This window comes from Mus musculus, chromosome 8 (assembly GCF_000001635.26).
Source record: "Mus musculus strain C57BL/6J chromosome 8, GRCm38.p6 C57BL/6J".
In the NCBI taxonomy this organism is placed as follows: Eukaryota; Metazoa; Chordata; class Mammalia; order Rodentia; family Muridae; genus Mus; species Mus musculus.
This window is the reverse complement of record NC_000074.6, coordinates 63,730,538-63,802,626: the sequence shown is the minus strand read 5'-3', so window position 1 is coordinate 63,802,626 and position 72,089 is coordinate 63,730,538. Positions and strand designations below refer to the sequence as shown.

General features: G+C 37.6%; 1 long non-coding RNA gene and 1 pseudogene across 2 annotated transcripts; one reads left to right on the top strand and one right to left on the bottom strand.

The window, feature by feature from the left end:
* On the bottom strand, positions 23,376 to 24,594 carry Gm5350 (predicted gene 5350; annotated as a pseudogene).
* Gm35424 lies at positions 25,151 to 54,415 on the top strand. 2 transcript variants are annotated; one of them, XR_870459.1, is made up of 4 exons: positions 25,151 to 25,261; positions 26,619 to 26,770; positions 30,230 to 30,389; positions 54,358 to 54,415. It is a non-coding gene; the product is annotated as a predicted gene, 35424 (long non-coding RNA). The 2 variants fall into 2 exon arrangements; XR_379022.2 differs by lacking the exon at positions 54,358 to 54,415 and adding an exon at positions 52,285 to 52,447.
* The last annotated feature ends 17,674 nt before the right edge of the window (positions 54,416 to 72,089 follow it).

Genomic DNA, 72,089 nt, shown 5'->3' with positions numbered 1-72,089 from the left:
GTAGGCTTCTTGTATGTTCATGGGCATCTCTTTCTTTAGGTTTGGGAAGTTTTCTTCTATAATTTTGTTGAAGATATTTACTGGCACTTTAAGTTGAAAATCTTCATTCTCATCTATACCTATTATTTTTAAGTTTGGTCTTCTCATTGTGTCCTGGATTTTCTGGATGTTTGGAATTAGGATCTTTTTGCATTTGCATTTCCTTTGATTGTTGTGTCCATGTTCTCTATGGAGTCTTCTGCACCTGAGATTCTCTCTTCCATCTCTTGTATTCTGTTGCTGATGCTCGCATCTATGGCTCCTGTTTTCTTTCCTAGGGTTTCTATCCCCACAGTTGTCTCTCTTTGAATTTTCTTCATGGTTTCTACTTCCAATTTTAGATCTTGGATGTTTTTTTTCAATTCCATCACCTATTTGCTTGTTTTTTTCCTGTAATTCTTTAAGGGATTTTTGTCCTTCCTCTTTAAGGGTTTCTACCTGTTTAGCAGTGTTCTCCTGTATTTCTTTAAGTCGGTTATTAATGCCCTTTTTAAAATCCTCTACCAGCATCATGAGATGTGATTTAAGATCCAAATCTTGTTTTTCGGGTGTGTTGCTGTATCCAGGACACGCTATGGCGGGTGTACTGGGTTCTGATGATGCCCAGTGGTATTGGTTTCAGTTAGTAAGATTCTTTTGTTTGCCTTTCACCATCTGGTAATCTCTGGTGTTAGATGTTCTTTTCTGTCTCTGGCTGGAGCTTGTTCCTTCAGTGATTCTTTAGCGTCTGTCAGCACTCCTGGGAGACTAACTCTCTCCTGCTTCAAAGTGGTCAGAAAACTCTCTGCAGGTAAGCTCTCCTCTTGCAGGGAAGGCACAAGAAAGTCTGGAGCTCATATCCACATCCTGATTCTTGGGGTCAGAGCCCTCCATGGAGGCCTACTCTCCTCTGGCAGGGAAGGTGCTCAGGGGTCTGGGTCTCAGCTCTACCTCCTAGCTGAGGATGAAGGTCTGAAGGGACCCTGTCCAAGAAGCTTTGTTATTTCTGCTGCCCACATGCTCTCCTGTGTAGACTGGTCTCAGTGATCCCAAATTCTGGGTGTGCTATGGCCTGCCTTTGTCCTTTGACCCTGTTGCTGCTAGCAGAAGACCCTCTGGACTTTTTGGAACTGATGTTGCATTCCACTCACCAGTGATCTCAAGGTCCCTGGTGTGCTAGGGTGCCTACAGCATGAAGAGTCCTCTGGGGACCTTGAGGCCCTCCGCTGAGTTCATACCTAAGATCTCTGTATCCATTCTTTAGTTGAGGGACATTTGGGTTGGATTCAGGTTCTGGCTATTAGGAATAAGGCTGCTATGAACATGGTGGAGCACATGTCCTTTTAATATGATGGAACATCTTTTCGGCATATGCTCAGGAGAGGTATAGCTAGATCTTTATATAAAATAATTTTCAATTTTCTGAGGAACTGCCAATTTGACTTCCAGAGTGGTTGTACCAGTTTGTAATCCCAACAGCAATTGAGAAATATTCCTCTTCCTTTGCATTCTCACCATTATGTACGGTCACATGTGTTTTTGATCTTAGCCATTCTGATTGGTGTAAGGTGAAATCTCAAGGTCATTTTGATTTCCATTTCCCTGATGACTAATGATGTTGAACACTTCTTTAAGTACTTCTTGGTCATTCTAGATTCCTTTGTTGAGAAAAAATTTTTAAATCCATTTTTAATTGGGTTATTTGATTTTCTGGAGTCTAACTAATTGAGTTCTTTACATATTTTTCAATATTGCCTTCTATCAGATGAAGGGCTAGTGAAGATCTTTTCATCTACTCCTATTATTTGTAGGTTTGGTCTTCTCATTGTGTCCTGGATTTCCTGGATGTTTTGAGTTAGGATCTTTTTGCATTTTGCATTTTCTTTGATTGTTGTGCTGATGTTCTCTATGGAATCTTTTGCACCTGAGATTCTCTCTTCCATCTCTTGTATTCTGTTGCTGATGCTTGCATCTATGGTTCTAGATTTCTTTCCTAGGGTTTCTATCTCTAGCGTTGTCTCATTTTGGGTTTTCTTTATTTTGTCTACTTCGCTTTTTAGGTCTAGTATGGTTTTGTTCATTTCCATCACCTGTTTGGATGTGTTTTCCTGTTTTTCTATAAGGACTTCTACCTGTTTGGTTGTGTTTTCCTGTTTTTCTTTAAGGACTTGTAACTCTTTAGCAGTGTTTTCCTGTTTTTCTTTAAGGACTTGTAACTGTTTAGCAGTGTTCTGTTGTATTTCTTTAAGTGAGTTATTAAAGTCCTTCTTGATGTCCTCTACCATCATCATGAGATATGCTTTTAAATCCGGGTCTAGATTTTTGGGTGTGTTGGGGTGCCCAGGACTGAGTGAGGTTGGAGTGCTGCATTCTGATGATGGTGAGTAGTCTTGGCTTTTGTTAGTAAGATTCTTACGTTTGCCTCTTGCCATCTGGTAATCTCTGGAGTAAATTGTTATAGTTTTCTCTGGTTAGAGCTTCTTCCTCTTGTGATTCTGTTAGTCTCTACCAGCAGACCTGGGAGACTAGCTCTCTCCTGAGTTTCAGTGGTCAGAGCACTCTCTGCAGGCAAGCTCTCCTCTTGCAGGGAAGTTGCCCAGATATCTGGAGTTCGAATCTGCCTTCTGGCAGAAGTTGTGTTCTACTCACCAGAGGTCCTAAGATCCTGTGGAGAGTGCTCTGGGGACCTTGGGGGTGTCCACAGACTCTGTGCCCAAGGTGACCCAGTGCTGGGGCTGACTAGAAGGGATTTGTGATCTTGGTCAGTTCGTGTTTTCTGCTTCCCCAATTAATGCTGCCTCAGGCCCCTGCGTGATTGGATTGGAACAGAGGTTGTATTCCACTCACCAGAGGTCCTAAGATCCCATGGAGAGTGCTCTGGGGACCTTGGGGGTGTCTGCAGACTCCACACCCAAGGTGACCTGGTGCTGGGGCTGACCGGAAGGCTCTTTCCATCTTCAAAGGTCTTCTTCAATTGTTTTTTCAGGGACTTGATGTTCTTGTCATACAGATTTTTCATTTGCTTCGTTAGAGTTACACTAAAATATTTTATATTATTTGTGACTAATGTAAAGGGAGTTGTTTCCATAATTTCATTCTCTGCTTGTATAAAGGAAGGCTACTGATTCATTTGAGTTAATTTTATATATAGTCACTTTGCTGAATTCATTTATCAGCTGTAGGAGTTCTCTGGTGGAACTTTGGTATCCTTTATAACTTTATCTGAGTTAAGTAATGTTCCTTTTGTTTCTATTGTGTGGAATAGTTTGAGGAGTATTGGTATATTACCATATCATATCCAAATAGTGATACATTGACTTTTTCCTTCCAATATGTACCTGCTTGATCTCCTTTCTTATCTAACCGCTCTAGCTAAAACTTCAAATACCTTATTGAATAGATAGATAGTGGGCAGCCTTGTCTTGTCCCTAGTTTTAATGGGATTACTTCAAATTTTTCTCTATTTAATTTGATGTTGGCTATTAGTTTCCTATATATTTCTTTTATTATGTGTAGGAATGTGTAATGAATTATTGATCTCTACAAGATACTTAACATGAATTGTGTTTTATTTTTGTCAACACAATGATCAAGTGACTTTTTTCTTTGTTAATATAGTTTACTATGTTGGTCAATTTTCATATATACAATGAACCCTGAATCCCTGAGAATGGTGGTTTTGATGTGTTCTTGGGTTCATTTTGCAAGAATTTTATTGATTTTTTTTGTATCAATGTTCATAAGCACAATGTATCTGTATTTCTATTTCCTTGTTGGGCTTTTGAGTAGTTTAGGTTTAAGAGCAACTTTGGCTTCATAGAATGAGTTAGGTAATGTTCCTTTTGTTTCTATTGTGTGGAATAGTTTGAGGAGTATTGGTATTAGCTCTTCTTTGTAGGTCTGGTAGAATTCTGCACTAAAACCATCTGGTCATGGGTTTATTTTCATTGGGAGGTTTTTTTTTTTAAGATTATTTATTTATTTATTTATTTTCCCAATTTTTTATTAGGTATTTAGCTCATTTACATTTCCAATGCTATACCAAAGTCCCCCATACCCAACCCCCCCCTACCCACCCACTCCCTCTTTTTGGACCTGGCTTTCCCCTTTACTGGGGCATATTAAGTTTGCAAGTCCAATGGGCCTCTCTTTCAAGTGATGGCCTATTAGGCCAGTTTTTGATACATATGCAGCTAGAGACAAGAGCTCCAGGGTACTGGTTAGTTCATATTGTTGTTCCACCTATAGGGTTGCAGTTCCCTTTGTGCTTTCTCTAGCTCCTCCATTGGGGGCCCTGTGATCCATTCAATAGCTGACTGTGAGCATCCACTTCTGTGTTTGCTAGGCCCAAGAATAGTCTCACAAGAGACAGCTATATCTGGGTCCTTTCAGCAAAATCTTGCTAGTGTATGCAATGGTGTCAGCGTTTGGAAGCTGATCATGGGATGGATCTCTGGATATGGCAATCACTAGATGGTCCGTCCCTTCATCACACTTCCAAATTTTGTCTCTGTAACTCCTTCCATGGGTGTTTTGTTTCCTATTCTAAGAAGGGGCAAAGTGTCCACACTTTGGTCTTCGTTCTCTTGAGTTTAATGTGTTTAGCAAATTGTATCTTATATCTTGGGTATCCTAAGTTTCTGGGCTAATATCCACTTATCAGTGAGTACATATTGTGAGAGTTCCTTTGTGATTGGGTTACCTCATTCAGGATAATGCCCTCCAGGTCCATCCATTTGCCTAGGAATTTCATAAATTCATTTTTTTAATAGCTGAGTAGTACTCCATTGTGTAAATGTACCACATTTTCTGTATCCATTCCTCTGTTGAGGGGCATCTGGGTTCTTTCCAGCTTCTGGCTATTATAAATAAGGCTGCTATGAACATAGTGGAGCATGTGTCCTTCTTACCAGTTGGGACATCTTCTGGATATATGCCCAGGAGAGGTATTGCTGGATCCTCTGGTAGTACTATGTCCAATTTTCTGAGGAACTGCCAGACTGATTTCCAGAGTGGTTGTACAAGCTTGCAATCCCACTAACAATGGAGGAGTGTTCCTCTTCCTCCTCATCCTCGCCAGCATCTGCTGTCACCTGAATTTTTGATCTTAGCCATTCTGACTGGTGTGAGGTGGAATCTCAGGGTTGTTTTGATTTGCATTTCCCTGATGATTAAGGATGTTGAACATTTTTTCAGGTGCTTCTCTGCCATTCGGTATTCCTCGGGTGAGAATTCTTTGTTCAGTTCTGAGCCTCATTTTTTAATGGTATTATATCAACTCTTTTCTTAGCTCTTCCTCTTTCAGATATTTTGGGTTTTATTTTCTAAAGCTTCTTTTGTTTTTTAAATGTATGTTATTATTTGTATTTTGAGACTTTTTTTTTTGAACCCTCAAATCTGTTCTGTTTTTTTTAGGTATTTTCTTCATTAACATTGGCAGTGCAATCCCAAAAGTCCCTCATACACTCCCCCACCTACTCCCCCACCCACCCACTCCCACTTCTTGTCCATGTCGTTCCCCTGTACTGAGGCATATAAAGTTTGCACAACCAATGGGCCTCTCTTTCCACTGATTGCCCACTAGGCCATCTTCTGATATATAAGCAGCTAGAGACACAAGCTCCGGTAGGTACTGTTTAGTTCTTATTGTTGTTCCACCTATAGGGTTGCAGATCCCTTTTGCTCTTTGGGTACTTTCTCTAGCTCCTCCATTGGGGGCCCTGTGATCCATCCAATAGCTGACTGTGAGCATCCACTTCTGTGTTTGCTAGGCCCAAGAATAGCCTCACAAGAGACAGCTATATCTGGGTCTTTTCAGCAAAATCTTGCTAGTGTATGCAATGGTGTCTGAGTGCCTCCAAAAGGAAGCTAGAGAGAGCACACACTAGCAGCTTGACAACACATCTAAAAGCTCTAGAGCAAAAGGAAGCAAATTCACCCAAGAGGAGTAGACAGCAGGAAATAAACTCAGGGGTGAAATCAACCAAGTGGAAACAAGAAGAACTATTCAGAGAATCAACCAATCGAGGAGCTGGTTCTTTGAGAAAATCAACAAGATAGACAAACCCTTAGCCAGACTCACTAGAGGGCACAGGGAAAGCATTGTAATTAACAAAATCAGAAATGAAAAGGGAGACATAACAACAGATCCTGAAGAAATCCAAAACACCATCAGATCCTACTACCAAAGGCTATACTCAACAAAACCGAAGAACCTGGATGAAATGGAGAATTTTCTAGACATTGGAAGGTTTTTAATGAATGCTTCTATTTCCTCAGGGGGTTTTGGGATAGTTTACATATTTTACCTGATCTTGTATAACTTTGGAACGTAGTTTCTGTCTAGAAAATCATCCATTTCATCTAGATTTACAATATTCTTATGTATAAGCCTTTGTAGTAAGATCTAATGATTTTCTTGAATTTCCTCAGTTTCTGTTGTTATGTTCTTTTTGCTTCTGATTTTGTTCATTTGTATTCTGGCACTATGCTGTGGTGTAGTTAGTTTGGCTAAAGGTTTTTCTATATTTTTGATTTTCTCAAAGGACTAGTTCTTGGTTTTGTTAATTCTTTGTGTCATTCTCTTTGTTTCTAATCGGTTGATTTTAGCCCTGAGTTTGGTTATTTTCTGCATTCTACTCCTATTGGGTGTGTTTGTTTCTTTTTGTTCTAGAGCTTTCAGGTGTACTATTAAATTGCTAGTATACAATCCTTCCAATTTCTTTATGAAGACACTTAATGCTATGAATTTTCGTCTTAACACTGCTTTCATTGTGTCCCATAAGTTTGGGTATGCTGTGCTTTCATTTTCATTGAACTCTAGAAAGTATTTTCTTCCTGGACCAATTTGTCATTGAATAGAGAATTGTTCAATTTTCCTGAATGTATGGGTTTTCTGTTGTTTTGTTGTAACCGAAGGCCAGCATTAGTCGGTGATGATCTGATAGAATGCATGGGATTATTTAGATTTTCTTGTATCTGCTAAGGCTTGCTTTGTGTCTGATTATTTAATGAGATGCTGAAAAGAAGGTATATATTTTTTTGCGTTGAAATGTTCTATAGATATCTGTTAAATGACTTTGGCTCATAACTTCTGTTTATTTCACTCTGTCTCAGCTTATTTTCTGTTTTACTGACCTGCCCATTGTTCAGAGTGGGATTTTGAAGTCTTTTACTATTATGATATGAGGTTTCATGTGTATTTTGTGCTTGTGTATCTAGGGCTTAATGTTGTAGGAGAACTGGGTTCTGTTGGTGCCAAACAGCATTAGCTCTGTTCCTTATATTCTTGGGCTTGCCTTTTGTCATTTTATTATCTCTGGAGTTAACTGGTATGGGTGTTTTTTACTGGAAGAGGCCTCCTTAAGGCAGGTAAAATGTTGTTCACTAGGTACAGTTGGAACTATAGACGAGGAGACTGAAGGGGCACAGCCAGAGCAGGACAGATCCCAAGTCTGTTTTGCTCTGTGAGAGTACCAGATAGTGTGGGTGTTGGGAAGGTATCGCACCTGTGTCACTGTTTAGAGCAGACTTCCCAGGAGATAGTCAGGCTTTGGTATGGCAGGAGCAGGAAATGCAATCTGCTATGGGTGCAGGTAGATGTGCAGACTGGAAGGGTAATGTGCATCATTATGGAAGTCCAGTGAAGCATTGTGAGGTGAACCAATGCAAAAATGTCTTCTCACTCTCTGTGGGGTTATATTTATATTCTTTCTTAACATTACACACCCTCTCAAGTGTCTGATACTGCAAAACAACACGTACCCTTTCACAAAACAGCTTCCAGAAAAACACAACGTGGCTTTTCTCAGCACAACATCCTCTCACATATCAGCTTCAGCAAAACAACCTATCATAGGACAGCTTCCAGAAGAAAAAAAAATCACATGACGCAGTTGAGTCTCCAAAGAAACCAGAACGTTCCACTTTTTTCTTTTTCCTTCATTGTCACTCCAATGCATGTGTTTTTTTTTTTTTTTTTTTCTTCATCCAACTATGGAATGCTTTTACCTCCAGCTTATCGATGCTTTCTTCTGTGCAGAATTACATTCCATACAAGATTATTATGATGTACAGCAAAGCACTCCAAATAAGAGTTGCACAAGAAAAAGTTTTTTTTTAACTAAATGAATGTTCCTGAGTTATCTAATTCATGAAAAATTTTACTTGTTAGCAAAAGAGATATTGTAAGTTTGAAATTTATTGGAATCAGTCTGTATCCTTATGTTTACTTATGACCATATATACTAATGGATTTCTAATACATGAATAAATATATTTTAGCACAATGAAGAAATATGCAAATTTGTTTTCATACCAATTATGTGATAGAAGAATAAGAAAAATTCATTTTTTAAAGTATTTTACTAATGTATGAGTATGAGTATGTTCCAGTAGACATTTTCCTAAGGCACACATAACAAATTGAATCTATTGCACCATGTCATTGGCTTTCATATTCTCTAGAAAACATAGCCACATTTTAGCCACTGGTGCTGTTGTAAGAGTTGTGTCATCATTTTTATAGTATGTGAAGATTTTAAGTCTCAACATTTATATGTAAAAGATCTTTCCTCTCCAGTGATTTTATAATGTTATCATGCCCATGGGGTAAATCAACACTGTTTCATGCCAGATAAAATGTTTTGTTTATAATATCTGAGGTCCTTCTTTTAAAATCATTTTAATTTCAAATGTTTAATTAATTTAATTTAGATTTAATAAATATTTTATATAAATAAGAACTTTAAAGTTTTATTGTCTGTTTGGTCTGAGTTCTACCTCTTTGAATTTTGGATGTTCTTAGAGGAAAAAGCTACATTATGGAGAATCATTTTATGTTAGGCATTGTTTAAATTTCAGAGCCTTTTGGACTTCTGTGTTATTTTTATGTCAGCATGGCTGCAATTTCAATGATGAATGGTCATGCAGTTGCATGAAATAGAATTGTAGACTTCATGCCCTAATTTCATATAAACATTCAAGAATGTTTGCTTGATCTTTCAATGTGATTTTCAATCATATCAGGAAAATTGGTCTTATCTACAATTGAATTTTTTAATCCTGTAACCAAATTTCAAAATTGTCCTTAGACAGTTCGGTGTTTAGGTCACTGTTTGAAGAAGCAAAAACAAAATACAAACAAACCAAGAAAAAAAAAAAAGAAAAGAAAACTTCTCCCACTAAAAAAATACCAACCACCAAAACAAGTGAATTTGTAAAATTCTACATTCTGCTATCACAGCACATCTGCTTTGGCTCATTGACTGGACATCTCTATTGCTAACACAAATGTGCAAATTAAAATACAAATATTTATTCCTTGAAATAATCTATAGATTGACTCATTTAGGTCATCATTGATTATCAATCAATGATTGGGGTATGTTGTGAAGTAACATAAAATAGAGATAACAGACAATGAAAAAGCTAGTTTCTTAATTTGTATGGCAACACAAAAGACTCAGGGGAGTCAAAGAAATCCTCAACAAATAAACAAACAATAAAATCTACAGTCACAGTCATGGATTATGTTATACTCAGAGCTTCTGTAATATAAGTAACATGGTTCTGTCATCAAAGCAGACACATTTATCAATAGAATAGATTTGAAGTCATATGTAAGTCCATACACTTACAGTTATATGATTTTTATGAAGATGCCAAAAATAGACACTGGAGCAAAGACAGCACCGTCAGCAAATGAGTCTTGTCATGCTGAATAGCTACATTTTGAATAACATTAAATATTTATTGCTTATCTTGCATGAAACTCAACTCCAAATGATTCAATGACCTCAACATAAAACTTGATACCCCATGTCATTAACAAAGAGAATATTCTTGATCTTTTAGGAACAGGACCCAGGATGTAACTAGGGTATTTGTACCAGCAATTGAAATATGTGACTTGATAAAACTTAGAGCTTTGGTTCAGGAAAGAATATCATCCTCTGTGTGATAGCTTAGAGAACAGGAAAACTAGTTATTGTTATATACAGACGGAGGTTATCTGGATTATACAAGTAGCTGAAAATATAAACATGAAGAAAACACATAAACTGCTATATAATGGAGTGTAGACATAATTCCCAAAATATGAAATACAAAAAATGGCAAAGTATTTTACAATATTCAACATCCTTAACTGTGAGAGAAATGAATATTAAAATCTTTATAAGAGTTTACTTAACTCCATTCAGCATGACCATTATAGTGGTTAAAGAGATGGGTCAGCAATTAAGAGCATTTATTAAGCACTTAAGCAGTTAAGAATTCTAACAAAGGACCTGGGCTCACTTTCAGTCACATACATGGTAGGTCACAACTCTTAGTAACTCCAGTTACAGGGCATCTGAACCGTCTTTTGACTTCTGTGGGCACCTGCCATGCACATACTACACATACATTAATTAGGCAAAGCAGTCATACATGTAAAAGAAAAGAAATAGCTAAAATTAAGTAAATAATTGAATTGATAAATGCTGAACGTGGAGAAAAGAGAATATTTGTTCACTCCTGGAGAGAATGGGAACGTGTGCAAGACACTCTAAAAATTAGTGTGGAGGTTTCTAAAAAGCTGAAAACAGTATTGAGTATTATTGATCTTCTAGCACAGGAAAGGGCTTTATGAACAGCAATAGATCCTTCACGACCCAGCTATACCATTCCTGGGCATATATCCAAAGTACTTAATATTCTACTACAAAGATGGTTGTTCATTCGTGGTCATCTCTGCTCTCTTCACAATTGACAGGAAATGGAAACAGACTAGATATTTATCAATTGTAAATGCATTTTGAAAATGTGGTACAAATACACAATAGGATATTACTCAGCTCCAAAGAATAATAAAAGTATGAAATTCTCAGAAAAATTGCCAGAACAGGGAAAAAAATCATTTCAAATGAGGTGACACAGCTTCATAAAGAAAAAGAAATGCTGCATGTTCTTTCTCATATTTGATGCTAGTTTTGGAATTATTAGATTTTTAAATTGGAGTATATGTAGAAGCCAGTGAATCGGTAAGGAGTGGTCCATAGGGATTCCAAGAGAAGGAGAAATGGAATACAGATATGATAGGGGAAATGGAAATAACAGGTTTGGAAGGTTAAATGGGTCAGGAGTTGGGAGGTCAGAGAAGATAAAATAGTTTGTTAAGAGAAAATTAACACTAAAAGCCTTTTAAAATGTCCTAATGAAAATCTACCAATATCAAAGTTTCCCAAAACACAGACATATACTTTTATAAAAGGAGTTTAGATGGTGTTAACCTATGACTCCTCTCACAGACACCTTAGGCTCTGGATCAAGTGTTGTTAATTGGCTGGTTCCCACAGAGCTCGTGAAGCACTGCAGACTGTTTTCTTTACTTTTGGTTACTCTCCAAACGTGATGGTAAGACTCTGTGGCTGAAAACACCTCATACCTGACTTCAACACCATGGATAAAACAAGCTGAAATCAAGCATGAGGCTTCATCCATGCTGGTAACTATTCTCAGTGCTGAAAAATATCATTCATGCTGCTGGAAGGGAAGAGTAAACTATGAGTTTTGATTAAAACCGTGAATTTTACTAGCTGCAGTCATGAGTGCTCTGATGGAATGTCACCACTGGTGTAATAGGGACGGAATGTGATGGAAGTATCCAAATGTTTTATGAATGCATTTAAAGTCTATTCCAAAGGAGAGAGTCCGTGCTTCATTCTGTTAACTAGAGAGCAAAGCCTGTTGAGGAGTGGGTGATAGGCCTTTGGACAGAATCTTCTCCTCATAGTCTGCTAAATCAAAATTGTAATAAACTCCCCTCTCAGTGCTTATATTTACACTTGGAGATTTGTAAATCTCAGCCTTCATCAGAGGAGCTGCTTCTTGTTCTCCATGGTGATTCATAGAGACCAATAGCGGTTTAACATGCTGAAAATACGATACTTTGGGAGATTTTTGTTTCATTTTTTTCCCATCATATTTTTATTTATTACTTGGAATTTTTACACAATGCTCTCTGATTACACTCACTTCCCAGTCATCTCAGGTCTTAACCCTCCTCCTGTCTTGTGCCATTCTTAAGTACAAGAAGCAAAAAGAAGAAACAATGCACCAAGTTCAATTTGTATTGCCAGCGCACTCACTGGAGCATATTCAAACTCCCAGTGGCCAGACTCTTAATGAATCTGAATTTTTCTCACCCCCTCAACCCCCACCAGAAGGTATCACTTGTGAAGAATTACACTTCAGCATCCCTATTACAATTTTTCAGTACCCTATTCAATGACTTCCTGTCTAGAAGTATTTGCGGGGCATACCGGGTAGGGAGCTGTCACAGAAGCCTTTGATGTCTCTCATTTTCAACTATGAGCCTGCAGTCATCAATACCACTGCAAAAGAAACATTCTTGTCCTTAACAGACAGCAGCAACATGAATCAGAGCCTTACACATGGTTTCGAGAGACAGCATGTACCATGGACATCAGCTGGTCCTTGGGCACAGCACAAACAAAAGACATCCACATGGTTCGTCACCACTGTGCTGAGTTTTCTACCAAGAGCCATGGTGATGTCTGTGGGTCATGCTGATTGATACCCAGTGCCATGTTGGTGTCTATGGTAAAAGTTGACACTGGAGGCCATGCAAATAGGACATTTAAAAAACACTGCTTGCTCAAGGTGTGGAGGTCATCAGGGAAATAGAAACTGGATTAATTGTAGGAGTGAGAGATCATACAAATGCCTGCAGTGACAGGACTGTATCTTTGTACAAATGAACCACAACGGTTGTGACTGAAAACTGCATTAAAATTGACCCAAACAAAACATGAAGAGTCTCACAATGTCCCTCCTGTTGCAAAGGAACTATTTGCAATTTATGACTGTTGAAAATGGAGAGTCAACTTTCCAGAGAAGTGTGACCCTTGAGAGATTACACATACTGGAACTGATTGTCACTAATGCCCATAAAGCCAATACTTAGAGATTTCAATGGTTTTGCTTGTTTTATCTTTGTTTGCTTGTTTGTTTGTTTCTGTTTAACTGAGCACATGAAGGAGTACATGAGAGGTTATAGAAAAAGGAATAAGATTTGTATTTAATCCATTATTATTTGCATGTGTGAAATTATCAAACAATCAAAAGAAAATTTCACAGAGACAAAAGAAATTTTAACTTTTGGTTTCTCCAGGTCATATACAGTCTTAGTAATTAAATAAAATCACTCACATGATTTTGAAGAGAAGCTTAGATTTAGAAGATTTATAATTAAAGCTCATTCTTTATTCCAATGAAAATCATATTTAAAATGACCATGAGAAAGGGTATATTGGGAACTGGCTGAGAGGGACAAGGGACATGCTCTTAGATGTCCCTTTCTGGTGGACTGCCAGCAAGCAACCCTGTGTGATATGACATTTACCAATGTATTAAGAGTAGCTCACGTAAATCTGAGTTTTTAGGGTTTTACTGAAGGTCAGGCCTTTAGCCTACAAGACCCACACGACTGACTTCAATGATTCAGTGTTTTACTTTCTCCTCTAGCATCAGAAGAAATTGATCATAAGTTTCATTTATCATGTTACATTAAAATGGCATGATTCTCACACTCAGATATAGAAAACCACTATGTCAGACCAAATGTTGTAAAGGCTCAGAGGTTACGTCTTACAAACCAAGTGGAGGCCAGTCCTGAAAAAAAATCCCTGTTGGAGATGTGTGGTGTTTGAGAGTCTTAATATGGCTAATTTAACCCTTTGTTGCCCACTTGCTTCAAAATCACTTCATTATTTTTTTCCTTCCTGTAATCAGGAGCCATATTTATTTCGTTATTTTATTTAAAAATTCTTTTCTCCTCTAATCATATTAATATAAAAAGGAGGCAAATATTTTAAACACATGCCCTGAGTATTTTCAAAAGTAGGAACATGGAGGCTAGCTGACTCTAGTACATATTTAATATACATGCTGCTTATGTAAAACACTGCATATTTAATTTTAGTGATTATAGTCACAGTAGGTTTTTTAAAAAATCAACTCATTTTGTCCCTTTTGACTTTGATACAGCTACAGTTATCTGTAATCAAAGCATTCCCCTGCTGCATTTCCCTATAGATCATGTAAAGCTAGTCATATTATTTATAAATAGAATTTTATAAAGAATCTAATAAAGATTCACATCCATGTTATAATTCCTTAGGTTCCATCCTACACGATTGCTTTATTCAGTTCTGGATACTGAATACCTTGGACTTCTCTTGAAATGATATATGGTGTTCAGGTCTGTCTTAGTGGTCATGTTTGATTATCTCCAATGTCCAACCGCATATTAGCATACAGGTCTTCTATAGGCAGCTGTTTTGATCCTGAATCTCCCAGGAGATGGTCGGTTCAGGTTTGTGGCTTTTACTCTGCCACACATTCTTTTTCACTAAGCCTTACATCGAAGCCAACAATAAGAGACAATATTTAACTAAAGCTATCTTGGATATAAGCAGAAAATTAATTTGAACTTTTGAATGTCCCATATTAAATATAGTTTCCTTATGTTCTGGAGCAAGTCTGTTTATGACTTGCAGGAATTATCTGATTTCTTACTTCCAAGATTTCAGAGGTTGGCTTTTCCATCTCAATTCCTCTTAATCATTAAACTAGCCATTCTCCCTAGTGCTCTGAACAAAGTAAACTTAGTCAAAAATGCATGTAGCAGAGCTGCAGAGCCTGCCAGCACGAAGACAACTTGGATATCATTATGGAGAGCAATTTGGCAGCTCACTGTCTCACAGTGAACTCAAAAGTTTTTTGTTTTATGGCTTGAGCTAAAACCCTTTCATTTTAAAATTTCAAAATTGCAGTTAGCATTTTTACATGCAGGATAATGGAGTAGTTATAACAGTGCCAGTACCCAAATGATTTTGATTTTTTTTTCTAACTTGGAATAAAGCAGGTTATGTTTCTCTATGAGGACTCTCAAAGATTGCACGTAGCTTATACATCTGCCAACTGAAGCACTGTTCTTTGAGAGTTCTAGAAAAAATGTTTTAAAATGTTTTTGCTGTTACAATTAGATCAATTTAAAGTAAACGGTCTGTTGCCTTTATAGTGAAATACCTCCTCTATCACAATGGAAATTAGCCAACTAGAATGAATTTTTAAATAATTTACATCTTCAATAACCTGTTATTTTCAGTAACTGTGATGTTTGCTTCTTTCTCCATGCCTTATCTTTTAAGCAAAAATTGATTTAGAGTGGTTTGTCTATGATATCTCACCTTTCTGACAAACACACAAGAAAGAAGATTGATTTACTTGATATTTGCTTCAGTTAAACCTGAGTGGTTAAAAATTTAGATTTCTTTTTTAGCATCTATCAAAAAAATGGGCACTTTGCAGAATTTGTGCAATTTATTTGCACCAATGACTCAAAATGATTTAACCATATGCAAGCAAAGAACTCATTGTATTTTATCCTGCACTGAGAATCAGACTTCTTTTGACCTGGACTGCTCCAAAAATGTCTTTTATAAATAGGATATATTATAAGTATATATTATATGTATATAGATAATATAATATATTATAATAGAATATTGTAATATTGGAATAGGATTATATATCATATAGTAGGATTATATGTATATTGAAAAGAGCTCTACCTCAAGATGAGAAAGTGATAAAAAAAAAAAGAACATGAATCCTTTTTAAAAAATTTTTTGTTTAATCTTTTATTTTTTACACTCCAGATTTTATTCTCCTCCTGGTATACCTTCCAACTGTACCACATCCCATACAGCCACCCCCACCTGAACATACCTCTAAGTTTCCTGGTGCCTCCAGTTTCTTGAGGGTTAGGTGCATCTTGTCTGACTGAATCCAAGCCCAGCAGTCCTCTGATGTACATTTGTTGGGGGCATCACATCAACTGGTGCATGCGGCCTAGTTGGTAGTCCTGTGTCAGAGATCTCAGGGGTCCAGGTGAAGTAAAACTGCTGGTCCTCCTACAAGTTTTCCCTCCTCCTCAGAAACTTCCAGCTTTCCCCTAATTCAACCACAGGGGTCAGGAGGTTCTGTCCATTGGTTGGGTGCAAATATCTGCATCTGACTCTTTCAGCTGCTTGTTATGTCTTTTGGAGGACAGTCATTATAGGTCCCTTTTTGTGAGTGCTACATAGCCTTGTTAATAGTGTTAGGCCTTGGGACCTCCCTTTGAGCTGGATCCCACTTTGAGTCTGTCGCTGAACCTTCTTTTCCTCAAGCTCTTCTCCATTTCCATCCCTGTAATTCTTTCATACAGACACAGTTATGGGTGAGAGTTTTGACTGTGGGATTGCAACTGCCTCCCTCACTTAATGCCCCGTTTTCCTGATGTAGGTGGGCTCTATAAGTTCCCTCTCCCTACTGTTGAGCATTTCATCTAAGGTCCCTCCCTTTAAGTCCTGAGAGTTTCTTACCTCCCAATTCTCTGGTGCATTTTGGAAGGTTCCTCCAAACTCCTGCCTCCGAAGGTTGCCTGTTCCCATTCTTTCTGCTGTCCCTTAGGGCTTCAGTCCTTTCCCCTCACCCAATACCAGATCGTGTTCCCCTCTCTTCTACTCACCCCTTGTACACTTTCCATTCCAGGTCTTTCTTTTCCTCCCCACTTATAGTTACTTTCTTCTCCCTCCTAAATGGGACTGAGGAGTCCTCACTTGGGCCCTTCAACTTGTTGACCTTTGTGAGTTCTGTAGACTGTATCTTGGGTATTCTGTACTTCTTTTGGCTAATATCCACTTATTAGTGAGTACATACCAGGCATGTTCTTTTGGGTCTGTGTTACCTCACTCAGGATGATATTTTCTAGTTCCATCCATTTGCCTGCAAAACTCATGATGTACTTATTTTTAATAGCTGAGTAGTGTTGCATTATGTAAATGAATAAACCGAGAATTCACAACAGAGAGTATCAAATGACTGAGAAGCACCTAAAGAAATGTTCACAGTCCTTAGTGGTCAGAGAAATGCAAATCAAAACGACTCTGAGATTCTACCTTACACCAATCAGAACGGTTAAGATCAAAATCTTAGGTGACAACACTTGTTGGCCAGGATGTGGAGAAAGAGGAACACTCCTTTATGGCTAATAGGATTGCAAACTGGTATAACTACTCTGGAAATCAATCTGGAGATTTATCAGAAAATTGAAAACAGATCTATCTGAAGACCCAGCAATACCACTCTTGGGAATATACCCAAAAGATACCCCTATACCACAGGGGCACATGTTCCATTATATTCATCAAAGCCTTGTTTGTAATAGCCAGAAGCTGGAAACACCTCAGATGTCCCATGGCCAAAGAATGGATAAAGAACATGAATCTCTTTAATTTCTAATTTTTATAAAGTTTTTGAGTGTTTAGGAGTATATAACTTTTTTTTAAATAAAATTGAAGAATAGGTCATCTCTTAGAATGATCTTCAGAAAATATTGACTTCATTTTGTCATCTCAAGAACACATATTAAAGAAAAAAAGTATAATTATGATACAAATGTTTTTCTTATTTTGAGAAAACTTGTCATGATATAAAGATACCATTTCTGATTTTTTGTCTCTTTATTACACATATTTTAATGAGAAGTTTTAGGTCTTTAATGTTTGACATCTATTCCATTTTATCTATTTACGTGACATCAATGATTATTTCTAACATTACTCATTCATTTAATTCATTAAGGTATCTGTTTTTCTTGTGGCTGCATAAGCAATACAGTTCCACAGACTACACTTTTATTTTCAACATCATTGTGTCATTCCTTACAAGCAATTAAAATGCATATGCTAAGAAATTTCTCTAGAGAACTGGAAGCTGCCAGTGTGAAGAACAATTACAGTTGTTGCCTCGTGGACATTAGTTTCTAGAATTATTGCAGCATGTGTCGTTTTGATCTGTTTCAGTGTCATGCTGTGAACACACTGGTCAGCTTCCAGCAATATTTGGTGGGATTTAAATTAATAAGCCACTGATGAGTTGATATTTAAAAACAGATGGGACTCACTTCCAGCATGACAGAAATTCATTACCAGAAGTCAAAATAAACAGGGAAGAATGTTGTATTTTAAACAATATCAAAAATTGGGCTTAAGTCTCAACATTAAAATATCTTGAAAAAAAGTTGTTGATTGTTAATAAGGCTGATAATTCAATGATAGAGCACTTCAAAATTTAGAAAAGAAAACTGTTCATATCTTTTAGACAGTCCTTATTGTTCTGGTTGAGGTCTTTTTCTAATAGGCCCTTGGTCCTAAATTACAAATGAAATCATTGATTTAGGATAAGCAAAATTGAAGGATGCAACAGATATACCAATGTATTGTAAGAGTGCAGTAGTTTCTCTTTTGAAAATTTTACTTATTGTTTTTTAAGTTCTAATTCATTTTATATTATTGTTGGACACCTAACTACCCTGTTTTCACAATATAGTAGTACTGGGATATCCTTCCCTCATACTGTGTGAGGTGTGTCCCTGTATTTTCAGCTGTTATTTGCTGTGCTGGCAGAGAGCTAATTGCTGCTAGGTCTTTGTTATTGTCATTTCTATGGTCCATTTCCAGTTTTCTATATGTAAATGCTTGTCCTTCCTCATCTGCTCAAAAGATGATTTTCTGAGGTTATCATAATGAAAAGCAAACTGTTGTGGTGAGGTTAAGCAACTCTCAATGCCAAAAAAAAAAAAAAACCCTTAAGAAATGAATTGGCTGTTGTCTTAATGCTCTTTGGTTTAGACTGGAATGTGGCTTTTTGTACAATAAAGGACCGAAGGCCAGAGCTGTGGCAGGAAGTACAGGATTGGGACTTCCAGACAGGCAGGAAGCAAGCAAAGAGGCAGAGAGATTGACTCTGAGGAAGGAGAGAACCTCAGAAGGAGGGAGACAGGACATAGACAGCTAGAAGCAGGATCTGGCAGCAGGCAGTGAGAGCCCCATAGAGAGATGGGATCACAGAGAATTCAGCATACGTTTATGTAGTAGCTTGAGAGACTGCCTAAGAAAATGGACAAATCCTTTAAACTATATAGATGCCTCAATTTCATAATTAAAACCTCCAGTGGAAACTGTGAAAACCCTCAGTATAGTAGAATAATTAAAATTTATAATTTAGCACATGACTGATAAATATTTTAGCAATTAACGTACAGTGCTTCTATTTCCTAATTACATGTCTAGATGCACTTCATAAATACATGTTATTTATGACAACCAAAACTGAAAGTAATTTATGTGAAAGTTAGTAACTTTTTGATATAAGCAAAATAAAAATTACTGCCTACATTCATAATTCCAATTATTAAAATTTAAAATAATTTCAAAAATTTAAATTATTAAAGCAGAAAACCTTTTAAAACTATGTAGCTACATAACAATCTTTTTTCTTAAAAATGGCTTTTTAAAAACTATGTAACTTTTAAAAATCTCTACATTAATGTTAATATTGTAAATTAAATCTGGTGGGTTTTTGGTTTTTTTTTTTTGTTTTTGTTTTTGTCTTTGTTTCATGGTCTCACTATGTAGGCTAGTCTAGCCTTAAACTCACAGAGATCTGCTTTTCTCTGTTTCCCAAGTCTTGAAATTAAAAGCATTCACCTCCATGACTATCCATAATTCAAAGTCTTCATTAACACTTCAAAATATCTTGTTTTGCCTTCCAATCTGCACCTCTACCTGGGGTAGATATATATGTTCCTTCTATACCCTACAACCTGCCTGTCTCCCAGGAGGTCTGCTGTAACCAGGGACTCAGGTCAGAAACTCTTCTTGTTAAAAGTCTTGGAGAGTGAAAAGATTCATTGCACATACCTAAACATAATAAAAACAATATACAGCAAACAACATCGAATTAAACTGAGGGAAACTAAAAGCAATACTCCTACAAGCAGGGATAAGACAAGGCTGCCTACTTTTTACTAGCTATTCAATATAGTATTTGAAGTTCTAGATAGAGCAAGTAGACAACAGAAGGAGATCAAGGGGATAGAAATAAGACAGGAAGAAATCGTGGCATCACTATTTTTGTAAGATATGGCAGTATACATAAGCTACCCCCAAAATTCTACCAGAGAATACTTACAGCTGATAAACAACTTCAGCAATGTAGCTGGATATAAAATTAACTCAAACAAATCAGTAGCCTTCCTTTATATAAATGAAAAATATACTGAGAAAGAGATCAGGGAAACAAATTCCTTTATAATAGCCTCAAATAATATGAAATGTCTTGGTGCAAATCTAACAAAGCAATATATATGACAAGACCTTTAAGTCCCTGAAGAAAAAAATCAAAGAAGTCCTTAGAAGATGGAAAGAGCTCCCATACCCATGGATAGGTAGGATTAAATAGTGGAAATGACCATCTTACCAATGTAACCCCCATCACCCCCATCAAAGTTTCAACACAACTTTTCACATGGAAAGAGCAATTCTCAACTTAATATTGATAAACAACAACAACAACCCAGGGCAGCTAAAACAATTCTCAACAATAAAAGAACTTCTTGGGGAATCATCATTCCTGACCTCAGGCTGTAGTACAAAGCAATAGGCATAAATACCTCACGGTATTGGTATGGAGGCAGAGAGATAAATCAATGGAACTGAATTGAAGAACCAGACATAAGCACCTATGGATAACAGATCTTTGTCAAAGAAGTCAAAACCATACAGTGGAAAAAAGAAAGCATCATTAACAAATGCTGTTGGTCTATCTGGCAGTCTGCTTGGTAGAAGAATGCAAATTGATCCTTATGTATCACCTCATACAAAGCTCAAGTCCAAATGGATCAAGGACTTCAACATAAAATCACATATACTGAATCTCACAGAATAGAAAGTGGAGAATATCTTTGAAAGCATTGGCATAGGGGAATTTTTCCTGAACAGAACAACAATGGTGCTAAGATCAAAATTGACAAATAGGACCTCATGAAACTTGAAAGCTTCTGTAAGGCAAAGGGCATTGTCAATAGGACAAAACATCAACCTACAGATTGCCTACACTATCCCTACATATGATAGAGGGATAATATCCAAAATATATAAATAACTCAAGAAGTTAGACTCCAAACAACTAAATAGCCCAATAAAAAATGGTGTACAGAGCTAAACAGGAAATTCTCAACAGAGGAATATCTAATGGCACAGATGCACTTAAAGAAACATTCAAAGGCCTTAGTAACCAGGGAAATGCAAATAAAATGACCCTGGGATTCCACCTTATACTAATCAGAATAGCTAAGATTAAAAACCCAGGTGACAGCTCGCATTGGTGAGGATGTAGAGAAAGAGTAACACTCTACCATTGCTGATGGAATTGTAAATTGGTACAGCCAGCCTGGAAATCAATCTATCAGTTCTGACAAAAATTGGAAATAAATCTACCTAAAGATCCAGATGTACTGCTTCTGGGCATATACCCAAAAGATGTTCCACCATAGCACAAGAACACATACTCCACTATATTATTTTAATAGCCAGAAGCTAGAAACAACCCAGATGTCCTTCAACTGAAGAATGGAAACAGTAAACATTGTTCATTTACACAGTGGAATACTATTCAGCTATTAAAAACAAAGACAACTTGAATTTTGCAGGCAAATGTATGGAACTAGAAAATATCATCATGAGTGAGGTAATCCAGACCCAAAAGGACATGCATGACATGTATTCACTAACAAGTATTAGTCAAAAAGTACAGAATGCACATGATACAACATACAGACCTTAAGAGGTTGATCTAGAAGAAAGGCCCCAATGAGAATGATTCAATCCCACTTAGAAGGGTTAACAAAATAATCATGTGAGGCAGAGGGAGAGAGATACCTGAGTAGGAGAGGGGAGGGGGAACAAAAAGAGAGTCAGTATCAATTGGGGTGTGGGGGGAGAGAAGTCCAGAGAGTTAAAGAGAATTAATAGAAATATGCAGTGTGGGTGGGAAGCAGAGGGAACTCTACATAGTATCAGATATCTGGAATATGAGAGGCTCCCAGGACCCATGGAATGACTTTAGCCAAAATGTCCAAGTGTTGGTAGATGGAATCTGAAGGAACTGCCTCCAGTAGATAGACAGGATCCCCAGTGGAAGGATAGGGTCACCAACTTACCTTCAAAAATTTTGACTCAGACTTCTTCCTGACTAAAAGAAATAGAAAAACAAAAGTGGAGCAGAGACTGAAGGACAGGCCATTCAGTGATTGGTCTAACTTGGTATCTATCCTATGGGCAGGCACCAAACCCTGACAGTATTACTGATGCCATGTTTTACTTGCAAACAGAAGCTTAATATGGCTGTCATCCGAGAAATTCTACCAGCAGCTGAGACAGATGAAGATAGTTACAGCCAACTATTGATTGGATTGAGGTCGGGGACCCCTATGGAAGAGTTAGGTGAAAGATTGAAGGAGCTGATGGAGATGGCAAATTCATAGGAAGATTGAGGGTATCAACTAACTCAGACCCCTGGGAGCTCCCAGAGACTAAGCTACTAACCAAAGAGCATACATGTGCTGGTTTGTGGCCCCCAGCACAGACGTGTCAGAGGGTTGCCTTGTCTGGACTCAGTGGGGGCAGAATGCACTAATCCTGTAGAGACTTGATGCTCCAGGAAAGGGCAACATGGGAGGGGGTGAGAAGGGTGGTAGGGGTGAGGGATGAGGAGTACCCTCTCAGAGGCAAAGAGGATAGAGTAAAGATCTCTTGGAGGAGGGATTGGGAAAGGGGCAACATTTGGAATGCAAAAATATAAAACAATTAAAATAAAAAATAAGCATAAAAATCAGCTAAAATTCATGGAACAAAAATCTTGACCTAACTTTTCACTTGTTTTTGTCTACAAATTGTCTGATTTTCAAGTGTTAAATTCATTTTCTTTCTTGAATTGTAAACTATTTGCTCTTTCCATATGTTATATTTTTAGGTTCCTGGATTTTATATTTGAGACAATACTGGTTACTGGTGAACTCACTCTTTCTTTCTTTCTTTCTTTCTTTCTTTCTTTCTTTCTTTCTTTCTTTCTTTCTTTCCTTCTTTCCTTCTTTCCTTCTTTCCTTCTTTCCTTCTTTCCTTCTTTCCTTCTTTCCTTCTTTCCTTCTTTCCTTCTTTCCTTCTTTCCTTCTTTCCTTCTTTCCTTCTTTCCTTCTTTCCTTCTTTCCTTCTTTCCTTCTTTCCTTCTTTCCTTCTTTCCTTCTTTCCTCCCTCCCTCCCTCCCTCCCTCCCTCCCTCCCTCCCTCCCTCCCTCCATTCTTTCTTTCTTTCTTTCTTTCTTTCTTTCTTTCTTTCTTTCTTTCTTTCTTTCTCTCTGTCTCTCTCTCTGTCTCTCTCTGTCTCTGTCTCTCTCTCTCTTTTGGTGCAGCAGAATTTATTGCTGGTATTGAAGAGAGTAGGGAGGGCTTCCTAGCCCCACCCTGTTATTATGGGTGTCTGTCATGGAAATTGTGAGAGAGATGCTCAGTGTTGGGGGCCGAGGTGGGGTAGGGACTCCTCAGCAACTGAGGTCTCTCTCTTGTTCTCAGTGTTCTTGCTTGAGTGGGTTGTCCAGAGTTTCTTATTCCTTGTGGGCCATGGAGGCCATGGGGTCTACAGCCCTGCAGCTGTAGCTGTATTCATTGTCATACCAGTGAATGAGCTTTACAAAGTTGAGAGCAATGCCAGCCCCAGCATCAAAGATGGAAGAGTAGGAGTTGCTGTTGACGCCGTAGGAGACAACCTGGCCCTCAGTGTAGCCCAAGATGCCCTTTAGTGGGCCCTCAGATGCCTGCTTCACCACTTTCTTGATGTCTTCATACTTGGCAGGTTTCTTCAGGCAGGTGGCATTTCAGATCCACAATGGATACATTTGATAGGAACAGGAAGGACCAAGCCAGTAAGCTTCCTAAACAGCTCTGGGATGACCTTGCCCACAGCCTTCACAGCACCAGTGGATGCAGGGATGATGTTCTGGGCAGCCCCATGGTCATCACACCACAGTTTTCCACAAGGGCCATCCACAGGCATCTGAGTGGCAGTAATAGCATGAACCATGATCATGAGCCCTTTCACGATGCTAAAGTTGTCATGGATGACCTTGGCCGGGGGACTAAGCAGTTGGTGGTGCAGGATGCATTGCTGACAATCTTGAGTGAGTTGTCATATTTTGCATGGCTCACACCCATCACAAACATGGGGGCATTGGCAGAAGGGGTAGAGATGATGACCTATTTGGCCCCACCCTTCGAGTGGGCTCTGGCATTCTCCAAGTTGGTGAAGACATTAGTAGACTTTTCGACATACTCAGCACCAGAATCACCCCACTTCATGTTAGCGGGGTCTGGCTCCTGGAAGATGGTGATGGGCTTCCCATTGATGACAAGCTTCCCATTCTCAGCCTTGACTGTGCCGTTGAATTTGCCATGGGTGGAGTCATACTGGAACACATAGGCCATTAGTTGAGGTTAATGAAGAGGTTCTTGATGGCAACAATCTACACTTTGTCAAGTGGAAAGCAAATGGCAGTCCTGGTTATCAGGCACCTAATACGGCCAAATCTGTTCACAATGACCTTCACCATTTTGTCTACGGGACAAGGCTAGAACTGCACAAGAAGATGCAGCTGTCTCTGGAACAGGGAAGAGCAGAGATTAACATTTCTTTCTTTGAAAGGAATAATTATCTATACTTTAAAAATATTAAGATAAAACTTATACAAATACACATTTTAATATACTTTTAACTTAGATTTTTATATATAATTTATATCCAGAATGGACAAATGTTCTCATTAGCTTTTATTGTCAGTTTGATACAACGTAGAGTAGCCTGTGATGCATAATTTGAGAAACCGACTCATATTGGTCTGTGGCCATATCTCTGACAGATTGTCTTGATTAATGATTGTCTTGATTGATGATTGATATGGAAGTAATCTTTTAATTTGGTTTCTATTGCTTTGGTAAAACACGATGGCTAATAGAAACTTGCGGGGCAAGATAACTAGCTTCAATGGCCCATAGCTGATCTTTGAGAGAACACTAGCCAGAATCTCAGGTAAGGCAGGAACCTGGAGTGCTGACTCCAAGAAACTGAATATTGCTTGTTGTCCTTTTCCCAGAGGGCTTGCTAACATTGCTTCCTTACACAGGCCAGGATCATCATACCCAAGGAATACTCCCTATAATGTGCTTGCTGCATGTACATAATTACTAAGGACCTCAGAGTCAAGAGTATTCTGCTATCTGGGTCAAATGGTGATAAAGGTTAGTGTATTCACCTCAAGAGGTTTCAGTCCTGTTTTGATTTTGAGAAGATTAAATGGAGCATGGTGTCATCAAACTTCTTTAAAGCAAAGTAAAAATTTTTAGGACATTTCTACCAACAATTAACTTATTAATGTCCTGACTTTTATGAAAAGAACCTAGTTATTTAATTTACTAATACTTATCTTTCAGTTTTGTGAATATTAATTTTGTGTTACTTGTTAACATGAATGATGTATTACACAGACTTAATACATTTTTTTTGATATTAATTATTGGTGCCCAGAAGCCCCTGGAATCTTGTCCCTGAGCCATTATCTAACACTCTTTTGCTTCTTCCACGATCTTGCTTCTGTTCCGTAATTGACTCCTGACATTTTACAATGAGGACACTCCTTTCTGAACCTTTCACAATGAGGACATTCCTTTCCAAGCCTTTTTACAATGGGGACACCTCCGGTTTGGCCTGTGTACCTGAGCAAATACCATTTGCGGTTTTCATCTTTAAAAGCCTTCCATTTCCCAAGAATAAATGAGGCTTGAACAGGAATTTTGTCTTGCCTCCTTCCTTTGAGTCTTCTGATGCCAAAATTTGTCGTTGTAGCTCCATTCCTCCAAGAACACTGTTGTTTAAGTCCTGCAGATTGGGGTAGATAATATTCATCTCATCTCAGGAAAAAATTAATATTACTTTGAAGTAGCAATGATATGAATAAGTGGAAATATATAAGTGGAGAAATTCTGAGCACAGCCATCATCAAAATAAAAATTCACTGGAGTCATTTTTGGAATGTATGCTGTAAAATTAATAAGAGTTATATATACCTGTATATGCTTATTGAAATAAGAGAATTATATGATCTTATTATATCTTTAAATTATTTTGTTTGTTTTATAAACAGGGTCTTCTATGTTGCCTTGAACTCCTGGGTTCAAGCAATAATCCTTTCACCTCTTCCTGAGTAGCCTTTGCACACCACTGGGGCTGGCTCTTTCCTTACTCCTCTGTGTTGTTCCTAGAGTCTTCTTTATTTGACTCAAATGAAGAAGTAACGGTTGGCAGTGTCTGGGAATTAAACCCAAACCCTAGTTAGCTATCCTCAGAATACATGAATGCTGCAAGTCCGTTGGTGAGCTGTCCTGTAGTGTGTCCAAGGCTAATGGTGTCTAAATAGTTCTTCCATTGCCAATTATTCAGAGGTATTTCTCTTGTGCAAACTGATTTTACTGGAGAGAAACTATAGAGTTTTGTGAGAAGAGACTCAATCCTGCTTCCAAATTTATCTGATGCTAACTGGAGGTTTTAAGATAACAACTTGTCAGTTTACTATGTAGCATCTTTACTTTTTGCTTTCAGCCCAACTGCCACAACTGGCCATAGGGCAGTCAGCTGTGGACATTAGACTCGTGGTGATTCAAAGTTTTCCAGAAGTGGATGGAACTTTGTCTTTACCACAATGAATGAAAGAATTACCAGCTGCATGGGGTGGAAGGAGATCTGCAATGAAGGTCTGTCGGTTCCACTTGTTTCTTCTTCTTAGACAAACTAGCTACTGATGGATTCTGAGTCCAGAGCAGCCTGCATAGTATGCATGTTTCTATGAGTTTTGTGTATTGCTGGTTCATAACTCACTCTCCGTATGCTGTGCCCATTCCAGCTGTTTTCTGCTTCCAATATATCGTGTCTCTTCTTTCCTGTCCTGTTCTCCTTGGATTTGCTTGTTAATACTTTGTCATCTTATGTTACTGTGTTTTGGGAAGAAAGATTAACTACAAACACATGTCTAAGATATCACACACTTCAAATATGACCTTTATTATGTTGCATCGAGTGATATTTTTAGCTTCTAAATATTGTGTATTTGAAGCTAGCCTTTCGTCACCCATGATATATTGACAAATCATAGCTTAACTTCTGTGCTTGAAAAGTATATTATATTCAGCTATTAATTTGGATGCAATAATAGTATTTATATAGAATGCTATAGGTTAGCTGTTTCTTAGACTACTGGCAAAATAACATCATATTCTTGAAATTAAAATGGAAACAAATTTCAGAGAATATTTATTCTTCTCAAATGTGTTTTGAGAGGCAAATGGAAAATTATGTTTGGCAACTAAAAGTAAATTCATAGAAAGTAATTATTGGCAGTAAATGAAGAGTAAATCTGTATAAAATGTTAAACAGTGTTGTAATGTGAAAAGATTTAACAGTGTGACATATAGATTTTAGCTATAAGAAGTTAACGTACCTCGTTAGTTATAGACATTCTTTGAGATTTTTCTGATAAAAGGAGTGGAAAATTAATGGACATGTCATATTCATGAATGTGAAAATGTCATTAAATGAACATAAAGACATAGCTAAAAAGCCCCTTCAATGAGATCAGGCAGTAGGATGAATAATTAGGAAAGCAGAACCAACTGGAGAGATTCTGTGGCTGGCAAATATAACTTCCTGCCTCTTATGACTCAGAATATATAGGATTCCATAGAAGCCAGAGTACTTGGCAGATAACTTGTTCCTTTCTACTATACTTCTTTTTGTTTGTTTGTTTGTTTGTTTGTTTGTTTTGTTTTGTTTGTTTTTGTTTTTGTTTTTGGAGACAGGATTTCTCTGTTTAGCCCTGGAACTCACTTTGTAGAGCAGGCTGGCCTCGAACTCAGAAATCTGCCTGCCTCCTGAGTGCTGGGATTAAAGGTGTGCGCCACCATGCCCGGCTTCTACTCTGTTTCTTAACCTCTTCAGACAGACCCCATTTGTGTTCTTTGAAAAATGACTTACTAAGTAGCATTTACTCTTGAACAAATTTTGACATTCACTTCAAAGGTTTGGTTGCTGAATTTATTTATTCAAAGGATGAGAGAAAAGATGAGAAATAAGAGAGTATAACAGACTAAGCATAAGCTACTCCATGAGGAGCTACTGGCTTGAAGAAAGGTGCCTTGGATACTCATGGTTTTGAATCTGTTATATAAAGCATGAACAACTCACATGTACACAGATTGTTAAAGTAGTTTGTTAAGTCCCTGATAATCCTCACATATTCATGTTATTCATGTATGCATGGACTTAAAATATATAATGAAACAATATTTTCATAAATTTTGTTCCCGTACAATAGAAATAGGTTTTATGAAAGAAATAAAGACTGTGAAATCAAGGTAACTTTTGGAATCTTTCACACAGACATATCCTTCGGTTCTGGAAGAATAATAGAATGCCACCCTGGGGCTAGGATATTTATTTACATATAATATAGCTGGATATGTCTCATGCGTATACAGCCTCTTACATAAGAAAATATGTAATTTAAGTTTTAACTCAACACTGATGATGAAATGGATTTGTAAAACATTCACAATGACTTAATATCTTTGCTCTTTGAAAAAGCTTCTTCTAGATTCTTATGGAATTTTTCTCTTCAACTCTAATTATGAATATTAGATCTAATTATTTGACTACACATTGTATACATCGTCAAAGAATAACTAAAGTTGTAAGATAAAGTCAAAAAAATTAAGTGAGAATAGAAGGATAGAAGGAAAACAAAATGAAGTCATGAAAACAGAAATACATTTTAAAAAATCATTTAGGTAAACAACCCAACTATAACATTGACAAATAATTAGTACAAGAGAAGAAACTCTTACATTTTGTCATGTGTTTTAAAAATCATTTTTAAAAAAGTAGGCATCATGTATCAGTTATCGCAGCACAAGTTTAACAGCAACTTCTTTCTGTACAATTTGAAAGTACCCAGTCTAATGCTTGCATCTGTGGTAGATTTTTAGTATTTTAAAATATTTTCTAATCTTTGAACACCTTTGTTTTGAAATGAGTAATATCATTAGTTACCCAGGTCCCTTAGAAGAAGTGTTTATTACTGAGTATATCACACACCTATAATCCTACAATTCCTGTCCAGGGATCTGAGGCCAAAGACAGTGAGTTCTGGGCCACCTTGAGTTGGACAGTGAAAAAACTTTCCTGTCTTTTTTCTCTCTCTCCCACTCCCTTCTCTTGCTTCCCTTCCTTTCTTCTTTCTTCTTTCTTTTCTTTCTTCCTTTCTTTTCTTTTCTTTTTCCTTTTCTTTTCTTTTCTTTTCTTTTCTTTGTTTCTTTCTTTCTTTCTTTCTTTCTTTCTTCCTTCCTTCCTTCCTTCCTTCCTTCCTTCCTTCCTTCCTTCCTTCCTTCCTTCCTTCCTTTCTTTCCCTTCTGCCAGGTAAACAACCAGACTATAACATTGACAATATTCTTTTCAATAATTAGTACAAGAAAAGAGATTCTTATATTTCTGTGAAAGCAGATAATTTTGGAATATCTTGTATGTGCTGAAATTATAACATGGACTGAGGAAACAATTAGTAAAATCAAGAATTTTATTTTGAATAAAATTTTGAATTAGGACTTACCACACTTAAATGTAAGAAGCCCGAAATATATGTAAAGAAAATTAATGAGGAAATAACAAAAGAAGTAAATTTTATATTTGCTCGTAATGAAAAATACAAATAAGAATGCATCCATAGTCTTGAGCATTATATAGATCTCTGTCTCTATTTGCCTCTCTGTGTCTCTCTGTCTGTCTGTCTGTCTGCCTGCCTGTGTCTCTGTATAGGACCACTTATAAACAAAAGGGCAAAATGTCATAATTTCTATATGAAAATAACAGCTTCCTAAATGTGAAAAAGAGTTAAGTGATTTTTGTATCCATATTATCAAAGGCTAAAAATAAAGATGTGCTACCAAACACTTTAGCACAAAGAACCACGACTGATCATTGTGAACAGGATATCCAATACATATGGCAGTAAGAATAATAGAAATATGTTGTTTTCTCCTTAAGTTAAAATGTGTGTTTATAGTGCATGTATGTGCAAGGGTGCACATTTGTGTGTACATGTGTTCGGGGCTTTATGTTAATGTCAGGTATCTTTCTGAGTCATTCCCCACATTATATTTTAGCAAGGTTTTCTCACTGAACCTGGAGCTCATCAGCTGGCTACGCTGACTAGATAATAAGATTCTTCAGACCTGTCCAGCCCTGAAGTTTCAGAGTCACGGCTGTGCCTTACATTTTATCAGCGTTCTATGGGCAACCAAATCAGGTCCTCATGTTTATGTGGTAAGTACTTTGTCTAGTGAACCACCGTTCTTAGGGAATTTTTTAAGTTTCTTTTACAACATTATTGTCTTTTTAGGATTCTGTCCTAGTAAGTAAAATAACTAAACTGAAGGATGCTTTTATTATGTCAATTATAAAGGCAAAATTCCAAATGTAAATATTTTCTAAAATTTTAATAACTTATATACCAAGTGTGTTTTCATGCCTGGCAAATTTCTACACTTTCAACTACAGAACAGACTCTGATTAAATCTGACTTTTGAGCTATTCATAATTTTAAATATTTTACTTATTAAAATACATGATTTTATTACTTCTCTTACTAATTTTATTGAATATCATTACTTACTGCCAACTTTTCCCATTCGAATATTGAGAGGAGAAATGAGCTTCATGCACTTGATAAATTCTTAGTACTCATGAAAATAGCTGGGCAACTTCACATAATAAATATGTAATCAGTGCATTAGTAGTTCCATTAAGGAACGTTTACCATGTAAAGAAACATTATTTCAAATGTTTTTGTTACAAATACTGCTAGATTAGTCTCATATTTGATGATTCTTAAAGTATTATTGTTTCATAAGTTAAGTTCATATGTATATATTACAGTTGTTAAAAGCTCTTCTTTAAATCATGAATAATAAATATTGCAAATATTACAAATATTACTTCATATAAAGTTCAGTCATTTTATGATAATAAGTTGTCAAAGAATGTTAATTTTATAAATTTGGTAAAATGTTATCTTTTGTAGTTATTAGTTAGCATTTTGGTTGATATCTAGAAAGAGGTCAAAGACTGAAAGTACTTGGTTAACTCTTTTCGTTTTTTTAATAGTTTAGACTATCAATTATTTTTAAATATAAAATAATGTTTAAAATTCATTAGGGTCTCAGGTAACTCACAGTGGCCCCATTATGTAGATGATGCTGGCTTTGAACACTGGTCCTTTTGTTTCCTCTTCCCAAGTCTTGTGATTATACAAGCCTCTGTCATTTTTATTTAAGTCCAAAGATACATTTTTATGTGAGTCACTCATGTTTGATTATTTCTGTTAATCTAGCCATGAAAATTGCACCAAGACACTTTCACAGATTTCTGAACTTTCCCTCCTTTCCACTGTATATCTTTTTAAAAATTTTTTCTATTTCTTACAATATGAAAAGAAAGCTATAAAAGTCAGTAATGCAGTTACATTCAAGAACAGTCACAAACATAGGCAAGACCTGGAGGTAATTCAGCAATTGTATATAAATATTTATACAGAGGTTTTACTCACATATTCTGCATAAAAGTACAGATAACTGAGACACCTCAAATACAGAGGGAATCAAGGTCTATTTTTCCCCGAGAGCTGAGGGAAAGGCCATGCACATCTCACATGTTCATTTTCATGTGACTAGTAGAACTCTGAGTGTACTGAACATGAATTAGCATGTTTGAAACTGCAAGTCTCACTGTATTTTCCAGAGTTACTCACATTATTGCCCTACTGCATTAAAACAAAGATTTTTTGATGGTTGAGAAAGGAACAATAAAGTAACAAAAGGTCATGCTCAGGCCAGATATAATGAATGAAATTAAAATATATGATCCTGCCATTCATATAAAATAAAATCAACCATGAAAATTCACAACAAGCCCAAGGCTATTCTGCAGTCGTGATAGAAAAACCTAGACTTGAAATTGGATTTCTGAGGAGATCATGCAGAGATTACCACTCCAGGCAAAAGATGAGTTATGAAATACTTGTATTTATAGAAATTATTTAAAATGACTGAAATGCAGGCACATCTGAGAATATATTTAGTTGTTTCAGATACTGATTGGTTATTAGCATTCTGCCTGAATATGTATGCTTTTGTAGAACAATTCTGTTTCCTTTTCTAGTGTTAGGAATGTGGTTTTGTTCCCACATGAATATTTTTTTCTATAGGCTTAATGAATGCATTTGTCTGTTGACAGGTGCACATAAGAATTTTTAGTGTTTGTGATTGTTTCTTTTCCAGGAATGTAAATTCAACGTTTTTCAAGCATTTAATGCTAACCTTCTGAGTCTACTATGCAATGTAAATTCAATCCCTTTGTAAAGGAATACAATATAAAATTTTATTATACAGCATTGTTTTATATCTGTCTCTTCTGCTTTAGACTCAGCAACTGGGCTGTGTTTTCTATTACATATCTATGAAGGGCAGGACTTGCTTCATGAAAACATCAAAATTCTTATTTTACACTCCAGTGAATCCATTTTTTTTGTTTGGAAAATGTTTACAGTATCCTTTTTGTGTATGTCCCAGTACATTTAATATCATAAAATGTATACATAAAGAGCAGTGATCAAAATACAAAACACTTCTGACTCTTGTGGAGCTTACATTTCATGAAAGCTAGAGAAAGCAAAGTCAAGAAAGAGTTGATATAAATATTAGATTCTGATAGTGCTGTGTAAAAATAAAAACAATAAGGAGATGTTTGTGTCGGAAGTGAGGAATATACATTATGAATGAGCAGATGCAACTTCCGACATTTTTTTGAATCCAGTGTAGTGAAAGGCAATAAATACAGATGTAATAGAATAAATCATTAGTTGTTCATTTTTATGACTAGGTAATTATGGAGCTCTTAATGCTATTGTCTTTGCTTTTGTAAATCCTTAAGACAATACATATCAAGTTAAATAAAATCAGTGTTCACACTTTTTCTGAGGTTAAAAACTAAAACATTAAGTCAAAAAATGAATTAAAGAAATGGAAGATTTTTCACTGAGGAATGCAGATTACATCAGTGGGAATGGTGGCATATTGGCTAACCCCGCTATTAAGGTCTCAATCTTTCATGTCTGGATTGCTCCTGACCTCAGAACAAAATGGAGATCTCCCTTTCTCAGTAGGGCTTTCTCTTCTCTGCCAGACCTTATCTGGAGAGCATGATACCCACATACTCTACTCCTGGAATGTCCACAGCTAAATTAAAGGTGCAATGTTCTCTCTTCTGATAAATACCTGCCCAGGCAAGCACCTATCTGGAATTCTTCATGTAAATGAAGCATTCCCACTTGTTTTTTTTATTTGTTTTTTTTCCACAAACAATAATGTACTCTCACCCTGAGTACCCCTACTAACTCCCCAGGGTTCATATAGTCTTTGTTCACTCTGAATAAAGAGAACAACCGGGCCAGACAAGACATCCCAGCTAGAAGAACATATCTCCTAGACAGGCAATAGCTTTTGAGATAGCCCTTCCTCTAGTTGTTCAAGGCCCACATGAAGATCAAACCGCACATCTGCTACATATGTGCAGTGAGTCCTAGGTCCAGCCCTTGTATGTTTTTTGGTTGGTGGTTCAGTTTCTGAGAGTCCCAAGGGTACAGGTTAGTTGATTCTATTGGTCTTCTTGTGAGGTTCCTGTTCCTTTCAGGGCCTGCAATTCTTCCTCTTATTCTTCCATGAGTTCCCAAGTTCCACCCACTGTTTAGCTGTGGGTGACTGTATCTGTTTCAGTCAGTAGCTATGTAGACCCTCTCAGAGGACAGCTATGCTAGACTCCTCTCTGCAAGCCTCACAGAATATCATTAATAGTGTCAGGGAGTGGTGCTTGCCAATGAGATAGATCTCAACCTTGGTCAGTTATTGGTTGGCCATTCCCTCAGTCTCTACTCCATCCACAATCCTTGCATTTCTTGTGGGAAGGACAAATTTTGGGTCAAAAGTTTTGTGGGTGGATTTGTGTCCCTATAGCTCCATTGGTGTTTATGCCTGGCTACAAGAAATGGCCTCTTTAGGTTCCATATTTCCAAGGCTGTGTGTCATAGCTAAGGGCACTCCCATTGAATCTTGGGACCTGCCTTATCCCAGGTCTTTGTTTCTTCCTGGAGATGCCCCACACCCCAGTCTAAGCATGAGTCTTTGATAGCTGGACAGAAAATAAGCTGGCAGTGTTCTTTGTAAGTGTTCTGATGAGTCAGAACCATCTGAAACTAATGACAGTGTTTGACATGAAACAGTGATAGCCCAAAGATAGCAAAACCAAAGACAAAACAGCCACAAACAAAACAAAACAAAACAAACAAAAATTAAAAAAAAAACCCAATGGTGTTATTGATTCCTTTCTTATCCAAAGTAGTGAAACCAGAAAGTGATAGGACAGCTATCAATATGCTGAGTTACTATTCTTAGATACATTTCGAATTCTAGATCACCTAGTGTGACTCTTAGTTGATGGCAATTCTGAATAGTTAAAATAACTAATTTTGTCATTTGTATATAGTGGGCCTAATAATGTTTTGAGTTAATCTTTTATCTAGTCACTTTGCTGAAAGTGTCTATCAACTGTAGGAGTTCCCTACTGGAATTCTTAGGGTCCCTATGTATACTATCGTATCTGTGAAAGATGATAATTTGACTTCCTTATTGTATACCCTTGATCTCCTTCACTTGTCTTATTGCTCTAGCTAAAACTTTAAGTAAGATAATGTGTAGATATGGAGAGTGTGGGCAGCCTTGTTTTGTTGCTGATTTTGGTGAAATTACTTTGAGTTTCTCAGTATTTAATTTGATATTGGCTATAGGTTTGCTGTAAATTACCTTTACTATATTTAGATATTGTAGAGGGAATGATGGTCTTGTACTAGCAGAGAAGCACTAAGAGAAACAGGAATGTTATTCATGCAGGGGGAGATAAAAATCAAGGACTTGCATTCGATTCCGAAACCTGAGACGGAATTTTGTTAATGACCTGGTGACCTTTTTACCATCTGTCAGGGTAGATCTCATTCACCTTTTGCCACAGAGGCACACCTCACTTAAAATCCTCTTAGTTATTGTCCCAGGCTCTTCCCTCCCCAGATATTTGCCTATCCTTAGGGAAGATGTCATATGTACTTTAAAACCTGCTGATGTATATTCTGTCTTATTCTGAGACCATACCAGATTCTAGGCCTTTTAACTATAGAATTCGGTCTCACTGTCACATATCCTTTGTAAAGGAGTTTCCATATAGTCATACCTTAAGTTTGATTCCACACATGTAAATGCACTGGTTGTTGCCTTGATACCGTTCCCTAAATTGTACTGTGTTTTCAATATGCCCACAATAAACAGTCTGGCATTAAATTCCACGCTGTCTCATTCATGTTGATACATACAGGGACTCCTTCAAGATATGTCTCTTGTATCACTTATCTCTGCAGTACTTTTATCATTAAGGTGTGTTGAATATTGTCAAAGGCTTTTTGTGCATCTAATAAGATGTTCATGTGTATTTTGTCTTCAGTTTATTTATGTGGTGGACAACACTGATTGAATTTTCAGATGTAAACTATCCCTGCATATCTGAAATGAAGCCTACTTGATTATGGTAGATGATCTTCTTGATCTGTTCTTCGATTTGCATTTAGGTTATTTTATTGAGATTTTTACATCTGTGTTCTCAGTGGAAATTGACCTGTATTCTTTGTTCAGACTTTACATGGTTTGGGGATCAGGGTAAAGGTAGCTTCATAAAGTGAATTGGACAATGTTCCTTCTGCTCTATTTTGAGGAGAATTGGGTTAACTATTCTTTGAAAGTCTGGTAGAATTCTGTGACAAAACTGTCTGGCCCTGGGTTCTTTTGTTTTGGAGGCTATTAATGACTTTTGTTTTTACTTCACTATGGGGTTATAGGTCTATTTAAATTGTTTTGAGGAGGAATACAATGGAGGGAGGGACTGCTAGAATTGGGGAAAATTGGGAGGTGTGGTGTGGAAACACTGCAGTCGAAATTTCCTAGAATCTATGAGAGGGACTCTAGTGAGACCTTCTTGTAGTGGAAGATATCACCTGAAGTGTTCATCATTTTTAGCCTGGCAAGGCTTCCATGGATCTGGCTTACATTCCCTTGAGATTTTGGCTTATGTAGTCCTGTGAAGTTCTCTAAACCTCCCACGCTGAAGCTAGGCTAGAAGTTGAATAAAGTGCTAGATTGCTGAGCACAACAGTCACACTCATGCTATACACTGAGCAGAGAGGTCAGGTGACTGTGACCATGGAGCCTTCACCTCTACATTTTAGTATCGTTGGCAAAGAAGGCAATCTGCAGGCTGTTGGAAGAGAAACCTGGACACCAATCTTGAAAGGTGAATTCATTTCACTCATTATATGACATTTATTCTTTAATGATATATGTTGGGAAACAATAAAGTCTCATCCTCAAGAGTCATTTATGTTCACACTTATGTCATGTCCACTATGACATTTGTGAAATATTTCACCTACACTAATAAAAGGATTAGAACTAGAAAACAAGACTCAAGCTCAAAATAACACATTAGTAAAAAATCAGATCCACGAGAGAAAACAATTCTGGGAATTTTAAAAACAATTAAAAATATAGAGGGAGGTTTAGAAAATGTTTGTATATATATGCACCTAATATAGGTATGATTTTTATATGTAAAAGAATTTAAATTCTTCAGAGAATATACATGCATATTTGAATAAATATAGTAATCTATAAACATATACACACACACATATATATATATGTGTGTGTGTGTGTGTGTGTGTGTGTGTGTATTTAATGTTTCTCTGTATCTTTAAATAATTTAGCATTCTCGTTAAGTCAGGAAGCTTATTATTTAAGAGTTCTACAATTATAAAATTGTGGACCTCTTGGCCTCCATGTCTTTGTTAAAACTGTCCAAAGCAATTGGATGGGATGGTGGCAGGGATCCTCTCAAAGACCCTTAAAGCCTCTAGCCCTCAAGGAGAAACTAGACTTTATCTTATACAGAACCATCTCTGCTTTGCACAGGTCTTTTTCTGTGTGCCTTGCTGTGTGTGTTTGAATTTCCTAAACTCTAATAGAACTTTTCTTTACTGGCTGAAAAAAACGAAGCTGTCTCCATAGTAATGGCATTTTAAATAAAACAAATATTACTCACAAAAGTATTAAGAAATTTAAATGGAAAACAAAATTTCATGATTCTTCAATCCTTTTTATTAGAGCATTAAAATTGTGTTGTTTTTTCCTCAGGAAATTGTCTTCTTTTGTTGCCAAATAATAGAGAATAACTCCCCAAGCAGCTACATTCTAATCTCTCATAATTCCTTTTTATACATTGTAATAATTTCTTCTAGGGTATTCTCTATTCTCTCAGTTCTTTAGGAAAATTTTTGTCATACTTCTGAGATAAATCCCCAAGGTATTTTATACAATAAAATACTATTTTAAAATAAAATATCTTGGAAAATAATTCTTTTATGATTGAAGGTTATATCTCTCCAATTCTCCCTTATTTTTAATTTAGCATTTTATATTTGTATGTTTTTTTGTGAATTGATGTTGTGAATGTCATAAAATCATAGGAACAAGAGGTTTGTTATTTATTCAATTAACAAAAACTACTGAGAGCTAAAGGAATGCTATTCTATTTGGCCAGAAGTAAGAATTGGAAATTAGATGTTGAACAGAATAAATTAAAGGAAATAGATGGAATAAAGTAAGGGGACAAGCTTATAACAGAGCAAAATAATCAAATGTGATTACTCATGGGTCTTTTTAAACACAGCACTTTAGTACAGAAGTTTGTTCAAATGAGAAAATGATTTTTCTCTGTCATATTATATGACAGATATGAGTTCTTGAGATACTGTGAATATATGAATACATATTGATAAAAAGAATGACTTTTAGTTTTCTTCCTGTGGCTTTTAAATTTAATAATTCCAAATGACTCAATGAAACTCGATAACTCAGTCAAGCTGAATCCTATGTAATATGTATGTAAATATTCTCTGCATCCACTTTGTGACAAGGTCCAGAAGCTGAAAGTAACTAGAGATTTGGCATTCAATTCCCAGAGGATGCTTGGGAATAAACATGACTGTGACAAACAACTGTGCATACATCAAACACCCAAGTGTCCTGCATCCTTAATGAACAGATGAAAAACCGCAAACACATCTTTGCAGTCTGACATACTACTGTATCAATAATCTTACCATGGACAAAGCTGTGTATTTATATAGTTATATACTTGGAAATGTGAGTCTTTTAATGGTTCTGACCATTAACTATATGCATTCAGAAAATATGGTATCAGTGAATTGCTCTAGGAAATAAGATTTATTTTCCAGCCTATTACTGTCATTCAGAGACAGACTTCATTGGTCTTATTTCAAAGGAATGAAATAAGTATGGAAATATTTGGTGGTTCTCATAATAATTTTTGTTTGAAGTGGACATTTCTTATGCTATTTCACCACAATAAATAGTATATCATTTTGATGTCGAAATTTTATATCTACTTGCCTTATTACTGAAATATATCATAGTCATGGATACTTACCCTTTTTATAGCATGCTTACAATACAAATATATGTGTATATATAGTGAAAGATATCTGATAGAAAATTAAATACAATTTATTAGCAAGATGGAAATCATAGTAGTCACAAACAAATATATGCAATATATATATGTAATATATATGTATATATATGTTTGCATAATTGCACTTTAACTATATTAAGATTTAAAATATAGAATAAATAAAATGATTAATAATAATTAGAAAATATATTAAATATATGTATTTCAAATAGCTACAAATATTAAAGTACTAATACTAAAGTAATTATATTTTATCATTTAATAGTAAAACATAATAGTTTGGTTAAACTGCTGAATGTAAAATGAATTATTGGATATAACTTATTATATTTTAATTTTTGCAGACATTTGTTTATATACTGTACTTCATAATAAAGAGCAATGGATAGGGAAAACATTTTGTACAATATTTGTTAAAAAGTTAATGACAGTGTCTGTTTTGCTGTGGACACAAATCTTTTGAATTCTTTTGGCCAAATTTCCATCAAATTTAGTAAAAATACTAGTAGCTGAAGTGAGGGATAGGGTGGCAATCCCACAGTCACAACTCTGAGCCATAATTGTTCCTGCCTGAAAGAATTACAGGGATGGAAATGGAGAGGAGTCTGAGGAAAAGAAGATCCAGGGACAGGCCCAACATGGGATCCAGCTCAAGCAGAGGTTCCAAGGCCTGACACTATTACTGAGACTATGGAGTGCTCACAAAAAAGGACCTAACATGACTGCCCTCTGAAAGAACAAGCAAGCATCTGATTTCAAGTCGGATGCAGAAATTTGCATGAATGGACAGAAATAGCTGACCCCTGTTGTTAAATTAGAAAAAGCTGAAAGAAGCTGAGGAGAGGACGATCCTATAGGAAGACCAGCAATCTCAATTAATCTGGACCCCTGAGATCTCTCCAACACTGGACCACAAAACAGACAGCATACACCAGATGATATGAGGCCCCCAACACACATACAGTAGATGACTTCCGGGTCTGTGTTCATTCAGAGATGATGCACCTAACCCTCCAGAGACTGGAGGCCTCAGGGAGTTTTAAGGTCAGGTGGGGTGAGAGGTGGGAACAGCCACATGGAAACCGGGGGTGGGGAGGAGGTATGGGGTACGGAACAGTCAGAGGGTGGATGGGGGAATAAAATATGTAGTGTAAAAAAATAAATTAAAATAAAATAAAAATACTAGTAGCTAATAGTCTTTCATTAATGGAGGAAGAATAGCATTCAAGTAACATTTGACATGAGAATTACATAAAAGATAGCTCAGATTTACTGTGAGTCCTCAATTCTTACATTTCTTTGAGTTTAATTCCCAAATATCTTGGTCATTTGATTCATGACATTTTGCCATAAAAAATGCATATTGTGTAAAATAAAGGCAAGATATTTATAAGAGTTAGAAGTAATGATTGAATGGCATAAATAAATGGCTGGCATAACAAATATTACTACTTCATATGCAGGAAACAGTGTTACAACTTGAATGTATATGCAAACCTCTAGAATAAGTAATATGTCCTCGTTGATGAGTAGTCACCATTGTTCTGTAGCACAAGTTTAGAAAGACATAGTTACAGCTATATATTGTCTTTCATCATTTATTATGATGTTAAATTTGTGTAACACCTTTTATGCATACATAAATATGAACATACATAAATTACTCATATAGTATTATGAGATCCTTTAACAATATTTTGAAATAAGTTTCTAAGGTCATTTATGCAGTAGACATTGGCCTTTTAGACAAAGGTAGAGGGAAGTAACACAACTATGACATGATCACTTGTTATTTTGGTACAAACACTGATAGTCTTTGCTTAGAGAATGAGACATGCAACAATTCAATTATTTCCAATACAGAGTAAGATGTGCTTTTAGAATAAAGAATGGTTTAAATGAGTTATATCCTTAAGTGTGAGTAAAATATAATTGACTTAAAATTTCTAACAAACTTCTAAAAATTTCTAATAAATAGTAAGTGATAAAAAAACTTCACTGTGTGATTTGTTAGGCTGATTCACAATAGGTGAATGACCCAACCTGACTATGGTAAGGCCCTAGCCTTAGATTCTAGTTACCATTTTTTATGGATGATAAAGAAGAGCACTGTGAAGTCACTTACAGGTATTTAAGCTTCAGACCTAGCTGACAAGATCAACTGCCAGACACTGGAAGCATGAATCTATCACACACACACACACACACACACACACACACACACACACACACACAAATATTAAACTTCATGTGACTATAATACAGTGGTGGAACTTTGATCTGTCTGCAATGAACTTTCAAAATGAAATTCTTAGGCAAATGGATGGAACTAGGAAATATCATCCTGAGTGAGATAACCCAGTCACAAAATAACATACATGGTATGCATTCACTGATAAGTGGATATTAGCCCAAAAGCTGAGGGTAAAAGGCCCACAACATGAGGAGTCCCCACGTTCTGACTCAGGAGAGGTGACACCCCAAATCACTCACAAGAAAAGGCCTTGATGCAAACCACAAGAGGACTTTTTTATTCCAAGAGCGTTCTGGGGCCCACAGTCATATACCACACAGGGGTAGAGAACTGTGGAGCCTGGAGTAGTTGGGTAAGAGGGTATTTAAAGGAAGAAAGCATAACTCAAGGGGGTGGGGAGGGTGTTGTTGGAAAATACCAAAAATATCAGTTCAGAGTCAAGAGGAAGTGGAAAGTCAAGACAGTTTTCTTTGAGCCTCTAACAATAGCATATTTGCATATTGGGTTCCAGCAAAGGTCAGGGTGGGTCAGGTTGATTTTCTTTGAATGAACATTCCCTGAACCCAGGAAGCAGGTGGCTGGAGGAATGTTGCTATCTGTTTTATGATTAGCATGCCTTGGAGCACTGAGTCACTAAGGTCACATTCTCAAGCCTGGGCCTAAAGGCCTAGAATTTTTTGTTGTTGTTGTTTTTTTATGTTATACTTTTTCAGGAGTACCCAAGATACAAATTTACAGATTACGTGAAGCTCAAGAAGCAGGAAGACCAAAGTATGGGTACTTTGGTCCTTCTTAGATAGGGTAACAATGTACTCAAGGAAGCAAATACAGAGACAAAATGTGAAGCAGAGATCCAAGGAAAGGGCATCCAGAGACTGTCCCACCTGGGGATCCATCCCATATACAGCCATCAAATCCAGACACTACTGCAAATGCCAAGAAGTTCTTGCTGACTGGAACCTGAGAGGCTCTTTGAATATTTTATAGAATAAAGTTTGATCACATTCTGCTCCATCCACTCCAATAGTGACTCATGTGACAGGCCTAGAAACCTGGAGGCAGTCCTGAGGCAGAGTTTCATGGAAACTTAGCCTCCTGGAACCTTGGCATTCCCGTTGCACATATGCTCCAAACCTGTCCCTGCGTTAGTCTGTTGTATGGATCTTTGTGCGCTCTTTCAGTATTCTTTTATTATAAGTACCTTTCAGGATTGATTTTGACATATAGCTAAGTCTCCACTGGTGTTGAGCCAACCCGGAGCTTGGAATTCAGTAAGAATGTTACCTATTCAGTAACATTCAAATTTACCTCTAGTAGAGACAGTGAAAATAATCAGGCATTACAATATACTTGAATAAGAGCTAGAAAGCTCGGAGCTAATCTACATAGTAATTACTTAGAACAATATCCGAGTCACACCCAAACACAAGAATACACAATGGCCTAGGAAATAGGTGGGTTGTGGTTTCAGAAAGGGTTAGTAGAACAGAATTCCCCTGGCCGGTTTTTCACTAGACCCAGAGGAATAGCATAATCAGGTATTTACTAAAGGACCCCTGGTGGTGGGTTTAATAATAGACTAGCATTGCATCAGAGCGTTCACCTGGCTCCTGTATTTAGCTGATCTTAATTAAGGGTTGTGCCTATTCTCAGTTGAAAATATGGCCTGGATCCCGACATATTTTTATGTATGCATTTTCTTTGTTTTGTGTAAAGAACCAGTGTACCCTGGCGGATGTATTCGCCTAGCTTTCTTATTTTTCTTCTGTATTGTAAGACTGGTACTCGCTTTGAGAAAATATATTTTGTTATACACACTCTCTATGTCCGTATCTGTTTGTCATCCATGCCAACTCCTTGCTGGACTGTAACCTGACCCCGAGTTTTCCTGTGGATCGAGGACTCGACTGAGGTCCGTGCAGCAACATTCGCCATATTTTTCCTACCTCCAGACATGTTCAGATATATGGAACAAATAAAAATGAATAGTGTTGCTTTAACAATTAATGATCCTTAGATAAAAACCCACATCTCAAATTGAATTTTTCTTTAAATTTCTGAAGTAACAACCTTATTACTGCAATAGAATCTGTGATTATAATAAAATGCTTTAAAATTTATAAAAGGGTAGAAATGTCCCAAATTTCACTAAAAACTGTTATCCATTCATGTCCCTTCTAGCTTGATAATGTATTAGTCACTATCTTATCAATTAACAATGAGAAGAAAGTCTAGTCTTATGGAATCTATTTCATATATTATTCAAAAGCTCAACTTATGATTTTTCTATATTCTATTTTGTGGTTTGTCTGAACTGTGGGTTTGGAGTGTAGGCAATGGATTATTCAATAATAATTTTTTGTATTAAGCAAATTAGATATTGTTATATTATTTAAAAACTATTAAATCGCCTTCCCCCCAAATAAACCAAAACACCACTACCACCACCACCACCACCACCACCACCTGTTGGACCCCATTTTGGCCCAGATTTGGGCCTTGAGGACAAACCTGAGCCTAGCTTGAGTTTTGAGACCTGTATCAGTCACTCAGTGACTCAGCAAGACCTGTTTAACACTGCCTCAGCCCTGCCATTGCTGTTGTAAAGCTTTGCCATTGGCCATGTCAGTCACTCCTTACCCTCTGTCATCCTTCCATCCCTCTTATGTCATCTTACTCCACCAAAAATCCCCATTTTTATGTTCTGAACTTATATAAGAGAGAGGCTGATGCCATAATGTTGAGTTCTTGCTTCGGCAAGACAAGACTCCTAGTTTGGTGTGTTTCTTTTGGGCCATTGACACTCACCATCCCACCCAGACATGGAGAGACCCCAGCAGGATTGGCAAGGAGCCAGTAATCACCACCACCACCAACAACAACCAAGACAACCACCACAACAAATACATAAAGGATGAGAAATTTGGCTAAACACTGAAGAGTGCTTACTGACATTTAAGAGTACCAGAATTCAATGTCTATGTCAGAGAGTTCACATCTGCCTTAAATTCACCTTCAGCTGGTTCAATGCCCTCTTCTGGCCTCCATTTGCATTGCACTCACAATATATACTGACATATGGACACATACAGATGTACAAAATAAAAAATGACATTGCAACAATTTAGAAAGCAACATATAACATATATGAGTTCATCTTAAGTCCCTCCACCAATAAAAGTTAATTATCTCATTCTTCATAGATTAGATTATAGAGGGATTTTAATTCAACAACATGGCTGCTCTGGCAAGGGGTCACATCTAAAGATATGATCTTGCTGGAATGCAGACATACCATGTACAATTAATCCCTCTGGGTAGATTATACACCTTTATTCCCTCTGACTAGAATAGATAGACATAGCCTAGTACAAACCTCTAATCCCAAACAATGAAGGTAAAGTTAAGTTTGTAGAATGAAGCAGCCATGCTTGAAATTTACATTTAATGGAGGAACAGAAAAAGTGATGAGTCAGGGAAAGATTTGACAGAATGAGTCAGAAATAGAATATGCCCACGATATTAAAGGTAAAAATTAGCTATTTAATAGTAGAGAGAGACAAAAAGTAAATGTGGTATGTGTGGCAGTTTTATGATGACATTTTAAAGTGACAGGCTGCAGAGACAACAAGGTAGACACAGGTAAAGACAGAATGATCCAGAGGATGAGAAGGAGCCAGAAGATTAGACCACATTGCCAAAGTTAATATGAGTCCAAGCAGAGCAATTCAGCCAGAAGCCAAGAGAATACAGATTAAATCAATCAGTTTAGAGAGAAATTTGGGCCATAACAGCAGAACTGAATCAGCCAGAGTTCAAAAGGAACTAGATAGGGTGAGTTTATTCTATAGTAAGCCCCCAAGTCGACAATTGAACAAATAAAAGTAACTTTTATAGTAGAGTACTCTGTAGGATATTTCAGGTTCAAAGTAACAAACAAACATTATAGAAAATACTCTCCTGTCAATGATATATCTTCAGAAAAAACTGAGAGTCCTGGGTCAGTGCTCTCCTATATAATAGGGAGACTCAGCCATTAAACTATGACAACTGATTATCCACAAGTCACAAAATCATTAAGTTGCAACAAAGCTTCAATTTGATGCCCTTAAATTTGCTGAGATAAACTGGAACTTTCAAATCAACATTGGAGTTTATCTATAATGCTTGGAATACATGTTTGAATGTTGCAACATCTTTAAACTTCAATATAGTATAATATATGTGTATACACACACATACATACACACACATATATCACATCCATATATGTTCTGATATTATAAAAGATTATTTATAGTATATCTGAAAGTATGAAATTGTTAGAAAATACTGCTGTTCTTGTGAATTTTACATTTTTCCATAATCTGAATAGTAAATAAAGCAAAAAAAATCCTAGTAAATTATATTACTACAAAAATAGAAATAATGGATAGCTAATGACAGGGGAAGCATCAGAGATTTTTCAGTGGGTTGAGAATGTGAAGAGAGTAAGGTTTATAAAATGTGGGTAAATTTTGTTCCAAGTAAGGGGACATTGTATGGAGAAACAAACATGTCTTTCAAGAAACATAAAGACGAAGGTGCTAAGGAAGCAGAGAGTGGAATACTCTCTGTATCTCCTCTACTTTGACTGAATTTTTTTGCTAAATGTATAAGAAATTTTCTTCCATCTGATATATTATAGCCTCTACTACTGATAGTCTGTGTTTGCGTCTTGCTAAGTATAACTTTAAACATTTTCAGACCATGTAATGTTCTTCCCAGAATGCTTTGCACTAGAGTAGAAATATCAATGTTTATGGAGATTCCATCCTCAGTTTATAAGAGAAGGTCATTTTATGGAAGAAAGTGAAACTGGGATCGTTTTTCTAGTGAAGACAAGTATTTTCTATAAGCCCTTCCTCCTATGCTGTATATTTTCTCTAATTTTAGAGAGCTAAGTTCTATTTTATACTATGTAGAATGAAGACCAATCATCAGGAAAGAAATATTAGTGAATGTTATTGAGCACAGACTCCAAATTCTGGCATACAATAAGCTAGAGAAGGGAGAAAGGAGTTGTATTTGCTATATTTGTACATGATTTTTCCCTTTTCTTTTTCCCTAGCTTTACAATTGTATTTTTGTAATTGAATTAAGTATTAAAAAGTTTAATTTCAACTGAATCCACTCAATCATTCTTGTCTGGATACATTTGTTTATCCTCATTAACTTTCATGATTGCACCAACATTTTCTTTCTTTACAACACACCCTTATACACATCAATAAATATCAATACCCAGAGGAGAGTGGAAGATCATCAAGAACTCTACGTTTTTGATCAAATCAGTAATTTTTCCAATATTCTTTCACAGAATATATATATCATAAACTAATTATTTTCTTTCAATCTAAACATTTTTCACTATGGCAAAACTTTATCAACTAAATGACATTATTACAATAAAAAATTCAGATAATGGCCTTTCTCAACCTCTTTCAATGATAAACCTAAATCAAACTATACAAGAATTATGGTTGACAATTAGTAACACAAAGTATAAGATATACTAACTAATAAAAATCAGAAATAATTTCATGTTCTATTTCTTAGTTTTATTTTGATTTTCATCTGTTTTTATTAAGCCACCAGGCTAAAAAGAAATATCAAATAAAACATTCCTAGAGGTACAGCCATTAATCTCCTATCTATAAATCATTAGTATGTAGAAAGTTTATGAAGGTAATTAATTGATGCGCATTAGCAATTTCTAAGAAAGTGTCTACAGAGTTATGTAGTAAGCTCTCATTTTCATGGACATGAAATGTGTTCTAGGGTCAGAACAAGACTTGAGATAATCAAAGGTAGTTCATATGTGGTGAAACAATTATAATTACATTGATCTACCCAGTCCATCCAGAGAAAAACTATAGGTAGTTGAAATGTTTCCAAAAGACAGCTGCTTGGACATGTTAGGAAACTAATTAAAAGTTCTGAGATGAGCATGCAGCTGAGAGGGCAAACTGAGTATCTGAGAGGCATGCTGAGTCTGTGATTGCAGGATTACTACCAGCTTATTCTGTTGTAAGAACTTGTCTCCTTTATTACAAGGTCAATGACAGCACATGATGAAAGCCCAGTCATTAAGTGGCTGAGGCCTCAGTAGAGTGGCTCCCTCAGGGACACTCAGCCCTGAGGTTCTTTGGTCAACAAACCATAGATCATTGTCATGACAGATAAAGTCTCTGTAACTGTCTGGTGACAGATTGTTGGTTAATGAATAGTTTGTTAATAAGCAGGACAACTGAGTTGAATGTTGATGAGTCAAAGGTCACATTGTCAATGTTAATTTTCTAATGTTTGTCCTTCACTGGAATTTGCAGCAGGCTTTTTTTTTTTTTTCCGTCAAATGCTTGGTGCAGATAGTAATGGAGACATTTTGTTTTTGACAAAATGTCAGATTGATATGTATATATAATTTATAAAATATTCTAGCGCATCTATCATCAGCCTGTGTATATTTTAGATACACAAGAAGAAAGTGTCCTTTAAAATAATTTATCTTCTTTGGCCTATTGACACTATAATTGCTATGGATAATTGTACTAAGTGGCCTGAGACTTGAAAGTATTCCCAACCAGGAGGAGACTAATGGAAGTAGAATTTTTGATGAGCTTTAATTGGTGTGGAGCTTGAAGAATTATTTGAAATGCAGTTAAAGAAGCAGCTTTGCATATTTTAAGTTCAAAGTGACACACAATAGTCACAGGGTCACTGTGTAAATTTTATCAACAAAAAGCTTGGAAAAATACATCTGGATGTAAATATAGAGCATTGTGTCAAGAGGTTTCTGTTGCCATTACAATCTTTACGGTGTGTAGCTGCATAAACACATTACACTCAGCAGAAACACACGTTTTGTTCAGGAAGATATGCTACACTGCAGATAAACACAATAGAGAGGTGGGTTAAAGTACACTAAAAAGAAAGATAAAATACTGAAATGCCTGCTTCAGTGAAAGAAAAATATAGTAAAATGCTTTTTAGTTCTAGAAATGAGCTAGTTGAGGACATCAGTGTAAAATGTACTATGGGCATTAAACTAATTTGCAGGACTTCCCCAGAGACAACTTCCTCTTTCTAGGGTCTTTCCATACAATACAATATACATTTCTTTATATCCTCATCATTGCATATATCTGCCCTAAAATATCATGGTATTTTTCTCTACATAAAAATGTCCTTCACATATATGTGTGCATACTTAATGCATTGATCATGACTATTTAAAATTATTGTTAAACTAGTTGTTTATTATATTTTCAATTTTAAAAACTTTTTCTGATGTCAAAAGTTATTTGAACTTATTTTTTTAAAAAAATGCATGTTGGTAGAAATAACGCTCATTTCATGTCTTCAATAGTTTTATGTCAGCTTGACACAGCTGAAGTGATGTAAAAGGAGAAAATTTCAAATAAGAAAATTCTTCCATAAAATCAGGCTGTAGCAAGGCTCTAGGGCATTTTCTCAATTAATGATCAGTGGGAGAGGACCCAGCCCCTTGTGGGTGGTGCCATCCCTTGACTGGTTGTCCTGGATTCTATAAGAAAGGAGGATGAGCAAGCCATGGGTCTCAAGGCAATAAGAAACAATCCATTATGCAACAGCTTCTGCCTCCATGTTCCTGCTCTGCTTGAGTTACTGGCCTCAGTGAGGTCTATGATGTGGATGTGTAAGCCAAATAAACTCTTTCCTCCCCAGGCTGCCTTTCATTGTAACAATTGTAATCCTAACAAAGATACCACAATTGGGGGCTGAGAGATGGGTCCGTGGTTTAGAGCACTGCACTGACTGCTCTTCCAGAGGTCCTGAGTTCAATTACCATCTGTAATGTGATCCAATGCCCTCTTCTGGTATGTCTGAAGACATATCCATATTCATAAAATAAATAAATACATTTACAATTAAACTGTGGATTTTTTTCTCTTTTTCTTTTCTTTTTTCTTTTCTTCTTCATTTTTTTGTAAAGAATAGGTTAGCAAATGGGCAATCATTGCTACTTGCTAAGGAAGTGTGGGTAACCATTACTACTTGCTCAGGGACTCCTGAGTGGTGGCATAAAAACCCTAAGCTTCAGAGCTTAAGCCAAGCTTTGTGGAATGCTGCCAAAGATGAACTAGAACAAAGGTTATCCTTCTTGAAAAAGGCTTTTGAATGGAAAAAAAAAAGACTCACCATTATGTCAACATGCTGACATAGTAGATAAACAATAGAAACTTAGACTGTGCTTTGGCTCATAAAAACTTGGATGTTGTTTCTACTACTGTTAGATATTTGTGCAAATGATGCTTACTTAGCAAACACTGTGATGTGACAAATCTTTCTATGTGTTATTACCCTTAAATTGTCATCTTCTGGTAAATATGAAAGGAATGAAATAATATGAACAAATGGAATCATTTCAACATAGTAATCATAATGACATTATTATTATTTTCTTTTTATTTATTTTACTTATGTTATTAAAATTATACCCTTTTCTCCTTCCCATTTTTCTCCCCAAATCCTCCAATGTTACCCCTCTTGGTACTCTTTCAAATGTATAGGCTATTTTCTTTAATTGTTGTTGCAAAATACTTCTAAATACATTAGTACAAATTGTTAAGTCTATGTAAAGTTACTTGTATTTATGTTTTCAGGACTCATATCTTTGTACTGGAAAACCAATTGAATTGCCCCTTGGGGAAAACTATTGCTCGATTGTCTCAGACCTTCTGGCTCCTGAATAATGAGACAGAGACTTATTATTATTTATTAAACCTTAAGCCTTAGCTGGCTACCTCCAAGCTAGCTTATCTAACTTAAAGTAACCCATCTATTCTAGTCCATGTTTGTCATATGGCCTATTCCCTCTCTTTTGGTCCCAGTACCTGTTCCTTCCACCTCCATGTCACTCTGGTAAATCCCCTGTGCCTGATTCTTCCTAGAGAGCTTAGATGCCTGAAAGTACCACCTTTCCACTCCTGCTTCAGCTATTGGCCGTCAGATCTTTATTAAACCAATCCAAAGATGAGGGTTTTGTATGTTTACAAAATGCTAAGATTGGTGATGATCCATAAAAATAACAAGGCCAAAGTACAGCCAGTACTCAACTCTGCCAGTCCTGAAAACAACACTTGAAAATTCAAAGACAATCTTTACACAATGCATAAAAAGATTACCCCAACAGAAGACTACTTCTTCTGCTCTTGACATTCTTTGGTTGTATGTCATTCTTTAATCTTCCTTTCCTTCCTTCCTTCCTTCCTTCCTTCCTTCCTCCCTCCCTCCCTCCCTCCCTCCCTCCCTCCCTCCCTCCCTCCCTCCCTCCCTCCCTTCCTTCCTTCCTTCCTTCCTTCCTTCCTTCCTTTTTCTTTTCTGGAGGAGAGGAGAAAAGGATCTATAGTTTGGTTTATTCTTCCAGGTCATAGTCTATCATTGAAGAATGTCAGGACAGGAATTCAAGCAAGAACTTGAATAGAAACCTTGGAGTAGCACCTCTTTCTGACTCTTTTAGGATCATGGTTAACTAGGTTTCTGATGCTGCTCTAGGAAATGTCTAGGAAATGGTCTTATCCTCCATATGCTAAGATCTCCTATTTTTATCAGTTAACAATCAAAGCTATCTCCCAAAGACATGTCTATAGGCATAATCAGATTGGTATTTCAACTCACGTCTCTATATTAAACATAAGATTTGAACAGCCCACAAACCTTCACTGCTGAAGTCCCAACCTGATGTGATTTTAACACTATAAGAGAAAATGTTTTCACTTTTGTAGCAGGGTACATAGCTCAAAGTTTCATAACAGGCTCCCCAGACTTTCTCTAAACTAGATGTGGGTATTTGATATAGGCAAAGTTCTGTTTTTGTTTTTGTTTTGTTTTGCTTTGTTTTGTTTTAACCAGGGTTTCTTTGTATGCTTTGACTGCCCTGGAAATTGATCTGTTGAACAGGTTCTTCTCGAACTCACAGAGATCTGCCTGTCTCTGCATCCCCTTCCCTCTGCCTTCTGGGCACTGGGATTAAAGGTGTGAGCCACCACCACTAGCTTGATAAAGTTTTGCATAGTTAGTAGATACAGGTTTTAAAACATGTATCTTTAAAACAGTAAGTGTGTTTTCTCCTCTGTCTCTCTTATGTTGGCCGAATACAATCCCTGACAAATGGGAACTTTATAGTTTCAAATCCACAAGCAGTACAATATAGACACATGAAGTAGTTAGGTTTCAAATGCCAGACAAACTGCAAATTTGCTAATTAAATACATCAAAGCAGATTGGTTAGCCTGTTCCTCCCACCATCCCTCAGTCTACCTATGGCTATGGCTGGCATAACTGGCTCCCACCCTAAACGTCTCCATCCCAGAGGCTGGGATGGCTTTCTCCTACCTCTCCTTCCCTAAATTATCCAGCCATTTTGGTTACCTGGCCCTTTTGCTCTACCCTATACACTGTTGACCAGTCTCCTGTCCCAGGCCACCCTTCTTGGTCAACAGCCTTTCTCCTCTCTCTGCTTTCCTTTCGCCCCACTCTTCTATACTCCACCCTACCCTGTCCCCATAATCCCTTCCAGACATGACCTGAATCAGTGTAATATTCACCCTAGACTCTCTCAGACATCCCTGCATATGTCTATGCTCTCCCTTTTATCCAAAATAAACATTTTCTCCACTGTACCTATAAGCAGCCATGTGCACACAGGTTGATAAATGCCTAAAGAACTAAATACATTATTTTTTCAGCTATGTTCACTGCTTTTCTATTCACAATAACTAGGCAATAAAAACAATCAAAATGTCCTACAACTGATGAATGGTTAACGAAAATGTGCTACATATATGGTATAGCCTATTATTCAGTTGAAAAAGAACAATGAAACAATGAACTTGAAGGTAAATAGATAAAACTAGAAAATATCACTTCAAGTGAAGTAACCCAGTCTCAGGGACCAAAGTATCATGTGTGCTCTTCCATGTGAGGTTTTTAGTTGCAAATCTTCAGCTATGAGTACATAGCATAGGAGGAAATTCAGAAAACAGAAAACCAAAAGGACCTATTGTGGAAGTCAGGAAAGAGCAATATGTATTATTTTTAATAGGAATTCTTTATATCATAATGTTAATTTTACAAGTGGAAATCTATAGCTACAAGTCCATAACAAGAAAAGGAATAGATTTTATTTCAAAAGCAAAATTAATTCTCTTGTACTTAATGTACATATTTTGTTTATTGTAGAATTACATGTTGGAGCTGGGGAGATGACTCATGGCCAGAGAATTTGCATTCCGATCCCCAAAACTTAGGGAAAGCAAGACTGAAGCTCCTGAGCCAATTGGTTTGGAACCTTAAGACCAGCATGAGGTCCTATATTGGCAGTGCATGTACATGTATCTGCACTCACACACATATTAACACACATATCTACATACATAAATTACATATCATATATATATATATAATGTTAAAGTTTTTAATTAAAAGTATATTTTGTATGCATAGAATTTTGAATTTGTGAATTTTTTGAATTATAATCTTAAATCTCATGGCTTTAAATAAAAAAAGCATACTTGTTCATTTATTTATTTGTGTGTGTGTTACTTGTGTATGTGTATGATGCATGCATGCCAGTGTATAGGTATATAAGCTAGTGTAGGCCCAAGTGAAGAACAGAGCAAGATGCTGACTTCATCTATCATATTGGGGATTTGAAGTCAGATCCTCAAGTGTGCTCATTCACAGAATCATCTCCGCAACTCCACATACTAATTTTAAAGAAGCATTCATGGCATTCTTGGAATATATCTGAAGGCTGCTTATCATTACATGGTACCTATATGCCACATTCTCCCTAGCTATCCTGACCATGATGGATAACCCTGTTGTCTAGAATGCCTTCCTAGAATGTCTTCACTTATGTAGAATTTTTATGTGATACCTACAGTGTTAGAGTTTTAAAAGGGTGACCAAAATATCTGATTAGATGACTAAGTAGAGGAAATAGGTCTTATGGCTCAAATGGAGGAGAATATAGTTGCTTGGTTTCTTGTTTAGAGCATCATAGCAGCAAAGGTAAACAACACCTCTCCCCCTCTCTGTGTACAGGAAGCAAACAATTAGTTTGGGAAGGGGCCCATGGACAGTTTAACCACTAATAACTTATTCAATAGTGGTTAATATTTCCAACTACACCCTGGCTACTACTACCCTTCACTATCATCCAATATTGCTACCAAGTTAGGAATCCATTTAGGGGTTCATGCCTTGGTATTCAAGGCTCTCAAGATGCTATATTTTCCTTAAAGCTTGTTAGCTGTCAACAAAATTGCCAATACATGTATTTGAGGGAGTTCTGTTACATATCTAGGGATATACACTTTCTCTAAGGACCAAGGCCATGTCTAATGGTGAGAGGGGGAAAAAAACCCTAAACTGTTATACTGTCTCTTATTTTTTAATTCTATGAGCCTTCTTCAATATCTTTCTAAATATCTCTTCTAATGTTCTGTTCTTCCATGGCTGTATTTCACAACCTGTAGGTTCTGAAAGACAGGAACAAATGAAAGACTATTTAAAAAGTCGTAAAACTCTTGTGTTCTTCAATAAGTAGAGATATAGTAAGAGTGTATTACAGATGATGGCCATTTAGAGGACAGATGTGATTTCTAATTTTTATTAACAACTTATTTGGAATGAGAATAAACTAGGAGACATTGAGGTACACTTGGACAACAGTGAGGCACATTTGGATAATTGTGAGGTATACCTCAATAATGGTGAGATACAATTGCATAGTTGTGAGGCATACTTGGTGTGGTGATTTGAATATGTTTGGAACAGGGAGTGGTAATATTTGGAATTGTGGCCTTATTGCAGTAGGTGTGGCCCTTTTGGGGAAAGTGTGTCACTGTGTGTGTGGGCTTTAAGACTCTTGTCCTAGGTGCATGGTCTTCTTGTGGCTGCCTTCAAAACAAGAGATGGAACTATCAGCTCCTCCAAATCTACCTAGACACTGCTATGTCCTTGCCTTGATGATAATGAACTGAACCAACCTCTTAATCTGTAAGCCAGCTCCAATTAAATGTTTCCTTTATAAGAGTTGCCTTGGTTACTGTATCTGTTCACAGCAGTAAAACTCTAAGTAAGACACCTGGATAGTTGTATTTTTAAAGTGAGAGTGTATTAATTAAGGAAGGAAGACATATCCTGAAAATAGATGACACCATCACACAGGTCCAGAAGTCTTAAAAAGGAGTGAGAGCAAGCGAAATGAATGTCACAGTTTCTTTCTCTGCTTCCTGATTCAAACAGATGTGAGCAAGGCCCTACAACCACAGCCATGAGTTGTTCTTACCACTGAGGCTTCTCCACCACAATGAAGTGTCTTCTCCAGGTGTAAGCCAAGTAAATTCATCCTCCTTTAAGTTGCTTCCTAAAAATACCTTATGATGGCACCCTGAGAAATAACTAATACAAAGATGATATAATGTATACAATGTGAAATAATATTTTTTCTTATAAAATTCATATTTTATTTGGGAAGAAATACAACAAACATGAAAATATCTATAAAATAGAAAATGATAATTGCGGTGATATATATATGTACATATATATATATAATTTACATTCTTTGAAAATACCCTAATAAATATCTTCCCCTCAGAAATTCCATTCATCTCTCTTTTTATTATTTTCTATCATTTACAATTTACATTAGATATTTCTTCTTCTAAACCGAAATTCTATTCATTATTTGTTGTCTAGTCTACTATAACCATGACAGTAGTTTCACCTACGTCGTGATTGTTGGCTTATATGTTATGAAATGTTACTAGACACATCTGTGCCTTAGCAATTAGCATATAAAATTATCAATTTTGACCTGTCACATGTTAATCCAGTTTTCATATGCTTGTCTCCGTTCTAGATACTATAGTGTATGCAGCGAAAAATAAGAAGGCTTGTTTCAAAGAAGAGTATAACCTATTTAGAATTTGAAGCCTATGACTTATTATTTTGAATATGAATATATTACATATAAAGAATAGATCACTGTGTGCAATAGAAAGTAAAGCTACCACCTGAATGTTTGATCTTATCCATTCTAATTGGTGTAAGGTGGAATCTCAGGGTTGTTTCGATTTGCATTTCCCTGATGATTAAAATACCCAAGATACAAGATACAATTTGCAAAACACACGAAACTCAAGAATAACGAAGACCAAAGTGTGGACACTTTGCCCCTTCTTAGAAATGGGAACAAAACACCCATGGAAGAAGTTACAGAGACAAAGTTTGGAGCTGAGACGAAAGGATGGACCATCTAGAGACTGCCATACCTGGGGATCCATCCCATAATCAGCCTCCAAACGCTGACACCATTGCATACACCAGTAAGATTTTGCTGAAAGGACTCTGATATAGCTGTGTCTTGTGAGGCGATGCCAGTGCCTGGCAAACAGAAGTGGATGCTCACAGTCAGCTATTGGATGGAACACAGTGCCCCCAATGGAGGAGCTAGAGAAAGTACCCAAGGAGCTAAAGGGGTTTGCAACCCTATATGAACAGCAATATAAACTAACCAGTACCCCCGGATTTCGTGTCTCAAGCTGCATATGTATCAGAAGATGACCTAGTCGGCCATCATTGGGAAGAGAGGCCCCTTGGTCTTGCAAACTTTATAATACTCAGAGCGGGGGAACGCCAGGGCCAAGAAGTGGGAGTGGGTGGGTAGGGGAGTGGGTGGGGGAGGATATGGGGGACTTTAGGGATAGCATTTGAAATGTAAATGAAGAAAATACCTAATTTAAAAAAAAAGAAAGTAAAGCTACAAAACCAAAGTATTTTACAGGGTGATCAGAATTTAAGTAGGTTAAATAAATAGTATGTTTTAAAGATGAGAATAGTGTTTACTCAAAACTTGTGTTCTAGAAAATATTAACTTTAGTGGAGTACCTCTGTACTGCAGCTACAGCATGTTGTAAGCCTTGTATTTTTCTCTGAGAGTACAGTGCTTAAGAGTAAGTGTTGGGAGCCGCCCCCACATTCGCCGTTACAAGATGGCGCTGACATCCTGTGTTCTAAGTGGTAAACAAATAATCTGCGCATGTGCCAAGGGTATCTTATGACTACTTGTGCTCTGCCTTCCCCGTGACGTCAACTCGGCCGATGGGCTGCAGCCAATCAGGGAGTGACACGTCCGAGGCGAAGGAGAATGCTCCTTAAGAGGGACGGGGTTTCGTTTTCTCTCTCTCTTGCTTCTTGCTCTCTTGCTTCCTGCACCCTGGCTCCTGAAGATGTAAGAAATAAAGCTTTGCCGCAGAAGATTCTGGTCTGTGGTGTTCTTCCTGGCCGGTCGTGAGAACGCGTCTAATAACAATTGGTGCCGAATTCCGGGACGAGAAAAAACTCGGGACTGGCGCAAGGAAGATCCCTCATTCCAGAACCAGAACTGCGGGTCGCGGTAATAAAGGTTCCCGTAAAGCAGACTGTTAAGAAGGATTCAACTGTATGAATTCAGAACTTTTCAGCTGGGGAACGAGAGTACCAGTGAGTACAGCTTTACGAGGTAAGTCCGATCTTGAACTTTCTAACGAAATTCAAGACAGTCTATCAGAAGTAAAGTGGAATATGTTTGGCCTTGAATTTTTTCTGGTGTTAGGAGCCCTTTTGTTCCTTTTCACATGTTATCAAGTGATTAAGATAGGGCTGAAAATTCTAGAGGAAATTCAGGACAAGCTATCAGAAGTAAAGCGGGGAGAGAGAGTAGGAGCAAAGAGGAAATATGGTACACAAAATAAGTATACAGGCCTTTCCAAGGGTCTTGAACCCGAGGAAAAGTTAAGGTTAGGTAGGAATACCTGGAGAGAGATTAGAAGAAAAAGAGGAAAAAGGGAAAAGAAGAAAGATCAATTAGCGGAGGTCTCTAGGAAAAGGAGCCTGTGCTCATCGCTGGATGGGCTCGGGGAGCCAGCTCTTAGTAGCTCTGAAGCAGGTGAAGAATCCTCCTCTGAGGAAACAGACTGGGAGGAAGAAGCAGCCCATTACCAGCCAGCTAATTGGTCAAGAAAAAAGCCAAAAGCGGCTGGCGAAGGCCAGTTTGCTGATTGGCCTCAGGGCAGTCGGCTTCAAGGTCCGCCCTATGCGGAGTCCCCGCCCTGCGTAGTGCGTCAGCAATGCGCAGAGAGATGCGCAGAGAGGCAGTGCACAGAGAGGCAGTGCGCAGACTCATTCATTCCCAGAGAGGAACAAAGGAAAATACAACAGGCATTTCCGGTCTTTGAAGGAGCCGAGGGTGGGCGTGTCCACGCTCCGGTAGAATACTTACAAATTAAGGAAATTGCCGAGTCGGTTCGTAAATACGGAACCAATGCTAATTTTACCTTGGTGCAGTTAGACAGGCTCGCTGGCATGGCACTAACTCCTGCCGACTGGCAAACGGTTGTAAAAGCCGCTCTCCCTAGTATGGGCAAATATATGGAATGGAGAGCGCTTTGGCACGAAGCCGCACAAGCGCAGGCCCGAGCAAACGCAGCTGCTTTGACTCCAGAGCAGAGAGATTGGACTTTTGACTTGTTAACGGGTCAGGGAGCTTATTCTGCTGATCAGACAAACTACCATTGGGGAGCTTATGCCCAGATTTCTTCCACGGCTATTAGGGCCTGGAAGGCGCTCTCTCGAGCAGGTGAAACCACTGGGCAGTTAACAAAGATAATCCAGGGACCTCAGGAATCCTTCTCAGATTTTGTGGCCAGAATGACAGAGGCAGCAGAGCGTATTTTTGGAGAGTCAGAGCAAGCTGCGCCTCTGATAGAACAGCTAATCTATGAGCAAGCCACAAAGGAGTGCCGAGCGGCCATAGCCCCAAGAAAGAACAAAGGCTTACAAGACTGGCTCAGGGTCTGTCGAGAGCTTGGGGGACCTCTCACCAATGCAGGCTTAGCGGCCGCCATCCTCCAATCTCAGAACCGCTCCATGAGCAGAAATAATCAGAGGACATGTTTTAACTGCGGAAAGCCTGGGCATTTTAAGAAAGATTGCAGAGCTCCAGATAAACAGGGAGGGACTCTCACTCTTTGCTCTAAGTGTGGCAAGGGTTATCATAGAGCTGACCAGTGTCGCTCTGTGAGGGATATAAAGGGCAGAGTCCTTCCCCCACCTGATAGTCAATCAACTGATGTGCCAAAAAACGGGTCATCGGGCCCTCGGTCCCAGGGCCCTCAAAGATATGGGAACCGGTTTGTCAGGACCCAGGAAGCAGTCAGAGAGGCGACCCAGGAAGACCCACAAGGGTGGACCTGCGTGCCGCCTCCGACTTCCTACTAATGCCTCAAATGAGTATTCAGCCGGTGCCGGTGGAGCCTATACCATCCTTGCCCCCGGGAACCATGGGCCTTATTCTCGGCCGAGGTTCACTCACCTTGCAGGGCTTAGTAGTCCACCCTGGAGTTATGGATTGTCAACATTCCCCTGAAATACAGGTCCTGTGCTCAAGCCCTAAGGGCGTTTTTTCTATTAGTAAAGGAGATAGGATAGCTCAGCTGCTGCTCCTCCCTGATAATACCAGGGAGAAATCTGCAGGACCTGAGATAAAGAAAATGGGCTCCTCAGGAAATGATTCTGCCTATTTGGTTGTATCTTTAAATGATAGACCTAAGCTCCGCCTTAAGATTAATGGAAAAGAGTTTGAAGGCATCCTTGATACCGGAGCAGATAAAAGTATAATTTCTACACATTGGTGGCCCAAAGCATGGCCCACCACAGAGTCATCTCATTCATTACAGGGCCTAGGTTATCAATCATGTCCCACTATAAGCTCCGTTGCCTTGACGTGGGAATCCTCTGAAGGGCAGCAAGGGAAATTCATACCTTATGTGCTCCCACTCCCGGTTAACCTCTGGGGAAGGGATATTATGCAGCATTTGGGCCTTATTTTGTCCAATGAAAACGCCCCATCGGGAGGGTATTCAGCTAAAGCAAAAAATATCATGGCAAAGATGGGTTATAAAGAAGGAAAAGGGTTAGGACATCAAGAACAGGGAAGGATAGAGCCCATTTCACCTAATGGAAACCAAGACAGACAGGGTCTGGGTTTTCCTTAGCGGCCATTGGGGCAGCACGACCCATACCATGGAAAACAGGGGACCCAGTGTGGGTTCCTCAATGGCACCTATCCTCTGAAAAACTAGAAGCTGTGATTCAACTGGTAGAGGAACAATTAAAACTAGGCCATATTGAACCCTCTACCTCACCTTGGAATACTCCAATTTTTGTAATTAAGAAAAAGTCAGGAAAGTGGAGACTGCTCCATGACCTCAGAGCCATTAATGAGCAAATGAACCTATTTGGCCCAGTACAGAGGGGTCTCCCTGTACTTTCCGCCTTACCACGTGGCTGGAATTTAATTATTATAGATATTAAAGATTGTTTCTTTTCTATACCTTTGTGTCCAAGGGATAGGCCCAGATTTGCCTTTACCATCCCCTCTATTAATCACATGGAACCTGATAAGAGGTATCAATGGAAGGTCTTACCACAGGGAATGTCCAATAGTCCTACTATGTGTCAACTTTATGTACAAGAAGCTCTTTTGCCAGTGAGAGAACAATTCCCCTCTTTAATTTTGCTCCTTTACATGGATGACATCCTCCTGTGCCATAAAGACCTTACCATGCTACAAAAGGCATATCCTTTTCTACTTAAAACTTTAAGTCAGTGGGGTTTACAGATAGCCACAGAAAAGGTCCAAATTTCTGATACAGGACAATTCTTGGGCTCTGTGGTGTCCCCAGATAAGATTGTGCCCCAAAAGGTAGAGATAAGAAGAGATCACCTCCATACCTTAAATGATTTTCAAAAGCTGTTGGGAGATATTAATTGGCTTAGACCTTTTTTAAAGATTCCTTCCGCTGAGTTAAGGCCTTTGTTTAGTATTTTAGAAGGAGATCCTCATATCTCCTCCCCTAGGACTCTTACTCTAGCTGCTAACCAGGCCTTACAAAAAGTGGAAAAGGCCTTACAGAATGCGCAATTACAACGTATTGAGGATTCGCAGCCTTTCAGTTTGTGTGTCTTTAAGACAGCACAATTGCCAACTGCAGTTTTGTGGCAGAATGGGCCATTGTTGTGGATCCATCCAAACGTATCCCCAGCTAAAATAATAGATTGGTATCCTGATGCAATTGCACAGCTTGCCCTTAAAGGCCTAAAAGCAGCAATCACCCACTTTGGGCAAAGTCCATATCTTTTAATTGTACCTTATACTGCTGCACAGGTTCAAACCTTGGCAGCCGCATCTAATGATTGGGCAGTTTTAGTTACCTCCTTTTCAGGAAAAATAGATAACCATTATCCAAAACATCCAATCTTACAGTTTGCCCAAAATCAATCTGTTGTGTTTCCACAAATAACAGTAAGAAACCCACTTAAAAATGGGATTGTGGTATATACTGATGGATCAAAAACTGGCATAGGTGCCTATGTGGCTAATGGTAAAGTGGTATCCAAACAATATAATGAAAATTCACCTCAAGTGGTAGAATGTTTAGTGGTCTTAGAAGTTTTAAAAACCTTTTTAGAACCCCTTAATATTGTGTCAGATTCCTGTTATGTGGTAAATGCAGTAAATCTTTTAGAAGTGGCTGGAGTGATTAAGCCTTCCAGTAGAGTTGCCAATATTTTTCAGCAGATACAATTAGTTTTGTTATCTAGAAGATCTCCTGTTTATATTACTCATGTTAGAGCCCATTCAGGCCTACCTGGCCCCATGGCTCTGGGAAATGATTTGGCAGATAAGGCCACTAAAGTGGTGGCTGCTGCCCTATCATCCCCGGTAGAGGCTGCAAGAAACTTTCATAACAATTTTCATGTGACGGCTGAAACATTACGCAGTCGTTTCTCCTTGACAAGAAAAGAAGCCCGTGACATTGTTACTCAATGTCAAAGCTGCTGTGAGTTCTTGCCAGTTCCTCATGTGGGAATTAACCCACGCGGTATTCGACCTCTACAGGTCTGGCAAATGGATGTTACACATGTTTCTTCTTTGGAAAACTTCAATATCTCCATGTGTCCATTGACACATGTTCTGGCATCATGTTTGCCTCTCCGTTAACCGGAGAAAAAGCCTCACATGTGATTCAACATTGTCTTGAGGCATGGAGTGCTTGGGGGAAACCCAGACTCCTTAAGACTGATAATGGACCAGCTTATACGTCTCAAAAATTCCAACAGTTCTGCCGTCAGATGGACGTAACCCACCTGACTGGACTTCCATACAACCCTCAAGGACAGGGTATTGTTGAGCGTGCGCATCGCACCCTCAAAGCCTATCTTATAAAACAGAAGAGGGGAACTTTTGAGGAGACTGTACCCCGAGCACCAAGAGTGTCGGTGTCTTTGGCACTCTTTACACTCAATTTTTTAAATATTGATGTTCATGGCCATACTGCGGCTGAACGTCATTGTTCAGAGCCAGATAGGCCCAATGAGATGGTTAAATGGAAAAATGTCCTTGATAATAAATGGTATGGCCCGGATCCTATCTTGATAAGATCCAGGGGAGCTATCTGTGTTTTCCCACAGAATGAAGACAACCCATTTTGGGTACCAGAAAGACTCACCCGAAAAATCCAGACTGACCAAGGGAATACTAATGTCCCTCGTCTTGGTGATGTCCAGGGCGTCAATAATAAAGAGAGAGCAGCGTTGGGGGATAATGTCGACATTTCCACTCCCAATGACGGTGATGTATAATGCTCAAGTATTCTCCTGCTTTTTTACCACTAACTAGGAACTGGGTTTGGCCTTAATTCAGACAGCCTTGGCTCTGTCTGGACAGGTCCAGATGACTGACACCATTAACACTTTGTCAGCCTCAGTGACTACAGTCATAGATGAACAGGCCTCAGCTAATGTCAAGATACAGAGAGGTCTCATGCTGGTTAATCAACTCATAGATCTTGTCCAGATACAACTAGATGTATTATGACAAATAACTCAGCAGGGTTGTGAACAAAAGTTTCCGGGATTGTGTGTTATTTCCATTCAGTATGTTAAATTTACTAGGGCAGCTAATTTGTCAAAAAGTCTTTTTCAGTATATGTTACAGAATTGGATGGCTGAATTTGAACAGATCCCTTCGGGAATTGAGACTTCAGGTCAACTCCACGCGCTTGGACCTGTCCCTGACCAAAGGATTACCCAATTGGATCTCCTCAGCATTTTCTTTCTTTAAAAAATGGGTGGGATTAATATTATTTGGAGATACACTTTGCTGTGGATTAGTGTTGCTTCTTTGATTGGTCTGTAAGCTTAAGGCCCAAACTAGGAGAGACAAGGTGGTTATTGCCCAGGCGCTTGCAGGACTAGAACATGGAGCTCCCCCTGATATATGGTTATCTATGCTTAGGCAATAGGTCGCTGGCCACTCAGCTCTTATATCCCATGAGGCTAGACTCATTGCACGGGATAGAGTGAGTGTGCTTCAGCAGCCCGAGAGAGTTGCAAGGCTAAGCACTGCAATGGAAAGGCTCTGCGGCATATATGAGCCTATTCTAGGGAGACATGTCATCTTTCATGAAGGTTCAGTGTCCTAGTTCCCTTCCCCCAGGCAAAACGACACGGGAGCAGGTCAGGGTTGCTCTGGGTAAAAGCCTGTAAGCCTAAGAGCTAATCCTGTACATGGCTCCTTTACCTACACACTGGGGATTTGACCTCTATCTCCACTCTCATTAATATGGGTGGCCTATTTGCTCTTATTAAAAGGATAGGGGGAGATGTTGGGAGCCGCCCCCACATTCGCCGTTACAAGATGGCGCTGACATCCTGTGTTCTAAGTGGTAAACAAATAATCTGCGCATGTGCCAAGGGTATCTTATGACTACTTGTGCTCTGCCTTCCCCGTGACGTCAACTCGGCCGATGGGCTGCAGCCAATCAGGGAGTGACACGTCCGAGGCGAAGGAGAATGCTCCTTAAGAGGGACGGGGTTTCGTTTTCTCTCTCTCTTGCTTCTTGCTCTCTTGCTTCCTGCACCCTGGCTCCTGAAGATGTAAGAAATAAAGCTTTGCCGCAGAAGATTCTGGTCTGTGGTGTTCTTCCTGGCCGGTCGTGAGAACGCGTCTAATAACAAGTAAGGACAGATATTATCTGTGTGCCTAGACAAAGTGGATCATTCAAGTCAAAGAGTGGGGCAATACAGAATAGGCTGTGTGTGTGTGTGTGTGTGTGTGTGTGTGTGTGTGTGTGTGTATGTGTATTCATGAATACTAAGAATTAAAGGTTAACATATCTCTATGGAAAATTGGCTCAAAACAGATGTTTCATGTAATAAAAGTCACGGCTGGGCATGGTGGCACAAGCCTTTAATGCCAGCACTGGAGAGGCTGTGGAAGTTGGATTTCTGAGTTCGAGGCCAGCCTCGTCTACAAAGTGAGTTCCAGGACAGGCAGGGCTATATAGAGAAACTCTGTCTCGAAAAACAAAACAAACAAACAAACAAAAAACAAAAACAAAACAAATAAAAAACAAAAAAAAAGTCACAAAGAAAACTAGTTTTATTCGTTATGCTCACAGACTATTAAATACAGACAACTAGAATGAACACTATTTTTTTTTAAAGTTGTTTTCAGAAATGAAAACCTTTTGATGGTGGTCAAAATGGAAATATAAAGACACAGAGTACTGTCTCTGGTGATTTGAATATGCTTAGCCCAGTGAGTGGCATTACTAGGAGTTGTGGCCTTGTTGGAGAAAGTATGTTACTGTGGGGTGGGCTTTGCCATCCTCAAGCTCCACCCAGTATGAAAGTGCCAGTCTCCTTCTGGCTGCCCTGATCAAGATGTAGAACTCTCAGTTCTTACTCCAGCATCTTGTCTGCCTGTACACTACCTTACTTCCTGCTGTGACGATAATGGACTGATCCTCTGAAACTGTAAGCCAGCCCCAATAAAATGTTTTCCTTGTAAAATTTGACTTGCTCACAGTGTCTCTTCACAGCAATGGAAATCCTAACTAAGACACTGACTAAAGAAAATGGTAAGTTAAATGGGTCTGAAGATAAAGTTTTCATAACTCACAAATAAACTTCCAAATAATCTGTCTGCTTTTGAATGGAAGATGGCATGTATATTTTTATTTCCATAAAGCTGAAATGGAAGTAGCAGTTTTCTGTCTTATATACTGCCAAAGAAAAATGGGTTACTTCGTAAGTTATTTACAAAAGTAAAATAAAAAAGCAGAAGGGAGTGGATAAATGTGATGCATCTCTGTTATGTTGGGTTAGACATGCCGCTCAGGAGGTGGGACAGGGGAATTTTGACTGTGCTTATCCCATGCTGGTGCTGGGCTGGTGTCTGGCTATGTGAAACCGCTGGGCACTGCTCTGAGGGTGGGGGAAGCGAAGTCTGAGCTCACTGGGAACTGTTGGAGCTCACTCAGGATTCCCCAGGCCTGCACAGAGGCGAGGCCGTGGTTCTTAGATACTTTGGCACCCATGATTTGCTGGGAGCTACAGAAGAGCTGAGAATGGAGTGGGGGCCCACAGGCTGGAACTAGTCGAGGAGAAAGGAGGAGAGAGCTGAAGGAGTCTTTGGCTTATTTGGCAGGCAGCTTGGCTTGGTGGAGGCCTTGGCTGGGAGTGGGGGAGACTAGGCAGCTGGCTCTTTAAGTGAAGGCCTGCTCCATTGCTCCCCATGGTGGATGCCAATGAAAAGAGACAGTCCATGGTTTTAAGGCATTTATTGTCATAGCAATGAGTAAAACCATACCCCACTTTCTCAGGACAGGCCTGAGGTTAAATACCTATTGGGGGCGGGGGGGTCTGGGAAGGGGAGTTTATTGACTAAGCCTCCAGACCTTTAGGTGTCTCATTAAAATGGAGATCTATCTTGAGGCTTTTTGACCACAGGTCAAGTCCCTTTTCTGTGGAGAGGCTTGGGGAGTTGCCCTTACTTGACTGATGGCTACAAAATTGTGGAGAGCTACAGCCTCCTGTCAGGAGCCTGGTGTCTAGGAGCATGGCAAAATGCTTACTGTGCCTTTCAGGGTTATCCCCTACAGGGCATCAGGATTTCCAACTTAGCTCAACCAGAAACCAGGCTGCCTTTCACGGTCCTACAGGTTTATACACTTTTTATACTGTCTTATGTTTCATGATTATATTTATATATATATATATATATATACATGATTCTATATATATACATGTATACATATATACATGATTATATATATATACACACACACACATATACATGACTATATATATACACATGTATTCATATATAAATGATTATATATATATACACACACACACACACACACACACAAACATGCATAAAACACATAATGATTTTATATTTTCCAGGTATTATGAATCATAATAGAATCTGTATTAAGTAAAATATTGAAATTTAAGTCACTATATTATAAACACAACATCATCAATTTAGCCTTAGAACACCATGTCTACCTTAGAATCATACCATAGTAAAAAAGATGTGTTCTTCCCAGAGAATCTCAATGCCCTCCCTTTCCTCACAAATAGACCATAAAACTTTGTTTATGTGAATCATCTCTGAAGTGAATTCTTTCATCAAATTCATGGTTCTTAGTTTAACTTCACCTTTTGAAAACCTTCACCTGTTACATTGACTCTTAATCTTAATCTTGTAAAAGTTTTAGATTATCACACTGTACTTCTTTCTGTACCCTTAATTGTTATTTCTTTTAAAAGAAAACCTTGACAATAATTGCATAATAACTGTCCTTGTCAGAACAATGTATCTTCCAGATTTATCACCAGTGTTTCATATTTCAAGCACCTTAGAGCATGTAGACTCTGTCTTTCACTTCAAATCTTGGGACAATCATCTTTAAATGCACTAGTGAATACTTTGTTTAATTACTGCATGATAAGACTGCTTCTTGGTGAAGATATGGAAAGATGTAGCACCCAAATGTTTTGGTCATACAATACATAAGCAAACACCAGTTTGGATGTGCACACAGGCTCTTGCTCATGGCTTATGAGTAACAGTAGGTAAATACTTTTAAAAAATTCAAATAGATAGTGAGAGCATGTATACTCTTCTGAATGCTGAGTTCCTGAAAAGAATAAGGGCCGAATTTACTGTATTTATTTAAAATAAGGCTTTCTTCCTATACTGATAATCTCAGTTTAAATTTATCACCTGAATAAAAGCTAAAAACATTCTGAAAGGATTTTTAAAAGTATCAGGAAGACTCAGTGTTTGAATTTAATAATTAGTGTTAAGTAGAAGACTTCAGTGCTACTATGTATAGAATAATACCCCATGATGCCACAGACAGTGAGCAGGAGAGGAGTGGGAAAGACTCAATATTTGTTCAATTCTTAAATAAAGGTTTGCTGCCTAATTCCCCATTTGTCATCTGTTACAAATAGCATTTTATAGTTTCCAGTTTCTAAATTCCCTTTTGTTTTCTTTATAATAGATTTTATGCATAATACAAAAGTAATTAAGGTGTACAGGTGTTTCTGAGAATGTTTTTTTCCCATTAATTTGTTCATCCAATGATAGAAAAATTAATAGAAATGGTTTCCAGTCCAAGGAAGAATGACCTCTGACTCAACGTTTCTCTGATACTGTCACATATTATGTGAAGATAAGACATTGAAATTAATTAATTCCCCTCTCTTTCTCTTTTACACGGAGAGCACTGCTTAGCAAAATCAGGCATGATAAAGCATCTGTCAAGTTCTCTGCTTTAAGTGGCAGCAATGTTGCCATAGCTGCTTCACTAAGTGACTTCTAAGACAAAAGTTGGGAAATATTTCTCACCTTCGATTTCCTGAAATGCTGTTCTTTATTTATCTTTTACTAAAATCTTATCAGTGTCACTGAACCTGAATCTTTATGAATAGAAAACAATTTTAGCATCTTTATACAGTTTTATTCAGTATCTTCAATTAGGGTCTCTGTTTATGAATTATAACCAAGCTGAAAGGCTTCTGAGATCAAAATATGGCTAAATTAGGACTTCTATATCTAAAATTTATGAAAAACATGTTAGGTATCATTAATAATCCTGTGCTTTTAAAGTTGGTTTGTTGGATAGCTAAAAGATGATAATTTGCTTAATATTTTCAAAAATTACCTCCTGGCTTCTCTTCTCTGACAATATACTCTGTTCTTCCATTTCAGTTAAAGGCAACCTCTGCCTTCTGAGTCTCAGGTTAAACCCTTGAATCCTTTCATGTTCCTCACGTGAGTCACACACAATATCACCTCATGTTATAGTCTCTAGTATCTCTACTGCAACACGTATGCGATTTCTCTCAGCTACTTGGTTTTCTTCCCAGTCATAATCACCAGCTTTCTCTCTTGCATTCCTTGCTATGGAGGGTTTTTTTTTTTTTTCTGTTTTTCTTTTTTCTTTTTCTTTTCTTATTCCTTTTGTAATCAGTTCTTAGTAAATGGTTTAGTGTTATTTCAAGGACCAACTTTGTCAAAGTCATATTATGGGAACAAACTGACAGCTCAAGATGGCTCTCTGTAGATAGCTCTTGGCTCTGCAGTCTGCTCAAGACAACTCTCTGCTTGAGACAACTCCTTGCTTGAGAGACCTCTCAGCTAAAGACAGTTCTCTCATGCAAAAAAAAAAAAAAAAAAAAAAAAAAAAAAACTTAAAAAAGCTCTCTAGATAGCTCATGAGTTGTCTGACCAAAGATAGAAAGGCTGCTGAAAAAAATTCTTGGCTGTTCTAGAAAAAATTCTAAAGGTCCTGTCTTCACTCTCCAAAGATCTTCAGACAGCTCAGGTCTTGCTAGAAATAATTCTTAAAAAGAACTGCTATTGCTTCTGCTAGCTCATCTCTTGAAGAACAAAAGCCTAGTTTCTATTTACATATCAATTCAGTCATTTACTCCAAGTTCCCTCTTGACCATTCCACAAATCTTCATTCTATGACCTTAACACCTTGACTCTTAGAAAACAGCAAATACATACTTTAACAAAACAAAAACATGGCAAATGAGTTCAGAGATCTGCTTGCTTTGTAATCACTAACAATAAAATTAGCTGGGTAGGGTCCCTTTCTGAGAAGACCATTCCTACCACACCTGGACCTGAATTAGCTTTATCCCAGGCTGATCTTGAAGTCAGGAATCTGCCTGTCTTTGTATCTTTCTGACAAGCTGGCTCGTAATGCAGTTGTCTCTGTTTTGCTAGGTTTGTGAAGTCTGTCATATAATTCATATTACATCCTAGTGTTTTATATAGTTGAGATACTATATTTTTTTGAACTCATGTTTTCAGAGCTCTTTCTCACATCCTTTAGGGTTGCCCTGAATATCACATTGTTCTATCATTTTCTGAGACATTAGCCACACCCTTGCCTCCCACACTTCTGATTTCTCTGATTCTCATGAAGTCACTAATCTTTTCAGAGAGAACATTCCTAAAGATTCCTCTAAAGAGGAATGTAATATAAAATATACAGAGAAGTCTTACTCCTAGCAACTGTCAACACTTGTGGAAGCCCATGCAGTCGTGATTCTGTTCTAGAGGCAGGAAACTATGTCACACTGTCCTTTCCCCATGGCCAAGCAGGAATCAACAGTGATTATCAAAATGTAGGTTACTTAATATTACCCCTTATTAACATCTCTGCTAATTAATCAACTTAAAATAATTTCTAAAAATATCTGACCCCAAGCTTCAGTGTTATCCTGGTCTATAAGCCCAATGTTAATTTCTGGTTCCATTTATTTTATTTTCCTTCTTGCATGTTCACAGACACTCATACCAGCTTTACGTTTCTAAACCTACATTGGTTTCGATGTATGTTGTTTACACCACACAGAATATCCTGCTTTGAGATATAGGAGGTATATTTTTTTCCTTCAAACCATTATTCATGTGTCTTCACAATGAATTGATGCTTTCCATACAGATTTCAGGATCTCTTCACATGTTATTCTCTTTCACCTTACTTAGTTAAACACTCCTAAAGTGCAGCAGAACACAACATTGCATACATATTTACTCTATTTTATGGTGATTTTTAGCAACCAAATTCATAACCTAAAATCACCCAGGAAGAGAGTTTTTATGAGATAATAACTGAGTTAAGTCAGTCTGTAGGTATATCTGTTAGCAATTGAATTTATAGTATATTGACTTTTTTTTTCCCCAAGACTTAAGAAGACTCTGTCCCTGGTAGGGAACACCATTTCCTCTTCACAGTTCCTGAGCAGGATAAGAGATGAGTAAGCTAACTGACAGGAATCAAGCAATTAAGGACCCACAATTTAGTCTTTCTCTCTTCTTTACTGTGATGCAGTTTGGACTGCAATCTGGAATTGTAGGATAAATAAACATTTTCTTCTTGTGTTTATGTCAGCAACAGACATGAAACTACAATTCTATCTGTATATCCCTCACAGGAATTTAAATCTCACAGTTTTTTTTTTAAACATTTTGGTTAATCAACCAGCAACTACATTTTGAAATATTGGAGTATCTGATACAAATAATATACACAAAGCAACTTTTAACCTCAAGGATTTGGTAAGTAGTATATGAAGTAGTAAGAACAACATGCTGTGACAAATGCTATCTGCCACCCCACTGAATAGAAATAATTTTTAAATATACAAATCTACTTCTCAAAGGCACACATCTGGTAGTAATACAGACTTTCCTTGATAAATAAAATAATCTTACTTCATTTTTGGAGGCATTTACATATTGCTGACCACACATAGAAATGGTAACAACCAAGCACTAATATCTTGTATCTATACAAGCAGTAACATCTTCTATCTATGATTTATCCCTATATCTGTTTGTTTGTCTGTCTGTCTCTCTCTGTGTCTGTTTATTCATTTATCTATCATCTTTCACTTACCATATACCTATATTACCTATCAAATTTCATCTATCGTATATATAGCTATCATATGTCTATAACCTGTCTATCTATCTATCTATCTATCTATCTATCTATCTATCTATCTATCTATCTATCTACCTACCTATCATCTATGTATCTATATATTTATCATATATTTATATATCTATGTATCATTTATCTATCTATCATCTACCTTCTATTCAGCTGTCTGAATAACTCAGGAATTATTTCACTTATGTGGACAACATAGATGACCTGCTGTATAGTACTGGCAGTGAGATGTGGAACAAGGTGCAGGGATGCAACCTTCTTTTGATGTTTTCTATTTGTCTTTGTGGTGTAGTTCATTACATCATACTATGGTACTTCCTCCTTAGAGAAATAATAGCAAGAATCACATAAAATGGATCTAATACATTAACAGGAAGAATTAAGTAAGTAATGTATAACTGCTTAATATCCTAAGATATAGCTTAGTGCCTACATCATAAACTTACATTTTATATTTTTTACTCTTCAGTATTTCATATATATATAATAAAAATCATGAGCTGTGTTTACATTACTTTGGTCTCATTGTTCATTGTTCTTTGGTACAATACACCTTAACTGTAGCCTCCTCTTCTTTTACCCTTCTTCCTACCTATCCTCTCCCCCAGGTCTACTGCTCCTCCATTTCCTTTAGAAAAAGCAGGCTTCCCAGGAATATCAACCAAATATGGCATAGCAAGTTATAAGACTAAGCACGAACTCTGATATTAACACTGGAGGAGGCAATCAAGTAGGAGGAAAGGGGTCCTAAGTGCAGGCTAAAGAGTCAGAGAAATCTCCACTTCCATTGTTAGGAGTCCCACAAAACCCCCAAACTATATAACCACATATATGCAGGGGACTGGGTGTAGACCCATGCAGGTTCTATAATCACTTTATTCTCAGGGAGCCCCTATGAGCATGCTTAGTTGATTTTGGGGGTATATTCTTCTGGTGTCCATGAATCCTCTGGCTCCTACAATTCTTCCTTCTCTTCTGTGAGGTTTCCTGAGCTTTGCCTATGTTTGGCTGTGCTTCCATGCATCCTTTCTCATTAGTTAATGGAGAAAACTCAATATATACTCACATATTGGGCTAGGCACCATTATAATTATAGCAGAATATAACTTGGAATTATTTCATTAACTGTATTATTATTATTATTATTATTATTATTATTATTATTATTATTATTTGCCAGTTAAGTTTGGTTCTACCATAGAACTCTGGGCCATCCAGACTCAAGTTCCTAGCTATTCAGGCAGTGTCAAGTTTGTGCTCCTTCTCTTGGCATGGCTCTCAAGCTAGACCAGCATTGATTGAGTACTCCCATAAGCTCTCAGCCACCATTCCTCCAACACCCCTTGCTAGTAGGATAGTTGCAAATGATACACCATGAAATAAATTATTCAGAAGTACATAAATATTCTTATTAATATACTATTCTAGCATATATTTCTGAAACTAATTTAAAAACATTTTATACTTGCCCCTGCTCAAAGATCATGTATCCATTAGTGTAGCCCCCCTCAGCCCTGAAGTAGGCTAATCCAGACTTTGACCTTGCTGCCACTGAAAAGGAAATTACCTAAGGTGGAGCCTTCTGACCTAGATGGCTCTTTTGTTCTGCCACCTGCCACTGCTCTCTCCAAGACACTGCTACCTGCTGAGAAGCCCCTGAGACATTCCAGAGGAACATCCTATTCTGTACATCGCCTACAGGCTGGCTCCAGACACCGAGAATGGACTGGCGGGGGGATGGACCTTCCCCTTTTATAAGTAGACTCTCTTAGTAAACTGGAGGGCCTTGAACAGAATCATGTCTTGGCTCCATTAATTTCTCGCTGTCTAAGTCTCTTTCAGCCCCAGCCTGCCTCCTAGGTGTATCCGGTCCTTTTAAGCCGTGGGCCAGCTTACAACACATTAGTAGTTATGTTCTATTTTCCTTGGACTCTAGTCTCTAGTAACCAGGAATATATTTTCTGTATTTATGAATTTTCTTATTCTTGACATTTTATATAAGTGAAATTATATAAGGCATAGTCTCCATGAGTAAATTCAATGTTCATACACATTATAGCATTTACTATATTTTTTGCTTAATATTTTATTATG